Source organism: Lathamus discolor, chromosome 2 (genome assembly GCF_037157495.1).
Source record: "Lathamus discolor isolate bLatDis1 chromosome 2, bLatDis1.hap1, whole genome shotgun sequence".
Classification (NCBI taxonomy): Eukaryota; Metazoa; Chordata; class Aves; order Psittaciformes; family Psittacidae; genus Lathamus; species Lathamus discolor.
This window is the reverse complement of record NC_088885.1, coordinates 76,739,248-76,811,336: the sequence shown is the minus strand read 5'-3', so window position 1 is coordinate 76,811,336 and position 72,089 is coordinate 76,739,248.

Genomic DNA, 72,089 nt, shown 5'->3' with positions numbered 1-72,089 from the left:
TTTCAGCTTTGCTTTGTGCCAGTTGAGCTACACTGGCCACACACAGCAACTCTGATCAATTCAGAGTTTCTACCTATCCCTCTTCACTCTTCACCTCTCCTCTGAATCATGAAGGCAGCCACATTAACTTACTTACCTACATGTCTAGACTGAAATTAGGCACAAGTATGTGCTTTATTCACCTCAGTGCTTCTGCCTACCCGCAGGCTTTACTTACAGGTAGTTGAACAGTATCGGAAAACCCTATGATGCCACCGGCAAACCAGGAGGGGGCAAACTCACTCTCTCATGCCCTCGTGCTCCAGGAAGTCGGCAAAAGTGAAGTCATCCACCGCTAAATATATGCACCTTTCAGGCCCCATACTCCAGCAAGGAGATTTCTGCCCCTTTAGGAAGCAGCTTCAGGGGCTAGTAGGCTGTAGGTCACGTGTTAGAGAGATAAATAAGCCATGTAACTGGGTATAGAAACCCACTGCACCAAAAATTCGCAGTGACTAGATCATCATTCCTGTAACAACACATTAGCATTCCACTTTCAGCAGTAGTCTGTCTTATCCTCATTTTTCATATCACACATCCTCTTTTGTAACACCTGAAAGCATTTCTTTACTGCCGTGAAGAAATAAAAGACACCAGTATTACAATGCATGCTTATTTTCAGGCACCTGCACAATCTGATGTTTTGACATTAAAAGTCTCTAGCAATCATTTAGACACTTGACAAAGACTGAATCAGCGCTGTCAAAGATTTATTGTTTTAAGTCCTTCCTATCAGACATCCACTCACTTTGCCAAGCAGTGTCTTTTAATAATTCTGTTCAGATTCTCAGATCTGCTGCTGTCACTGCTGTTCTTGCACTGTAAGTACAATCAATAGCTGGATGGACAAAAATTAAATCATTTAATGGATTCTGGTTGAGTTGATTTAGGTCACAGGATTGTCCAATGCTTCTGGCAGCCAACATTATTTCATACTCCTGCATTATCATAAAAATGCACGTTTCCATTTTGTTGCTATCTTATGGTGTGTCATAGCAGAAGATGTGAGCTGGCTAGATAATTGTGTGGAGTCATGAGAGAAGCCTCTGATATATCTGGTCAAAAGCCTAGAGGTTCCTTTTTGCCTTCTTGGTTACTGCTCTTAGCAGTCAAAATTGTTTATCTAAGCATGCTCCTTACCCTCACCAGAGAGGATCAGACCTGTTCTACAAGCGTGCAAGTTCTTTTTTTTCTCAATATGAGCCCTAGTATGCAATACAATCCTGTGACAGAGTACATTTGCCTTAGTTTCCATGCTTTACCATGAGAAAGGCAGCATTTGCCAACAGCCTCTGTCCTGTGGGGAAAGGAAAGGCTGCAGCTATATCTTCTCCTAACCAGAAGAAAATGGAGTCATAATCATGGAGTCATGATAAGCAGAATTACCACAAGTTCTCTAGATCTTAGCAGAACATGCATTCCTGGGTGTTGAGATAGAGATGCCTGGAACTTACTGGAATTTGACTGTTGGAAGTTAGAATAAGACCATTCCCAGCCATGTGGAAATTCGCTGGACCTGCTGCAAGTTAACAATAGAACAAGAGTCATCCTTTTCCAGCTGTTGGTTTGCCAGAATACAAAGGTGGCTTAAAGACCTCTGTCTTCTGGTACTGTTCACTGATGAAACCAAAGTACAATTTATCCCTCTTTTGTAAGTTAAAAAATAAATAAATAATATATATATATATATGTGTGTGTATATATATATATATATATGGAAATCTGACTAGTGATACAGTTTACAGATGTTATAAAAAATAAGAAACCTGTATCATTTAATATGCTGAGAGTTCTTAATCTGAATGGAATATGTGAAAAAGTCCATGTCACTATAGTGAGAAAGTTTCTTGCTAGAGGAGCTGGAAGTCATTGTTCAACATACTTTCTTACAAATAGTCTGGTACCACAAATTATAGTTGCTCTGTTTTGTTAGAAAGCTTGTGGAAAACTAAAGTAGAAACACCTGAGAAAGTTTTTGTGTTGCATAAAATGATGCAAATACAGAGTTGAAGTCAATGAGTGATGAATCCAGCTGAGAATGTACTAAATATTATGGTCTACTACAAAAATACATAATTGTAAGCATGCTTATTACACTATGCATAATCAGGGATTTTTTTTCAGTTTTATTTACTTGATGGCATGCAATGGTTTGGAGTAAATAGGCTTTTTAATCTGTTTCTAATTGGCATGTTATACTTCTGAATCAGGAATAAAAGGAATTAATAAATGTTACAAAAATTGGATTAAATACAAGATAAATTAGAATAGAGCATTTACCGTCCTTTGAGTAAGTATTTAGAAATTAAATTACCAATATACTTGAAATGTTAATCATTTACCCAACAGGCTATAACAGCTTGCAGTGCACCGTTACAATTTGTCATGTAAATTCATATTTAGACATGGAATAAAAGTGTGTGGGGGAAAAATGGGTACTCTGAATGGGCAATCATAGCAGTTGCAGAACAACATTGACTCCTCTTGATAATTTCAGAGTCTACTAAAATCCTGAACAAAGAAAAACACCAAGAAAATCTGCAAGTGGCCAGTACAATTTCTTTTTTAAAAAGTGCTCCTTGCATAACATATGAAGTTGAGTTAAAAATGCTAGATTAGATCATGGTCAATAGAAGAGGTGAAATGTACTCTGTGATGCAATGCTCTATATATCTTAGGTGCCTCTGTCTTATTACTGTCTTATTACCAGTCCCCCTGAGGTAAGTCTGCCTGTCTTCATGGAGCCCTGATGCGCCACAGAAGTGTCACTTTCCATGGAAAAGAAGATCTACAGCATCCTTTAATAATTTCAGCATCTAAATCTCTCCACCAACCTGTAGTGCCCACTTGATTCCCACCTTATCATAAAAGTCCTCATGCCACTGATATTCCTGGAAGAGGTACACTGGGGCAGGCAGTGTCTGCTCTTAGAACAGTCTGAGCAGCAGTCCCCAGAGCAGCTCTTTTGTCGCACAGGGCTGAAAGCAGCAGGTCATTATTCACTGAGGGCTGTCCTGCATAAATGAGGTAAAGATGATTCCCTTATGGCTCTGTAACTCAGAATCTCAGTAGTTGGAGTCAGGGAGTAAGTTAGTGCTGTGATGCCCTGATTCTGATGAAACGCAAAGGGCAGCAGACAGGAAACCACAAAATGCATAAGAAAGAGAAGATTTTTTGGCATAGTGTGTTATCAACTTTAGTAGTTTTATTGAAAGCCTCTTGATATTTGATGCTACAGACTGATGAGTACATGATGAAGCCTTATGTAATATCTTAGGTGTTGCACCCCTGTGCTTGTGGAGGCAATCATGCAAACACAGACCCAAAAGGTTTTTCTAAAAAGATACAGACATTTTTATAGCTGGCTTAAAGCAAACCCTTGATTTGTTACAAACTGACTAGTTAGTTGCATTGCTACTTCCTCGTATCTTTTCTATTGATAGGTTGTGCCATTAGGGCTTTGATAACAGCTAACACACTCTACCAATAATCAGCATAGGTGGCTATTCCCTTACTAGACTGTTCCCTAACAAAATGAAGACCCAGCTCCTACTGCTTTGATAACAGTGAGAGAGTCAGTGCTCATTACTTCATATCTTGGCATTGTATGAAGAAGATGTAAGTCCTGTTACGCCAACAATTCGGGTACAGCTTAAAAACTGAGATACAGAAAAAGAGAGATACATGAAATGATACCTGCTGTCAAGCATCACTTTAGGCTTTCAAAGAAACCAGGAAAAATAGTAATCTATTTTACAGCTATCACTAGATAGCTACAGTTCAAAACTATCTAATTCATTATTAATGTAGACTTGCAGGTGTCTGCAGAAAGACACACCTCAAATACATTGAAATCATCACGACACTCAGCATATGCTACTCACATATACTGTAAGATTCACCTATCTCACATGCTGAGCTTAATTTAGGATTCAAATATTACTGTATCCCAGCTGCTCCATAGCTGGTGTACAGAAAATAAAGGATGGAGATGACGTCCATCCTCTGGCCAAAGAGATTTGACCACTCATTTCCTCCACAGTGCTCTATCTGCTAGAACATAGAACACTTGATGTGTACGAGAATGTAAGAGGGAGACTTCTTCCCTGTGTGGAATAACTGCATATTTAACAAACGGAAAATGGACAGCAAAAGAAGTTGTGACTTACCGGGCCTTGCTGTACTAAGTGCTTAATATAAAAGTCCCCAGGGCAGAAACTGGAAAAGAGCTTTTCCCCTTGTGCTGAGTGCCCCCATCACTAAGGCTGGTATTGACTAGATCAACTAAGTTATTGCTCCATACCCTGCTGAAGTGCATTGGTAGGACAGATTGAGAGTTTTGCTTCTATAGCATCACACTGCTACCAGCAGGATTATTCTGCTGTGTTCAAATCCCCTCAGGCAGTGGGAGAATCTAAACTTTGGTCTTTGGCATTTACAGAGACTATGCTACTTGGCATGCTGTTGGCTAAGAAGGACATGCTGTTCCTCTTCTGTTAGCCATGTTTTATGTACCGCCTGTTTTTGAGAGCATCTGTGAAATCAAAGCCCTGTGCTTCAGATATTAACCAGGTAAACAGGCCTGAGAAAAGTGCCAGGCCACTCAGTGATGTCAAGACAGAAGCACTTATGCACAGGCTGCAGATCAAATGTGAGTTTTACTGGCAGGAATTTTGATTTCTATGTTCTTTAGATACCTCCAAGACCGGAGCAGCTGCAATCATTTATGAGAATATAGATTTTGGATCTGGGAGCCTGGCATGGCATTTTAGGAGATAAAGACCATTTATGAGTCACCTCTATGTGACTGTGGTTTCCACTACAAAGTACTAAAATACGAGAGTCCCTCTGTGGATTCTTCCCTAAAGCAATAAGCAGTCTTCAAATTCCTTCCTACCCCTTAGCTTCCCAAGGGGACAAGGCAATTATTTACAAAGTCAATTGGCCCATGACAGGGAGGATTTTTTTTATATCCTTTTTTGTTCCCATATCTGCTTTTGTGCCTTTCTTCAGGACTTGTACTATTCTTCACTCTGTTGTCTAAAGAACATACACCAGGCATATTTAAGTTCACCATTCTCCACAGGGAACTCTTGCAATTAACTTGCTGTCCTGGTGTGTTTATGAGTAAATTGGGAATGGGCAAACAGTTGATTTGTATTTATGGTGAGCAACTCCTGTGATGCTTAGAAAAAGTACTGGGGCGGGGGACGAAGAGGGAGAAACAACAGAGGAAAAGAAAACCTACTTTAGTAAGAAAGAAATATTTTTAAATGTTCAATGAAGCCTTAAGCCAGGTCTTCAGGTTGAGTTCGCTAGTGTAACTCAGTTGACATCAGTTTTTATCAAAGACTTTGCCTTCGGAAAAAAATGTTTCAATTTTCCCTACCTTTAGATCTGGGGTCCAGTCTACAATACATAAGTATTAAAGAGCTATATCCAAGAATCTACCTCTCCAAGGTTCTGCCCGTGGTTTAGGTTTAGTCTTTTTTTTTTCTATCACGAAAGAAAAGAAGTAGCAACATTAAGTGGGGGAAGGTTATTGTAATAACCCCAATGTATACGATCTCAGTTTGTCAGTGGTTGAACTTTTTCTTTCTGCTTTTACTTCATTTTATAGTTCTCAGCTGATGGAAACTTTCATGTTTAGTCTTACTGCTGGTTCAGAAGCTTCGAAACTCAAGATGTAAAGTTTGTGTTTCCTTAGAAAGCTGCATGCTGTTCTCCTAATAGAAATAGCTCACTCTTGCTAACACTGACAGGAATATTTAAATGCATCCATCACTGACAAAGCTCAAATAAAATCAGATATTAATCAAAGGCTTCAGGATTTTTTTTTCTCTTTTAATTTGAAAGAACTACAACAATAGAATAAATTCAGCAAGAGAAAAATCAGTCCTGTTGAAGAAAATGCACATCAAAACTACTGGAAATGTTTTTGCCAAAGGCAGTGCCCACATCACTCTTTTCTACCCTATTATTTCTCCTACCTTCCTCCGTTGCATGAATTAATTTGAGACTCACAAAGGCTGGCCAGGGGCCATGTAGTTTCCTGGGTTTTATGAAAGAATGCCTGAGAAAACACCAGTGGTTCAACACCTAAAACTGACCCAGAAAATACAGCAAAATCCATGCTTGTAGAAAGAGATCCAGCGTTGTAAAGAGCCAGGACCCCCAAACGCCTGTGTGGTTCACTGGGGTAATTATAGACTTCAGTCCCTCTAGCAAGGTTAAGTTACAAGATAATACCGTACCTCACCCCTAAAATGTGAAGTAGTCTTCTATCAGCCCCCTGTATATGCACAGAGCCCCAGGCCTTGGATTGACATGGCAGTAGTAGCTCTGCCTAACAAGGGAGGCACTCTAGAAGGTTCTTTTTCTTATAGGGCAAAATAATGGAGAATGATAGAATGAATGTCTGCATACTTATACATCTTTGCAAATACAGTTTTATAGACAGGGGATGACTGCTTGAGTACTCCAAAGCCTTCCCCACCTCCTCACCTCCCTCCAGTTTCTACTGGTCAATGACAAGAAATCCATTCTGAAGCATCTTTTTATTCTATCTTGCTGCTTGGAGAAGTAGAAAACACTAGTTTTCAATGCCCATCATTTTATCATCTAGTCAGGGACAGAACAAACAGGTCAGTGTCAGTAGCAGAGGGAAAAAATACACCCTCTCTTCCTCCCATATGGACACGAATTCAGATTTTCTCTTCCCTCACCAGGGTGGATGAGGTGCTGGGTGTTCCAGCCCCACATAAAAGACCCTATTATGATATTTTTGTTTGAAAGACCATCTGAGAGTGCAGAAATGCACCCACACAAAGTTTTCTCTCCCATGTTTATTCCAGGGTGCTTTGGAATTGCAGTTCACCCTTTGCTTTGCATAAGTTGTTCAGCATCCCTGACTCTACTTCTCCTAGTGGTTCAGCATAATTCCTGTGTAAAATGTACATTACACCTTATTTTTCATAGAGGAATAAAGACAAAAGGCTTTCTAGTATACAAGCAGGCAATCTTTTGGTATTTATCAACATAGTTCCTTTGAAATAAAAAAAAAAAAACTATGTTATTTACTGGCTGAATATCTGGCCATATTCAGGTGTAAAACTTAGTGCTGCTATGTAGTGGAAGCAGTTTTAAGTAGTAAATATGATTCATGAAAAATTATGGATATGCTTTAAAACTTATAACTGAAGATCTACAACTCCCTTTCACTTTCTCCTTTCTCTGTCTAGCATGAATATGTCTAACATATCACTTCAGTATGCATAGTGAGATTGATATGTACTGCATCTGGGACAAGGCTTTCTCTTCATATGAATGATAGAAATCCTAAGCTCTTGTTTGGAACTGCATTTTTCTAGAAAACCATGGACTACAATTTCAGACAGGTTTTGCTGTCCAGATTGCAATAGCAAGCTGTAAGGAGAGATGCCTCTTATTTTTCTGAAAGTATTTTAAAATAAAGACAGCAAGATTTAATGGCTCTTGTTTATTTGTCAGGGGTTAAACTTTTAACTACAAGAATATTTCTTATTCAAAAACAATGCAGAAAATAAGATGCAAACAAGGAAGTATAAGGTCTGTATTCATAGGCAGGCTATTAAAAAAAATGCCACATATCCATATAAAATTGGGCATAAACTTTTCTTCTTAGAGTGAAACGTGTCTTACCAGACTGTCCATCTCAGAAAAGTTCCCCCTGTTTCCCCTGTTCTTGCCAAGGGTCACTTGCCCTTCAGCTCCTAGTCAGATAATGAGTGTTCCCCTCCAGATATTGCTCTCATGGGAAAACATATTTTTAGTTGTGTTGTAGCAGACTCAGTACCTCATACTAACCAGCTCTCTGCACTTAGAATCAACAGAGATACAAGAATCTGCAGTTCACAGTCTCAGCATTTCTACAGCAAAAGAAAAACAAGCAGCTTTTCATGAAAAATCACTTGTGCATTCAACAGCTGTCCTGGGAAAAGTGCTCTATGAGAAGCTTCACCAGTTAATTCCTGCTTTCTGCTTTGCAAGGACACCTGGGAAGAATCAGAGACCGTTGCAGCAGGTAAACAGAAGTGGTACCTGCAATTATTGCATTTGAAAGCCATTACATAAAATCAGTCACTCATAGAAAGGGCCACACATGATCTATATGAATCAGCTTGGGCTTGCTCTGTGCCCAGCTAACTCATGGCTCCCTGCACCATATCCCAAGAGATTGGGGTGCTGCAGAATGAAACAGTGAGATACCCAAAGGGTTTTGGGTGAAGCAAAGGCTAAAGGGGAGGTCATGACAGAAGCAGTTTTTGCTGCTGAGCTTGGAAAGACATGCAAAACTACCGCTTTTTTTGAATTAGGCTGAGCTGCAAAGGCATTGCTAATTGTTGTAAAGATAGATTAATAAGCTAGAGAATTCACAGGAATACACCTACATAGTACCACTAGACACTGAGTCTCATTTATCTGTTTCTGTGCAAGGCACAGGTTGTTAGCTCAGTACAAGTCTATCCATGCTGGAGGGACTTTGCTCTTCTTCCTAGGGCAGCCTGAGCTTCAGGGGTTTGATACATTAGCCTACAGGGTTTTGAGGAGGAGGAGCTGTCATGCCAGTCACTCAGTCCTGCGTCAAGGACTTCCCATTTAGCTTCTCCTCCAGCAAACTGCAAAGCTGAGGTCACTGAAGTTTACTGTGGAACACTAACATGGCTTTCATGGCCATAAGACAAGAAGCCTTATCAGTACACGAAGCCAGTCCTTTCCTTGCACTGGTCTTATTCCAGTTTCCAAACTACTTCTTGGCTTCAGCAATCTGTTTAAAGACAGCCATGCTTCACTGAAAATTGCTGTAAACAAGCCTTTGTGTTGATGTAGGATGACATCCTCAAGATATAAAGGATATGAACCAATACCCAGGCATAATTTATGTATCTTCTCAGAGCTAAACATCCTTCCCCCATTTCCTTCACTCCTTCCCTCTCCTTCATCCTTTCCCACATCAAATGCAGAAATTTATCATTGACTATTCTTCAAGGAATTAATGATTCCAGCAAAGCACTGCAATCTGTGCGAAGACATTCAGACATTTCACAAAATGGCAGTGATGAGGACACTTTTAAAGAAGGGATGTGACCTGTGAGTCTGAAACATGCCAGACTGCAATTTGCTACAGCACTGAAGGGCCACTAAAACCACAACTCTCACCTTTCTTCTCATTATTTTTTGATTCGAATGACCCCAAGACAAAGACAGCATGATTAACGCTGGATCATTTTAGTGACAATACATTGCTGGCAATTTTGTATGATGTCCTAAGAGTGTCTCTCTTTTAATTAAATAGGGACTCAAGAGCTGTTTGGGCAAGAGGTTCACATTAAAAAGAAAAAAAATATTAGTCAGCATAGACTATGAAAAACGGCACCTGTAAAAAAACAAACTTCCCTTGGAGCATGGTATAAATGTGTTTCCAATTGCAGAGTTGACAAACTCTCAGAACTTATGCAAATACATTTAGTTTTAGTTTTATTTTCTTACTCTCTCAAGAAAATACTGAGCCATTCAAAGAGCTCACCAAGATGAAACAATACAGGACAGATTCTACTATTTATACACTGTGTGTTGGCCAGGCTCTTCAAATCTACAGAGAGAATGCCTCTTTACACCGGATTTGATACATTAAGTGTGCACACTTTATAAATGCAATTAGACTTTCATCCTTTAGCACAGATTTTTTGTTTGGGTTTGTTTTGGGATTTTATTTACTGAAAAACAAGAAGATCTGGGAAACAAAAAATTCCTAATAGAATGCAGTGGTCATTGGATTAGACTCTTAAATGAGGTTTGCATGAGAGAAAGTCAACTGACTTTACTGTTGCTAAAGTTGAAATGTGAATGAGAGATCTATAGAAATACACGTTTCAGTATGATCAGTCGATTAAGCAATCTCATTGTTCAAACACTGCTAAATGCCTTGCAGTTATGAGATTTTAGACATCAATACTGTTTTTAGAAGTCAGTATATTACTTTCTCCTCTGGAAGTTTGTTGCAGTCTATCTACACTGGAATTAGAGGACTCCTGCTGAGAAGTAAATTCATTGAGATTGAATATCATGAAAGAGATCAAGCAGTTCAACCCAGCTAGTCAGCCTAGTCACCATGAATGGTTCCTGTGCTTGATGGGAAACCTTCTAAATCTTTGCTGATGTGTCCAAAAGAGGATAGCTATGGACACCTACAGTCAAGTTTATGGGAAGACAGAGTGCTGTTTCGCCTAAAAAGAGGTGTTACAGTGACTTAACTAAAATACTAGAAATTAGGAAGGTCTGTGGGAAAACTATCTGTCCAGCCTCTAGGGTATCTCACAGTACTAAAAGGGTTCTACACATTAAATTAATTGCTGGTTCATTTAAAATTAATAATATACTTCCCTAGTACTTTAGTCAGCTTGCCAGAGGGTGCCATTCAGTCAACAGACCTGGCTGAATTTTTAATAATTTCACGATCTCTGAAGCATCAAATATAAGGCATTGCAGGAGGTAAGATAAGCCCTCAAAGGCCCTCTTAGCTAGTCATTATTAGGAGACAGATAAAGACTGGAATAGATTCTTCTCTCTGGTACATTGATGTAAATGAAGAATGAAACTTTAAATTGCAAAAACAATGCAAAATCTAAATTGGTTTCAATGTGCTTTAAACCTGCACTGACAATTCTTAGATACATGGCAACATTTTCCTTTATGTTCCCTTTCCGTGGTTGGTTCTTATATTTACTGCCTTTTTTTTTTTTTTTTTTTTTACCTTTGTTGTCTTAGTCTCAGCAATTTACAGGAATAGTTTTTAAAACATGAATACAGGCAGCAGGTAAAGGAGCTGGTCAGAGGAAGAAAAGTTACAGATGAAGGGGAAACAGCTCTGTCATTGCCAACTAGAGGGGGAAAAGTGTCTGAGATGCAATTAGTAAATACTATGATTCCTTCTGAGCCTTTTGTGGGTTTAGGCAATTATCTATTGCTAATGAGAACTGCACAGAGAATTCAAATTAAATTTGGGGAGGATTTCAAGTTTTCAAAAGGTAGATACATCCTGACAAGGATTAAAGCTCCAAACATTGCAGAGTTCTCTCTCAAAGCAAATTCTGACAGGAATTTGGCTTTTTTCCCCCACATTTTATATTCTCATTTAAAATCAAAAGTAATTTCAAAAAGAAAAATTAAAAAATTGTACTTAAAAGAAAATACTGCAGCATTATGAAGATACTCACTCCTCCCCTCCCCCCTTATTGTTTTGCTGGGTTTTTTTTCTCTATTCTTTGGGAAAATAAACATAATTAGATACATTAATTTGAAAGAAAGGCATTTTCCAAGGCAAAATGGTCGGTCAACTTTTTCCTTAACCTAGTTTATTGCTACTGCAAGTGAAAGTGGAACACCTAGAATATTGCTGTCATGAAATCAGGCTGATATATTTTTTGTTCCTAAGTGCAATACTCAAGAGTGCATTCTCATACAGAACTGCTCTGGAGGATAGAAGGAAGTCCTCCACAGAAAAAGAGCAAGTAAAAGAAGGTGAACTTCTACATTTCAGACCTTTTGAGGCAGCAGACAATATGGTAGCCAATATTTATTCTTAGGAAACCACCATAGTATGTTAATGAACTGGGGCTGCTCATTGACCAGTGGGTTGCATCACTCCTGCCCAGTGGTACTTCCACAGTGATTGATAGGCACAGAGCAAATTTGAATCACTCTGCAAAATCTGTGATTGATGTGAACCTCAAGGTCTGTGCCTTTCCAGAGGAAAATTGAGCACATGCACATATGAAAAATGAAGAATACTAGATTTCAGAAGGAACTTGTCTTTTAGGCTCCAGTGATGTTCTAGTAGTGCCAATGACTTCAGATGCAAAACATTATATACCTGCAACACACTGTGGTGTGTCTTCCGCATAAAGTCTGAGCTTCATACATAATAACCACCAAGCTTTCCACAAGACATGAGAATAGCCTGATACAATTTTGGTAATGATTTTGTAAATGTTCAACTGTATGTTTGAAGTTTGAGTATTAACCTTTCACATTAAAAGGATAGGGGGAGGTGTACAGTCTGCATTTTATTGAAACTCATTTACATTACAGTGGTGTATTTTCTAAGCAGGGGAAAACAATTTTGCTTTAAAGTGTAAAATCTAAAAAGACAAAGATAAATTACAATAAAGAAAAGAAAAGCAATAAACAAATAATGGTAAACACCAGTAGCTCTTGTTAATTACAGAGTCTCTTCCCTCTCCCTCTTTTTTTTTTGTTAATTCAGTTAATGCAATAAATTATCTGTCTTTAACAGCTACTCCAACTTAAAATGAGCTGCATTTATATCTCTCTTTCCCCAACATTCAGCTCCCTCTCTCTGTACCATTCATTCATGAGGTAAATCCCCAAGATATTTAAGAGATTTAGCCTGATCGACTTACTTACCTTACTCTTCCAAGGTAGTGGGCATCTCCATCTATCATGTGAATCCCTAGCAGGTCTCAAAAAACACTGCTTAGCTCCCACCTAATATCATAAACCTCTTCCTTGCTGCCAGTCTGCATTGCCAAATCCACCTAACCACTGACACCACTCAACAATTCCTAAGCTGCTCAGGGATCTGGCTCAGCCTAAAGCTTCACAAACAGATTCTCACAATGGTCATGAGAATATCCTAAAACTTGTCATTTGTCAGTCAAGACAGCAGAGCTAGTACAGTCTGGCAAGAGTAAGCCCAGCCTTATTGAACCTAAAAGCAGGCAGCTGGGAGTACAGGGAAAATAGATAGGGATGGAGTTATTCCTAAATGAGAGGTCCTAAATAAGGATTCAGACCCCAGTGTGGAGCAGAAGCTGGACCTGAGACCTTCCATATCCCACAGAGGAGCTCAAAACGAGCTATTCTCTGTGAGTAACGCAGTTTGCTCGACTGCTCAATTAATTTGCATGAGTAATGATAAACGAGTAACTTTAGGTTACCTGGAACATGGTGACTGCCTTAATCACTGGATTGTGGAATCAGCTTCTCTCTTGTGTGATGAATATTTAATAATAGCATTTCATTTCCTCACAGAGATGTCACAAGGAAAAATGTTTTAGAGTGTTAGGTGTTCAGATACCAGGAAAATGAAACCATCCAAAGTATAATCAGCTATCCAACAGGCCTAAGGCACCAGAGGCCATAGAAAAGATGAATTTAGATGGCACTAGAGATTAATAGGATTGTATTTTCATTTGTATAGAGCAACAAGAAAGTCGCATCTGAAGTAGAAAAGGAGGAAGAGAAGAAACAAAAGACTAAAATATTAAAATACAGCAGAATGAAAGTTTCAGTAAGCAATTTGACAGGGATGAAAATTCTGGTGAACAAACAAAATCCTTTTTCATGTTTTCAAGCTCTACACCATTAGCTGAACCTTTCATTGCCAACTTGTTCAGCTGACAAGTGCCTTGTTACACTTGTGAGAGAACGTAAGTATTTTAAGAAAATGTCTAACTCTTCAGCTCAGCAGGCTGAAAGTTCAGAGGGTAGGAAACCATTTACCATGTGAATAAACTGCAAACTGCCTTTGAAAATTACATTTTTAATTACAGTTGACATTTCTGAGCCTCCTGCTGATAGTATCTCTCTAAAAGAAAAAATAATTACATAAGTTGAGACAGAGAAAACACTATAGGAGACACTGTAAAACGGTTAACAAGCTACTACTGATAGAGGCATTGACTTCACATTGCCGCTCAACACAGTTTTGTCTAAACACCTCTCATGCATTAATGAATGAACTTTGTCTCATATAAGTCTCTAAATTTGCAAAGTAGCAATATTTTTGATTCATTGAGAGAGTTCAGGAGCAATTTATAACTCTTCAGATCAGCAATTGAATTACTGTTTTATTCCACCACCTGTGATCAGAATCTCTGTCCTTTTGTGGTTCCTCCAGTGTCAGGGATGCACTCCTCAGTGCTGAATAATTTCAAGTAAGGGGAAGCTGCCTTATCATGCTTCCCTCTTGGAGCTCAAATTTCAGGGAAAATGCTCGGGATGCAGGGGAAAGGGAATCAAAGGAATATAAGAGAAATTCTGTGAACCCCCATCATTTGGGTCTGAGAGGACTGAAAGTCAGCCCCTGCAGTCTGAGCACAGAGGGTTTCAAATATACCCAGGCAAGATACAACAACCTTAAACAGAAAGGCCAGCTGACTATGCAAATCACCTTCTCTTGGCTTTGTTTTTCAGCTATTGTACCAAACCGAGTGGTTGATTACAGGAAGCCTCCCATTCCTGAACAACCTACAGGAGAACCTGAGCTCTAACACTCAAAACTTTCGCATTTTTCCCCTTTGGCAAAGGGAGAAATTGTTAATCTGGAAGAGGAGCATTTTACCAGTTACCATAACTTCCGCTCCTTCACAGAGGAAGAGCCCTGAGCATTAGAGAGTCTATAGGACTTCAAATAAACATTTTCATTCCAAAGGTCTAAAATCCATTCAGTTTAACCTGGGAAAGTGCAAGGATTATCTCCCACATTGCTATGCCAACAAAATTACCCTATTGGCTACAAACATGCCAGTGAACTGAACCCTGCTAGACAGTCCTCCTAGTCACTGGAACACAATTATCTGTGCTGTTAAACTGTGAGAGCAGTGCCTGGTGCAGATTTGGCCTATGCTAACTAATCCTTTCCTAAATGATGCCCAGTTGCAGTTCAAGAGTTAAGCACAAGCAACAACCTTCATAAGATGAAGTTTATATGTAGCTAACTGATTTTGGAGACTGGCAGAGTTTCCTTGTGTGCAAGCAAAGCTTTCTGTACTGGTTGGGCTCATTAGTCCAGAACTTCCCCAGAATCATTGCACTCACTAAGGAAGATGTAGTGATGAAAGCTACTACCATTGTCTTCTTCTAGCATAGATACACCTCAAAATCAAAACAGCTCCTTAAGTGCCATGTTCACTGTGCTCTAGCCTGCTCTACCAAAAGTATGTCTTCTTTGCTCTTAACTATAAAAGTATCCTTCTAGTACTTCTAATTCTAACCATTAGAAGAAGCCATCATATTCACATTCACACATTATTTTGATCCTTATCAAACTCAGCGTCAAAGAAAAAAAAAACACTTTTGATACAGATACAAGTTAGTAGGAGTGATTAAACATGAATATGAACAGCATAGAGCTATATGAATTGGATATGTTCCCAGATACTTGTACTAATGTGATTGTAACCTCATCACCATCTACCTCTTCCAAATATAGATAATTAGTTTATTTTGAAGGAGTTATAACTGACTGGGAGTTGAGAAAATGATATATCTGATCTGCTAAGAACTCGCTCTAGTCCAGTCCTATGCCTCCATCAAAGAGCAGGACCACTTAAATGAGTGAGTACCTCCTGGCAACCAAATGCCAGATAAATTGTGCCTCCACATTGAGCTCACATGACCTTTAAGAGTTAGCAATTGGTACTGAACATGAAAATCATGTGGCCCCAGGCCCACTGTAGGAGAGGAACTGGTTCGAGACCATCTTAAGAACTTAAACGTACACCAAGTCCATGGGACCTGATGAAATCCATTTGCAGGTCCTGAAGGAGCTGGCAAATGAAGTTGTTAAGCCACTGGCCATCATATTTGATAAATCATGGCAGTCAGGTGAAGTTCCTGACTACTGGAAAAAGGGAAATATAACCCCCATTTTCAAGAAGGGGAAAATAGATGACCCGGGGAATTACAGACCACTCAGTCTCACTTCTGTGCCAGGGAAAATCTTGGAGCACATTCTCCTGGAAGGCATGCAAAGGCACATGAAAAACAACAAGGTGTTTGGTGACAGCCAGCATGGCTTCACTAAGGGGAAATCCTGCCTGACCAATTTGGTGGCCTTCTATGATGGGGCTACAGAACTGATTGACAGGGGTAAAGCAGTTGATGACATCTACCTGGACTTGTGCAAAGCGTTTGACATTGTTCCACATGACATCCTTGTCTCTAAATTGGAGAGATATCAATTTGACAGGTGGACCACTCGGAGGATAAAGAACTGGCTGGATGGCTGCAGACAAATAGTTGTGGTCAATGGCTCAATGTCCGGCTGGAGAGCAGTAATAAGTGGTGTCCCTCAAAGATCGGTGTTGGGACTGGTCTTGTTCAACATCTTCATCGCTGACATGAACAGTGGGATTGAGTACGTCCTCCGCAAGTTTGCTGATGACACCAAGCTGTGTGGTCTGGTTGATATGCTGGGGGGAAAGAATGCCATCCAGAGGGACCTCGACATGCTTGTGAGGTGGGCTGATGCCAACATCATGAAGTTTAACCATGATAAGTGCAAGGTCCTACACCTGGGTCAGAGCAATCCCAGGCACAGCTATAGATTGGGCAGAGAAGAGATTCAGAGCAACCCTGAGGAGACGGTCTTGGGGGTGCTGGTCAATGAGAAAATGAACATGAGCTGGCAGTGTGTGCTCGCAACCCAGAAAGCCAACCGTATCCTGGGCTGCATCAAAAGGAGCATGACCAGCAGGTCGAAGGAGGTGATCCTGCCCCTCTGCTCTTGTGAGACCTCACCTGGACTATTGTGTGCTGTTCTGGTGTCCTCAACATAAAAAGGACATGGAGCTGTTGGAACAAGTCCAGAGGAGGGCCACGAGGATGATTAGGGGACTGGAGCACCTCCCGTATGAAGACAGGCTGAGGAAGTTGGGGCTGTTCAGCCTGGAAAAGAGAAGGCTGCATGGAAACATCATAGCAGCCTTCCAGTACCTGAAGGGGGCCTCTAAGGATGCTGGGGAGAGACTCTTCATCAGGGACTGTAGTGATAGGACAAAGGGTAACGGGTTAAAACTTAAACAGGGGAAGTTTAGATTTGATATAAGGAAGAAGTTCTTTACTGTGAGGGTGATGAGGCACTGGAATGGGTTGCCCAGGGAAGTTATGAATGCTCCATCTCTGGCAGTGTTCAAGGCCGGGTTGGACAGAGCCTTGGGTGAGATGGTTCAGTGTGAAGTGTCCCTGCTGATGGCAGGGGGATTGGAACTAGATGATCTTGAGGTCCTTTCCAACCCTAACTATTCTATGATTCTATGATCAGATTTTAGAGCTTTTCCAGAAACTTACTTATCATTCATTCTAACAGTTCAATGTATTAACTGTAGCCTTGTAAATGACCAGTCTCAAAATCTTGAATACTAAGAAATCATTTTTATGCCAAACAGATGAAAAGAAAGGTAAGACAAAAATTAACATTTCAAATCAGCATATATTTAAATTAACTATAACTCAAAAAAAAAAAAAAAAAGACACTGTGCTTTTGAACTTTGCAGAAATATTTCCTTTCTTTCATAGGAAATGTGATAATTTTTTGGCCAGGTGAAGGTGCCAGTTCAGTAAGGTATCACTATTCAAAAAGGATGTAAGCGTATGCTTAGCTTGCAGCATGCACTTGAGTCTCTGACTTAATGATAGGATCTAAGCACATATTTACATTTAAGCACATATTGGAGCGCTTTCCTCCATAGAGACAGATTTAAGCTTGTGCTTCAGTGCTTTTGCTGTCTAATTTTCCAAGACAAAGCTATAGGTAAAAATAAAATAGTGTGTTAGAATACAAGCTGCTTGCCAGGTAAGTGCATATAGACAATCAACCTCTGCAAAATTATATGCAAACATAAAGATGCACAGCTCATTAGTTAGCCACTGAGGAAGAGAGGGTCAACGAGCTTCTGAGCTGTGGTCCCAGCTCACAGAAATTGTAAGAGCTGGGTCTTTTAGCTGACTGAAAAAGTGATGGAAGAATTAAGACTGGACTTACAGCCACCTTGACTGTATATGAGGTTAAAGCAAGCAAGAAAATTACAGTAGATGGTTCTTTGGATTTGCCTCAAGCCTGTTACAGGATGGACATTATATGGGGACAAACAGCCTTAGGCTATCCATGGCTGCTGTTGTTCTGACTACCTTTGAAAAAAGTGCAGGATTGTAGCAATGGGACAAACAGGAGAGAGTGATGTCTGTAGAGATCAACATAGTAGCTTTCTGTTTGATTGGTGCTTTAAAATATTTCCAATAATACAGAGTACATATCTCCCTGCATCACCACAACCAGAGTTTGTCATCTGAATCATGTGTAAAAGTAACACATAAATTAACCTTAGGTAGATAAAGTGGATGAGAGAGCAAACTGCTGAGATAGGCTGACATAAGTATATGCTCTGAACCATCAACATAAAAAGGACATGGAAGTGTTGGAACAAATCCAGAGAAGGGCCACGAGGATGATCAGGGGACTGGAGCACCTCCCGTATGAAGACAGGCTGAGGAAGTTGGGGCTGTTCAGCCTGGAGAAGAGAAGGCTGCGTGGAGACCTCATAGCAGCCTTCCAGTATCTGAAGGGGGCCTACAGGGATGCTGGGGAGGGACACTTCATCAGGGACTGTAGTGACAGGACAAGGGGTAACGGGTTAAAACTTAAACAGAGGAAGTTTAAGTTGGATACAAGGAGGAAGTTCTTTCCTGTTACGGTGGTGAGGCACTGGAATAGGTTGCCCAGGGAAGTTGTGAATGCTCCATCCCTGGCAGTGCTCAAGGCCAGGTTGGACGTAGCCTTGGGTGAGATGGTTTAGTGTGAGGTGTCCCTGCTGATGGCAGGGGGATTGGAACTAGATGGTCTTAAGGTTCTTTCCAACCCTAACTATTCTATGATTCTATGATCATAGCAATTCAGCTATGATGTTCTAGCACTGCTAGTTATATTTGTACGATGGCAAGCAAAAACCCTTAAAAGTGGCTTTCATATCCCCGTGGCAGGGGGATTGGAACTCGATGATCTTAAGGTCCTTTCCAACCCTGACTATTCTATGATTCATTATAGAATCTGAAGGGAAAGAGAAGCAACATTACTTGCTCCTCACAAATGGGCCTCGTCACCCAGATTAAAGGTGGAAGTAAATTACTGCTGGTCGTGTACACTGGCCACGTAAAAGACAGCTACATCAGGACAGAGCAGTTGTCCTTGACTTATGTGAATCCAGGAGCCAAATACCAAGTTATTTGGTGTAAATGGACATTTTTTTTGTTAATATTCTATCCTTCATTCATTATTGACTGCAATATTTTTTCTTATATTCAGTATTTTCATAGTACTTATTCTGTAAGGGTCACTGAAAGAATTAATGATTTTCTAGTAGAGGTAAAGGTATAGATAGATACAGGTATAAAACTAATGAGATCTCTTAAAGACATTTCCATCCCTAGCTCAGTTTTCTAAGTGCAATCTTATACAAATTCAAACTAGAAAGATGACTCTCCAGAGAATACAATACAATAATCCTAAAGCTCGATTCATTAAGGAAGGCTGGATTGGAAAGAGTTGGGGAATAATACAAGAAAAATATAGTACAGTATTAAGAAGAAAAAAGAAGAAAAAAGAGCACGCATACTGAGTAACCTCAACTGAACAATTAAATGCACACTGAGAATATTTCTCCTAAGGTTATTATATAGTCTGTAGCACATCTTACTAGTACTAGGGAGCATTTGCTTCCGAAAATAGATATTTTTGCTACCATGAATCATAGGTGAGCTGTAGGTCAATATCAGTATTTCAAATGAAACAAAAATCATATCATAAATACAGAAAACACCATGAAACCAATGTACTAAAGCTAAAATATATAAACACCATTAAATATATATATTACTTTTCTTTTAAAAACTGTCATCTTTCATATCCATCAACAAATCAGACTGAGATGCAATACTGTCCTGGGTTCAGCAGTAGCAGTCATTTTTTCTCTTTCTTAGTAGCTGGTGCAGCGCTCTGTTTTTGACTTTTGGTCTGGGAACAGCACTGATAACATTGATGTAATGACGGAACTGTTGGAACAAGTCCAGAGGAGGGCCATGAGGGTGATCAGGGGGCTGGAGCGCCTCCCGTATGAAGATAGGCTGAAGAAGTTGTGGCTGTTCAGCCTGGAAAAGAGAAGGCTGAGTGGAGACCTCATAGCAGCCTTCCAGTACCTGAAGGGGGCCTACAGGGATGCTGGGGAGGGACACTTCATCAGGGACTGTAGTGACAGGACAAGGGGTAACGGGTTAAAACTTAAACAGGGGAAGTTTAGATCGGAGATAAGGAGGAAATTATTTCCTGTTAGGGTGGTGAGGCACTGGAATAGGTTGCCCAGGGAGGTTGTGAATGTTCCATCCCTGGCAGTGTTCAAGGCCAGGTTGGATGAAGCCTTGGGTGGTATGGTTTAGTGTGAGGTGTCCCTGCTGATGGCAGGGGGGTTGGAACTAGGTGATCTTTAGGTTCTTTCCAACCCTAACCATTCTATGATTCTATGATTCTATGTTTTTAGTTATTGCTCAAATGTTTAGTCTGACCAAAGACTTTCCGAGTCTCATGCTCTGACAGGGAGGAGGGGAAGCTGGGAAGGAGACAGGACACCTGACCCAAACTAACCAAAGAGGTATTCCACACCACAGGACGTCATGCCTATTGTATAAACTGGGGGAAATAACCCAGAAGGGCTAGATCATTGCTTGGTTGGGCTGGGTATCAGTCAGCAGGTGGTGAGCGGTTGTATTCTCTTCCCTTGTTATTTCCCTTATCATTATTATCATTGGTGGTAGCAGTAGTGGTTTGTGTTATACCCTAGTTACTGGACTGTTCTTATCTCAACCTGTGGGAGTTACATCCTTTCTATACTCCCCCCATACCTCCAAGAGTGGGGGGAGGAATGGAAGGGAGGAAGTGAATGGCTGAGTGGTTCTGGGTTGCCGGCTGGGCTTAAACCACGACACTAGTGTGGCACTGAACTAAGGGAAACATATCCTGTTAAAAGTAATGTGTATCACTCAGGAGGACAGGCTGCTACTCATCTGGTACCAGACACAGGCCAGAACCACATTAGTATGTCCGTGACATATGAACATCCTTTTTCTTATCAGCATTAGCTTTGCAACCCACAATGCACAGGTAATCCAAGGTCCTACTCTTCTAATACCTGACAATAGATGCGGACACTGCTTGGGCACCTGCCACTTCCAGACTTATTTTCCAAGGTTAAAAGGTTAGCCACAGGAACTCTACAACCCATTAACTGCAGCAAAGCATTCTGTACAGGTGAATTTCAAAATTTTCTACCAGACACCTTTTATGTGATCTTAGATCCTGTTTTAATAAATCATTGCAAAACAAGTCATACAGTTTTCATTTTTCACTGTTCCAGTGCCTGAGTTTTGCATCAGCTTTTGGCACTGAAAATGGGTTTGGATGACAAAGCAGTGTCTGCAGTGAAACATGTTTTCCTTCCAGTTTGTCACTTTTTGTATAAATTAAACCTTTGCTATCAGGTGCTGGAGTGTTCAGTGTTTAAGGTAATATTGTTGCGAGCAACAGTGAATGGAAACATATGGAGATCAATTGAGTTATTCATAAGGTGCCACCACAACAAAGCAGGCCACCTGCTGTTTCACTGCCTCAAGAGGCTTTTCTATACAACTCATTTTGAAATAATTTGGTGGCAAGGCTGGCACTGAAGTCAGATTATAAACTGGCACTTCAACAAAATCCTCACTAGGGTTGTGCAGGGAGGGGTATTTACATACATACATACACTCTTCCGTGCCATTTTTACAAACATGTTGCCTGTACAATTCAAAATCACTGCAGTATTTCTTTAGAAAAAAAGAGCGTGCAAAAATAAAACAATTCAGCAATTCGAGTTCCTACAGCAAAATTGCCTCAGGACTTTGCAAATCTTATGTGTTTTACAAAATGAATTAGGAAGTAATAGAGTTAACAAAGAGCAGAATACATCTAACAAGGAGAGCAGTAATAGATTGTGTTGCATTACGTAAGACAGTTTTCCTTTAGCTTCTTGACCTAACCTCCGTGCTCCATGTATTATCAGCCTCTGCCTGTTGTGGCTTAGCTTTATTATGTGCTTATTTTTGACTTATGAACTGTCATTTGATATAAGACCTTCTCAATTTCCTGAGTTTGTTTGTGGCTGGGCTGGGGGCTCGTGGCAGAGACAGGAATCTGACAAAAATTTTCAGGTTTCCCCAGTTTCCTTCCACACTGCACTGGTTTCCCCTAAGCTCTTGAATCCCATGTCTGAACACCTGCTTCTTCCAGGCCTCAGATTCATCACCTCAAAAGGACACATACAGACAGAAAATCCTGCTCTGTCATATGCAGCAGCCTCTCAAAATGTAGCAGAGGGCAGAGGCTTATAGATGAACTTAAGCCATGGTTTACCTTCAGGCATGGTTCACTAAGATAGCTAGGTATGTCACCAGTTTTAGTCTTTTGCCTTGCCTAAAGGAGCCCTTGGTCCTTCGTTGTGAACTTAAGGCTCGAGTGTAAAATGCATCTCAGCAGCTCTAGGGAGGCCTGCCCTATTTTTTACCACCCTGATGAAGTCAGCCTCTTTGCTCCCTCAGCTACTCTTAATCCCCATCTATTCTGCCTACCTCATAACACACATGTACTCCACATACCACACACATTTCCCACCTCCTGGGTCCTTTCCTGTCTTTCACTTCCCACTTCTTCCCCCAAGAACTTGCTGCTGATTCTTATTTATGCTCCCATCTTCTTTGCTGCTTAGACATTTGTAAAAATAAAAAATGTGGATTAAGTGCATGGGAGAGTGGGTGTTTCTCTTTTCAAGCCTTTGGCTTGCCCCCATGCCAATGCTGCAATCCTGTTCCAGTCGGCTCAGGTGGCCTAGAGAGAAACAGGCTTTTCCCTTTTCTTTTTTTTTTTTCCTCCTTTTTTTTTTTTTTTGGGGGGGGGGTGGGGGTGGGGTGTGGATGTTGTGGGAGGGGAATGGAAATTAGCTGCGAAATTGTAGCAAGTCTTCAGGGAACACACAGACTGAGACTGCAGGCTTCAAAAGTGTTTAAACAGGTCACCGGTGAGACTGAACTCACAAAGCCAAACCCCATCTTCTCCTTTATTTGTGCTTGAGTGTGTGCATTGTTCAGTGTGGTTATCACTGTTCAAGGAAATGTTTTATTTTCTACTTTGTGCTGTAGTTTTCAGATATTTAACTGGACTATTACAATCTCATGCTGGGCTGTCAAAACAACTCAATCTACGCTGACTAGCTTACAGAGAAACATATAGTTTTCACCCAGTGCCTCCAGGATAACAGTTCAAATAAGGAAGCATCAGGGACTGTGATCTGAATATCAGAGGATCATGAGGATTAGAAGCCTTAAAAAAGTCTTTTACGGGTAATAAATTATTCATAGCTTCAAACTATCTTAGATAATTAAAATTACCTGCTTTCAGCAGATATGCTATCTACTACAATGCCACCCTTCTCATAGATCTGATTGACACTATCTCTTTCAGATATCTGTATCCACTCAGTGTTTCTACATTTGACAGGTGCACTATACATACCCTTTGCTGTGTTACTCACTTGCGCGTGTCTGTGCGTGCATGCCCTTAAAAACTCATGCAAGCTAGTCTCCTATTGTGCTAGGAAGCTGACAGCAAATATGCTAAAATACAGCCGTCTGGTTTTAACCTAACATGCCACAGAAACAGCATATCATTTAGATAAATGTCCATGCAGCCAGGGTGCAAAGAATAAATAACAAATGATACGATGGGGAGAAAGAAACAAGTAAAATCCTCTGCTCCAGGAAAAGGCTGACACTAAGTATGCTGCAATACCAACTGACAGTAACATGAACCTAGGTTTCTTCACTGAGGTGATGTTCCCTGACGTCTGTTGAAACATAGGCACTGTGGTTTTACTTTTTCCACATTCTCTTTGCAAACAGCACACAGAAGACATATTCCTTGCAAATAACTGTGTGCCAAGGGTGGCAATACTGTACCACATTGCTCCTCAGCAATTTGAGATATCATTTACTAATCCATGAAAATGGAGGGTGTATATTTCTCCACATCATGGTCCTAAACTTTTGTCTTGAAGGAAATGTTAAAAATTAAGAAGTCTTTTCAGTTCCTAGGAGAAGCACGGTGATTTTGGTTTGGAAGACTGAAGATTTCCTATAGTTAAGAAACAATCAAATATTTTAATATCATTCTGTGCCATACAACCTCCAAAACTGATATTGCTTCCATTCTTAAGCATCTATAACAAGAGAGGCTCTACAATAAAATTAAATCACTGTGTACTGTATGGAGCCAAATGAAAGTGTTGGTTGAAATGTGTAAGTTATGAGGTGTTTGCAGACAAAAAAGAAATTAATTTAAATTATATACTTACTTCGACTGGAATTACCCACTGTACACCATATATGTTGTTCTCCTGACTATCTCAAGCAGCTTATGAAGAAAGGTTTTATTTTTAATTGATTGGTTAAACCTCTAGCATTTGTGACTCATTAGGTCATGCTGGTTTTTGGTACAATGTGATATCATAATGCAGCTCTAAAAAATACTAACTCATCCCCAACTGGAGAAATCTTCTATCATTTCAACCAAGATGGTAAAGAACCAGCTTAAAAAAAAAAGACACGCCAGTACAAAATTATCAAAAAGAGGGATGCATTTAGTGTGTATAAATTTTGTCTTTCCTAATTTTCTACTTTTGTCTCACAAAGAGGAAACAGCCTTAACTTCTAAAGGGAAGAGTAGGCTCTGCTTTTTATTTCTATTGGTTTTCAATTCTTTGTTCTGCAAGTGAATGGATAAAAGACTATCAGTAAAGAAAAGCGAAGAACATTCAAAGCTACTTAAAAAAAAACAAACACAAAACTACACACAAACAAAAACCCAACCAAAAACACCCCAGAAACAAACAAAAAAAAATACCCAAACCCAAGAAAAATATAGAAAAAGAGACATTATTGTCTTTACTAAAATAAGGTACATCAAGGAGCAGGTAGTGGGAAGAAGAGTGGTTGGATTTAACTGCAGGAGCAACATATCACATAGATGAAAGTCCATAGTGGCCAGGGTACAGGCCTTAAATGACAAATGCTCTGATGCAGGGAAAGAGACAAGTTTCTTTTTTTGTATTTGAATACAGGACTGGAGAAATGACTGATTTGAATACTGGACTGGGTGCAGCCTACCCTCTTAGTTTCAAGGTTTTGTGTTATCCATTAGAATCAGAAATCATCTTTATGTAATAGAATAAAAAGCCCTCCTGCAAGTACAATAATACATCTGAAATACATTGCCCTTGTGTGAGCTTTAACGTTAAGAGGGTCCTCTACATTCTTTAATACAGAAAATCAAAAACAGGAGTTAAGAGCATCCTTTGAAAGAAATTAAATACAACACCAAAAGGAACATTGAGTGTGCTACAAGATGACAACTGTGCGGTTCTATAAGTCAAGGTCATGTTTGATCTCTGTTTGCAGAGGTGTTTACAGACAACTTCCAATGGATTCAGATTATGGGCCAGATCATTAAGTTAGCTGGCTGACTCACCCTTTCTTGCTATTAATACAGAACTCATTGAGATTTTCTGCATGGCTGTATGGATAAGCTGAATTTATGCAGACCTCAGTTGTTCAAAGTTAGAATATGCTTTAAGCAGTGCAACAAGCAGTGTCTGAAGCTCATTGTCATGGGAGAGTGTTCGTCTTTCATTGCATTATTTTGAAACACTGTCCACTAGATTGTACAATGTACATGTGGTAGCTATAAAGTCCATTATTGTGTGTGCAGAGAGAGGAAGAGCAACCATTTCAGAGGTCTTAGAGAGAAAATTCTTTCCCTGGATGCATACAGCTTGACTCACCACCACCCTTTGCTCTGAGCATGAAAACTGATGTAAAATAGGCTGAAATACACTTCAAGCAGTCCCAACCCTACCCTCCTACCCCAAGACAAAATCAGTTATAAACCATTTTCTTACTACCATTGCTATTAAAGACCACTAGTAAAGATTTGCTTCTCTTTCCAGCTAATTTATTCTGATGCTTAACTATCCTGACAGTTTGCAAGCTTTGACTGATACATAATCTTCTCCCCTGCTGAAAACAAATGCCTGATTTCTGACACATTGGGCACAGAGAACAATTATTCCCTTTCTGTTTATATCAATCCTTTTTTCACTTTTTGTGTCATATAAGCAGGCGCTTTCCACACCACCCCTTCCTTCTCTTGACTGAACTACTCTCACATGGTCTATCCTTGATCACACAACATGCCTTTCAATCTCTGGAGTCTCTCGCATTGGACCACCTCTTTCTGCAGGTTCAGTACCTAAAACTGGACACCACATTTTCATCTGAGGCCCTTTATCTCATGTGGCAATATTCTAAAATTGCATAGGTGACTACATAATCAATTTAAATTTCTGTATTCCCTCCCAAGGTTTATTTAATTTTCCACTCCTTAATTGTAGAGAGGGAATAACAAGTTGCGCAATCATGTAATACGGCAGTATGTCAGTGTAGCAAACCTAAGCAAGAGGAAATGTTAAAAACACATTTTCTGATTCCCTTTCCAAATTCAGTCAAGCTTCTAAGTAAGGCTGAAGGATCAACAGCCAGGTCAAGGGACTGGTACAGTAATAGAACACAGTTCACTATCACAGGACCAGACAGAGGGAAAATGAGACAGTGCAGAAGGATGACAGCAAGAGCCCTTTTCCAGGCATTACAGTTGTGCATGCACTGATGGTTTCACTCTCCTCAAAGAGCCTTTTGAAGCAGTTGCATGTGTATTCTCTGGAGCTCCAGTAACTTTGCTGTAACCTGAGTGATCAAATGTGCAGACACAACAAAGCAAACTATGGACAACTGAAGGCATACAGGAGGTTATCTGACTGGGAAGGAGAGGAACAGTGGGAAGACTGCTATTCAGCAAATAAAATGGTTCATTTACCAGAAATCAAAGAAGATTACAGTCAGAAAGATTGAAACTTATTTTAAAGCAGGGAAGTCCAGATAGTACTTTCCAAAATTCCCTGGACAGCTCCAGCTTAGTGTTGCCACTAAGGAATGACTGCTCCTCACCTCAAGGTGAGGCTTTAGCCCTGCAGCAATGCATTTTCAATAGCCAAAAGCCTTGCAGACCCACCCCACACAACTATAGGTGTGCAAGTGCCATTGAAAAGTGGCTACATCAGAGACTCAGTTAAAAGCAGAAGAAATGAGCTTTTCTACAGTGCCATAAAGATTTAGTAAAGATCGAAGTTAGTAGGAGCTGATAGCTCAAAAGAGAGCCAACTTCTAGCCTGGTTGATTCCTCATGCCATTTGACTGATTTCAGTGGAGTCAGGCATAGCTCAGGTCAGGGGAGAATTTGGCCCCGAGTGCCTTCCTTGTACTTTTTATTCTGGCCTTCAGGGCTTCTACCTGACTGTGTCTATAGAGCTGGAAAAGAAAAGCTATCCTAATAGAATAGAAAAAGAAATTAAATTAAATAAAATCCAATTACAAAAATGAGAAAAAAAAATCAAACATTACACATTACAAACAAACCATTTATTAGATTTGGTGAAAACAAGAGGAAAAATCATGGTAATTTTGACTTTCTGACAAAGTCTGCTAGGCCAGTCACTGGATCTATGGCCAGCACACTCTTCCTTGAAAACTATTAGCCTTTCTTTGTCCCCATCCTGTGAAAAAGTTACTACAGTAATCAGTCCTGGTGGCATTTGTGGAAAACAAGCAAATACCTTCCAGAGGCCTTGCCTATGAGCCACAAGCTTTAATGTAACTGCAACATGAGAAGTGTTCATGGAATTTGTGTTTCAAAAAAACCTCCATCCACATTGTGTAACCCACTGACTGAAACCTATAACCCAAGAACTTGCTTAGACTTCAGTCATCTAGTCAGGCAAAAATGAAAATACATAATTTCAGGACATTTTCATAATGTATTGAATGGAATAATTGGTATGGAGAGTGCCTTAGAAGCTGCTTTTTCTTGCAGGAATACTAAAACCAGCTGTTTTCCTCTGACTTCCTTTTAAGCAATGTTATTGTAAGAATGCCTCCAACCAAGGAGTTCCTCAGATTAGAAGCTGTGTTTTGAAAACTTTGTGAACACCTGCAGCTGATGTCCACAGCCAGAGTAAATCCTGTGTTCATCAGCTCTCTAACTAGTGTTAAGAGTTGCTGAGCCACTCCAAATGTGCCTCTATTACTACACATTAGCCTGAGGGTTAGAAAGAAAAAATGCTTTGGGTCATTCAGGGCTGATTTCCTCTGTAAAAAGCTCAAATTGGACCATACAAAGAGGATTCATGAGAAGCAACTCTGATGATTGCTGCAATTCTCAAACACAAATTCTGGCGAGGAGAAAAATCCTGGCCAGAATGAGTGCTTATACAAAACTGTAAGCAAAATATCACAAGCTGGGTTGAAGCTCTTTTGAAAATGTGGCAACCTGTTTTATTCATCTCTCTTTCTCAGATGGGGAATATGTTGCTAATTATGTACTGGACTGCACAGCATTCTACTAAGTAGAAAATTCAGTATTCTGACAGCTGTTACTGTACTTTTATGAAAGCTTGATCTTTTAGAAGATACTATGCTGTCTCAGACAGTTATATTAAAACCTTTTACCCTAAGAACAAAACCTGAAAAAGAGGAATGAGCCGAACATTTGGGTTCTACTCCTCTAGCAGGCTTCCAAAAGAACTAGGTCTTTCAAAAAAACATTCTCAGTGGTTATCTTTTCCCCAAGAGGCATATGGTCCTGCAGAATAAAGATCTGCTTTGTCCTTTCTTGGTGGGGGTGAGTTCTGCAAAGTGCTTTTGTATTGTGTTTAAGGGAAGATTACAACAACAAATGGGAATAATAAGCATTATCAACTGGAAGGCAAAAAAAGGGAACACAACACAGGGCGTGAGGATTCAAATCATAAAGATTTTGGCAGGTGTAGTCACACAAACACTCCTTTGTGGAAAAAGTGGGTGACAGTACAGATCTTAAAGAATATTTTTCTAGAGGAAGAAAGCAGACAACAGTTGTAGCCAAACTTGGGGAAAACAGAGATGATTTGCAAGAAATCTGCACGTGCAGAAAAATGAGGCATGAAGATGGGGCTCAAGATGAGAATACTTTTCAAAACCTAAGACTGAATACTCTTCACCTCCTTAGATTGTTATTCTTTCGCTTGTAGGAACATGTAACACTACCACAAGTCCACTGCAACTTAGAAGTACCAAAAGCAAGAAAGAAAATTCTGTAAGCATTATCTGTTCTTATGAAAGCGCATGAAAACCCAGTTAAATTTTATCTTGAACATCCTAACACATCCATGATTAACTTGTCTATACATTTTGCAGCCCATCACTACATAAAAAATACTCTGATGTCAAAAGCCAATTTAAAGTCCTATACATCTCATTTGATTAGATTCCAAGGTTGAATACTGAAAGTTTGGCACACTGTGTATGCATTTTACCGAATTAATTCATTACAGAGTGAATTGTACTTTAATCTCTTAGTTTGAGGCTTACAGTGTAAATAATGTATTTCATAGTGAATTTTACCTTAGAATCATATGATTTTTCTGGTCAGAAAATTCAGTTAAAATGCTTTCTTCATGTCTAAAGTCATTCACCCTTCAGCTTCATCCTTCATAAAACCAATACTTACAATAGTCACTGCTCAGATATTAATAATAACAAGCCAATGAAAATGGCATTTAATTATATCCAGCACATAAATTAAAGTTTCAGGGCTGTGCTTATGTGACTTTTTACATTTTATTTATTTTTTTTGTTTCCTTTGGTTGGTGTTCATCTACATCTCTCAGTTTTCCAGAGCTATGCTGGCTTATGAAATTCGGTGTGATTATTCAGAAAGTTTTTCTCATCATTAGTAACAAGAAGTAAGTAATTAAAGTCAAAATACACATTTTAATATTCAGGGAACAGGAAAGAGTATAAAAATAACAAAAAAAAAAAAAGAAAAAATACCATTGAAAGTACACTTGGACATGAAGTAGTAGAGGAGGAGTAGAATAAAAGACAATAGACTACAGCCACCACCACGTGGCAAAAACTGCAGAAAATGCAAGGCATCTAAAAATCCCTTTAACCTAAATCACTTACATCAAACCTCATTTTTCAGTTTACCTCCAGCTTTTGTAACTGAATATTAGCCCTTGAAAAAGTTCACTAGGAATTTTGCTGCTGTCTTGTTGCAATGGACAGCAACTATTAAAATAATCTGTGCCTTATAGTGCTGGAGAAGATGGTGGAGTGCAGAACACTAAACACTTGAATCAATAAAGCTGATGACAAGATGAGTGCTTCCAATCATCAGGATGTCTTTGAAGCAAATAAAGAAATTCAGTACTAAGGTATACATTGTCAGTCTTCTTAATCATACCTGCCAACTCAACTCCCTTAAGTTAGACCCCAGCATGTACTTGGCTTGCTGTAAGACAAGGGGTAGAATATGCCTTTGAAATTGATAAGATGACTGCCTTCAAAATGCTAGTCAGGTATCCAGAGCTCTTTTCCACCTCTTTATAAGAGGGTGTGACTAACGCTCTTGAAAGCCCACAACTACAGCCTTCTAGACAATCCTCTGAGAACTGCCAATGTCACACCAGATGAAGTGCCACAGAAAAGCCTGTTGACCCAATCTATGAATTTTTTTCCCTTTCCCTTTTTTTTTTTTTTTTTTTGGTCAGGTAAAGTCTTTGCGTGGTATCTCAGACAATGAAGATATTCATTCTGCTTAGGTGTCTAACCCAGGGTAACTGGGACTCCAATTTTTGAGGTTACAGGAGCACTAAGAGCCTAATTCATCAGCTACTGGGAGAATCTACATCTTAATTTTAAGTAGTTTGAATCCTACTGAAAAGTCTGCAATAAAATCAATGATGAAGAGAGAACACCTTATTTAATGTCACTTTGCCTCCATCTGTCACCTATAGAATGGGAATCAGAATACTTTTCTACTTTATTGAGTTAGGTGAAAATGAAGCCACACTAAATTGAAACAAAATCAGATATTCATTTTCTGAGGAGAAGATAAGGATCTTCTATAGTTTGTATTTTTAAATAAAAGTGCACCATTTAAAAACTTAGCTATTTTGGGAGTGAAAAATGCTCATTATGAAACATAATTAAAAGAAAACAATTTTCATTTTTATTATCTTTCATAACTGTAACACACATTTATGAGAAAGCCTGCTGTAGCAATGGGCTATGCACTTTTAAGCAATTAAATTTCCTACTTGTCTGATTTTGTTAGACTAATAAATTATACCAAGAATTTAATAAAGTGGACAGTTAAAGGAACTTAATCTATTCTCTCCAGAACAAACAAGATTAACAAGATAAGGTTCAGATATGAGAAAAATATTTAACAGATAAGCTATATTAGAAAGTGAAAATAGCTCTTGTGACTCCCAGGCAGTCACATAACTGAAGGAAATAATTAAAAAAACCCAAACAACAACAACAACAAGAAAACCAACAAAAAAAAAAACAAAACAAAACAAAAAATACCCCACGCACAAAACAAACCCAAAACAAAGGTTAACAGGCAATATAGAAGTAATTTCTTTTCTCATAAAATAATTAACCTTTGAGAAAGGTTTCTTGTCAACACAGAGGCTTTTACTGTGCCATTTAAGGAACTAGGCATACTCCTGAAAAATGAACAAGAGGGAAATTTAGATAAGCCTTTGAAAATAAAGCATTTTAGGCATAGGCAGTTCCTGTGAAAATGGATCCTTGCAGTGTAAAACCCAAACCATTCTCTCTGTTTCTTGAATAAGGAAAACAAACTAAACAGGGAAAAAAGTAAGTGGGAAAAAAGATGAAGCAATCTGTTTCAGGTCTCTTCTTCATACATCCTTTAGTGGTTGTCTTAACTTCAAAGCTATGATTTTCCACTAGGTGGTTTTGCTGATTAAGTATATGTGGGTCTGAACACCAGACTGGAATGGGTGAGGTATCATATGAGTTGATCTGTCAAAGGATTATTTTGTGAGGAATACATCCATATTCTGGGTATTATAATTCTGAGTTTGAATTAAATAATGAAAGAAACTCCAAAATTCAAAGCAGATTACAGAGATAAATACTTTGAAAAAAAATAATAATAAAATGAAAGAAAAGAAAAGTAAAAAGAAAGAAAAGAAAAGAAAAAAAAAGAAAATAAGAAAAGAAAGAAAAGAAAAGAAAAGAAAAGAAAAGAAAAGAAAAGAAAAGAAAAGAAAAGAAAAGAAAAGAAAAGAAAAGAAAAGAAAAAAGAAAAGAAAAGAAAAGAAAGGAAAAGAAAAGAAAAAAGAGAAAAAAGAAAAGAAAACAAAACTAAAAAGAAAAAAGAAAACTAAAAAGAAAAAAGAAAACTAAAAAGAAAAAAAGAAAAAAAAGAAAAAGAAAAGTAAAAATAAAAGAAAAAAGAAAAAAAGAAAAGAAAAAAGAAAAGAAAAGAAAAGAAAAGAAAAGAAAAGAAAAGAAAAGAAAAGAAAAGAAAAGAAAAGAAAAGAAAAGAAAAGAAAAGAAAAGAAAAATGAAAAAAAGAAAAGAATATATACTAAGATCCTAATAAATCTAGGGGGAAAGTTTTAGATTCCATAAAGGACATTCATTTTACATGAAGAAAGAATCATTAAGAAAAGCTGCGTTGGAATAACAGTAAAACACCACTCACTAGTAAAGCATTTTCATTTCTGGACAGATGGGAGAGCTGAACACATTCACCATCTACCTAGAAATCAAATATGTACATCCACTTGCTCTTTATTACTTAATACTATGCTGTATATAGGTTACAGTGATTTCTCCAATGATTTCTCTAGGGTGAAATTGTCCTTCCACATCTCACCATATTCTGATAATGACTGGAATGAGTTTCATATATTGAAACACTCTTGCTTTGACTGTGTTTTTCATTCATTACTAAAGCTGAGAATATTAAAGCTGCAAATAGTGTACAATATTTTATTAGAAAAATAAGCAGTTCCAGGTCTCAAACAAAAGACTGGCATCTGACATTGTAATAAACTAATACAGTGCCCTATGCTGAAATAATCATTCTATGGACTTGTTGCAGAAAAAAAAAAAAAAAAGAAAACCATTACATTCACATTTGATAATTATATTTGGAATATGCCCCAGGACACAACAACCAAGCAGTGAACTATTCATCTCACTTATAAAAGCCACTGTGCTAAAGTGGAAGCTAACATACTGAAGAAAGGCTGATAAAATGATAGAATATGAACTACAAAATTTGAGCAAAATGGCTGTAACCCAGCAAGGAACTTGTTCCTATGAAACAGTGGGAAGATTCATGATACATTTCTACACATCAGCTTCCCCCCTAGAGCTCTGCTTCAACAGAATGTGCAAGAAAAGTATTTCTACCGAGGGCTTTCATATAGCTTTATGCAAACAACAATTTGGGATATATTGATAGGTTTTCTTCTTTCAAGTTATTCTGTTTGCTGTAAAGGTGAGATATCTGGAGAACAAACAAACAAACAAACCCAAACCAAAACAGAGTGCATTATGACTATACAGTATCCCTCAATACTGAGTGCACAGTGACCATAAGTGTAAATCAGGTGTGCTGATCTCTGTGAAGCTCCATCACTTCATTTGAGGATGTTTATCTAAGCAACAGGTCCAAAAAAGAATATTCATTATTCATATGTCTGTATTTTAGGCAAGAAGAGCTGGAAAAGATATATTAAGGAACAGAAAGAGTCACCTTAATTAAAGCTACAACATGGATTTCCATTATAAGATAGAATTTGGCTCCTATCCCCAGTCCTAAATTCCAGATTCACAAATCATTTTGGCCTCAAGATTTGTAGTCTAGGTCTCAAGCTGAGGTAGGGATTTTCTACCAAATTTGCAGTAAATCAGACAAGGAGTTCATGAGTTATGAGCCTATGAAATAAAGATGTTCACCATAGTTCAAAAAGTCTCAATTTTTTTGTCCCTTTATAGCCAAAAGAATGTAAATATTAATAACTGCAACCTGGAAAAAAAAAAAAATAGAAGGCAGATGAAACTGCGGTTAGCAGACTCCTGTGGTTGAAGTCTGTGGCACAGCAGAAAAAATTGCTTGATAGCAATCGCATCAGACATATTATTAACATTTATATAGGAATACTGATATTAGTGATTCATCCCATGAAGCAGACGTGTGTAACAGATATATTTTCCTTGAATCTGGTTTCATACAGGCAAGCATAAGTACTCATCAGTTGTATGTGTCCGCAAAAGGAAGACACACACATGCACACAAATATCCCTGTCCCAAAGCCTTCTTGTAATTGAAAAACTGCTTCTATAGGAATGAATGGAGGTTGGGGAAGGCAAAATATCTAACTACCATCCTAAACCCTAAGTCTCAAAACGCAAGTTAATACACATTTCTCCAAAACTATCCAGGTGAATTTACCAACAGGGTCCAAATCTATTTCATGTAAAATTTACTATATCAAAAATACATTTTGCAAAGTGTAAATACAGCAGTGGAGCCATTGTTTGTTTATAATCTCTTCAAGCATAATCCTGTAAATTTTTCCCATGGGGTCTTGTGACGTAATGATCAGACAAAAGCATTTGCAGCAATACACATTTAACACGTTTGCAGCATTATTTTAGTTCAGGTAACATGTATTTTTCTGATTAAATTTATTTACTCTTACCATATAAGAATAGCATAATGATAATAACAGTAAAAGTCATAAAGATTAGCATAAAAAAGGGCATAATATTGCACTAAGTTTGTTTATTACACCACCCTCCAGAGATACTGCCGGTATTACCCAGGGCTGTACAGACAGAACAAAAGCCCAAGCTCTTTTATGTTATAAACCATCCATTTTTATTCTCCTAGTTGCTTTACCTTGAATTTCTGACAGAATAGAGACAGGTGGTTAAAAAGCAATGAAGAGAAGCTGCCAGGCACGATGGAACTGCTGTACCTTCAGCATGGTGCAAGCTGAGGAAGAGGAAGGGTCAGCATCGCAGAGTGCTCTGCCCAGTGGAGAAGCCTCCCCACTTCCCCATTTCTGTTCAGTAGCAGTCCTTGTGTACGAATTGTGGATGGGCTCCTGGCCAGCCACCACAAAGGTGCCCAGTAATGTGCCTTTGTGTATTCTCTCAGCCAAGGACTATTTCTGTGCCAAACAGGAGACGGATCAACCACTGTGTCAGGAACAACAAATACCCTGTTGCTTATCCAGCCTCTCTTCTCTACCCAAATGAATACTAAATATTCAAACCAGAAGCCTTCACATTTTCACACATGCACCAGACTGGACAAGTGCATCTTTTTCAGAGCTGTCTGAAAGAGTAGGCCCGATGTTCTTCAACAAACACAGTCTTTTTCCAAAACAGAAACATTTTGTAATGGAAAAAATATAGTTTTGATATTTTCCAGTTTTCAGCAAGCTCTTATTTGTCACTCTTCACTTTTTTATTTCTGTCCAGTGATGTCATGGAAAATATATCTTCTATCCCTCTCTATCCTTTACAGAGAGAGGTTTCCACCCCTCCTGTCCATTTTGGAAGCACTGTGTTAAATGGCTGTTCTTGATGTAAAATATCATGAAAACATCAGAGATACCTTTCTAGGTTAATCAGGAGTGGACTGTGTTAGGAAGCTTCCAACTTACAGAAAAAAGAAAAAAAAGAGATTGCCTTAAGCTGTTTCAGTAGGAAAATAAAGAGCACATTAAGGAATAAACAGCTGTTTTGACATCACAGTGATATATGAAAAGCAGGCAAAATTCAGCCTGGTTTATTTTTCCTTCTGAGACATGTAGATGGCTGAAGCCAGCTTTTCTAAAGATGAATAAGAAATTTACTTGAAACCTTATAACCAATAAAAAAGTCCTTCAATAACAAAAAACAGGAAAACAATGAAAGGGTTTTTACAATTTCTTCAATGCTTAGACATAATCCCTAACTGTGACTTTTGCTTCCAAGGCTGTTCTGCAGCATTTTCTTGTACAACCAGCCTGAAGCTTGAAAAAGAATAAGTACAATAGCATTAAAACTCAACATGGTACGTTTTAATAAGTGACTGGTGCATACCTTGGATTTGTTGCATTAGGTAAGAGGATAAGAGGATAAAAGCACAGTGCCTTCCTTCTTGGCCACCTAAGAAACATACAACCACCTTAACGGCACACAAACTGAGGAGGCTAATTATTGATAAAGTAGGATTTTTTTTTTATAAATATCTATATAAAACCCCACAACAAACAATTAATTTTGTTCTTTTTAAGCTCTTTTTCAAAACAGTGTTGTACGGCTCTTTTTCACCCAGAGTGCCTTTCCATTGTAAAAAGTGGGTCTCAGAAAACAGATGTCAAAAAAATAAGAATGGTGGGAATATACATAACTCCTTCTGTGTTATTCCAAATGAACATTTGCTAATTTTCTTATTTAAAGTTCCCTAAAATTCTTATTTTCTTTTCTCATGTAGCTATTAGCCTTTGTAGCCATAATTACTGACCCCAATGATATATTTTTATTTATTTTTCTTTGTAAAAATGAGACTAAACTTTTGTTACTGAGCCAGTTCTGGTGCTGGACACAAATAATAAAAAAAAACCTACAAAAAAAAAAAACAAAAATATCTCACAAAACACCTTGAAGTAGCTGAAAGCTCAGAAGTTTCTGCTGAAATAGCAACAGAGCACTCTAAAGAGCTGTCATTTCCCTGTTCTACTCAGAGCTCTGCCTTCTTTTGAGCACCTTTTAGTCTTCTGCCTCATTAATATCCTCATCCCACTGGTACTTTTCTATGTCTTGAGCTGTGTTAAGGGAATGCTGGGGAGCAGGGGTGGGCAGGAGAAGCGGCAGCCCTGCAGGTTTCCTGGTGGATCCTTTTAGGTGAAATGCCTCTGGCTGCAGAACAAGTGATTAACTGGCACATGCTTTCTATATTCTCCTTAAAAATACAGGGCAATGGGCATGGGAATTTCTCAGACCATTAGTGAGCAGTGAGATACAGTACTGGGAGTGGAAATTAAGTTCAGCTGCCTGCAAAGAAGGCCCAGCTAATCAGTCCAACTGTAGCTTTGAAAAATCAATATTCTTGCTTCAACAATAATGATAACTATTCCTAATAGCCCTTTGAGGAGCATATGCCAGTTATAACTTACTAGCACTGAAGGCAGGAGACAAAAAAACTCAAAACCAAACAGCTTTGAAGACTTTATATTGTAACACCACCAGCCTGCAAAGATGTGTATCTCCACGCACTGTGCAAGCATGCTCCTTGAGCTTAATGAATTGCTCCTTGCTCAAGTGCATAAAGTTAAGCTTAGGTTTTAAGAATTTGCCAAATCAAGATCTCAAGTTAGACAAACCACACTCCAGGTTGTCTCACCCTTTTACAGTGGCATTAACCATAGTCCCTAAACTCTTGCAACAGTTTACCACACCTATAATTCTTTCCATTAGCTCTAACTCATCTGCCACAGGCCCAGTGACAGTCTTGTCAAGCGATTTCTGACAGCTCCAACATCTAGATTATTTCTGAATCAAATGGGAAGGAAATATAATTGCTGTTACCTTAGCAGGCAGCATCAATCTTTCTTTGTCTGCTGTGGAGAAAGGTTAAAAAGCGCAAGTTAAAACCTAAGCTAATGAGACCAGGTTACTGACATATTAGAATCAGAGGGAAAAAAACAACCCTTTTTGCCCCTCCAAAACCTGTGTATTTTCACACTACTATGCAAAAAAAGGTACAAAATAAGATTTTATAAATTTTATTAGGAAAATCCCCATGCATATGCCCTGTGTTACATGATGCATGTGCATGGCAAGGAAATAAATTATTATCCTTCCTTTTGGGTCTTTTATTTCCTCCTGAAATTAATAAATAAATGCCCAACAACAGAAAAGGATTCAATAGGTGGAAATAGGAAAATATTCAGAAAAGCTCAGAATGAAAAGAAAGCAGGGTTAACTGTCCTTTCACATTTCTATTAGCCTTTCCACCTTTATGAGGATATCCACCTAGGCAGGGCTTGTGTAGATTTACTCCAAAAAAAAATTATGCCTTTGGTCTGAGTAAGTTAAGTTAGTAACAAGGCTAGATCTCAGCCTCACAACAAAAGCTACTGCTTCAAAGGCTGTTGTGCTGGAAATTCACATGCACACCCTCTTCCCCCCAGAAAACAAATAAACAAAAACGCCAGTCATTTGATAAGTCGTTACATATGCTACTCTAATAAATGTATGCATACACTTTAGGAGGAATTTTAATGTATTTGAAATGAGGCAGGAAAAGAAAAGTGAAAAATAAGTTTCTCACTTCAAAAAACCTGCAATAAGATCATGTTCCACGCTGTGGTGTGTGCTTTATTGGTTATATTTCTGAAGGTTTTGAAAAATGTGACTGGGAGTTTTTAACAGTACAGTGTTCGCAGTTAATCATCAACAACTTAAAAAGACATTGACATCTGTTGTCTAGAGAGAAAAAGAAAAATGTAGGGGGGAGTGGGCTGAGAGGGGGGCTGAAAATTAAGTCAGTTTTAGTCCTCCTTAGTGTTAGAGTCAATAGCAGGAAATTTGCTCTCAGAAAAATGTGGGGTTGTGACCTTCTGTGTTTCAAGACATCCTAATTTAGCTTGATCCATCATGCTCTCTGCTCCTCCTACTTGTACCCTAGAGGCAGGTTTTCTCTTACTGAGAAAGAGATTAAGGGGGAAAGTGCTGAAAGAGGGAGGGAGAGAAAAAATAAATAAATAAGAGGAATAAACTGGAACTGAAGTCCTAAAATCTAAGAGATTATTAAAATTCAATCACTCTGCAACTAAACATTTTTCTGCAGACACCAACGACTTCTTTGAACTGATGTTGACAGGTAACATGAAAATGTTTTATTAGTGTTTCAGACCATTTTCTGAGGACACCAAAGAGCTGGTTTTGACATATACAAGTAGTGCTCACACACTATATAATGAGCGTACATCTACAAAGATACTTTTCTTCATCTCAGTGTGGACCACAGGAGTGAATCAACTTCCCAATTAAGCAATAAACTGTGCAGGTTATGAGACGATTGATGAATGGTAGCTCCCTACCAATTAGTGAAGGGAAAAAAAAAAGCCAATATATAAGACATTAACAAAATTAATCAGTTGTTAATATTACTCAGCTCAAAACCAATTAACTATTGTTGTATTGCTTATCTAAGTAGTGTATTTACTTTTACAAGTACCTGACTTTCCAAGCAGACCACACCATTACATGGCTAAGTAGAAGCTTTCCAGCTCACAGAGGTAAGCCTGGGCAATCCCCTGCAAATAGCAGAGCAGGGAGGGGATGTGTGAGGGAGGCAGGTGAGTGCAGCCTTGGCCCTTGTCTTTCTCCAGTCACTAACATATCAAAGCAGCTGGCAAGTTACCACCCCTATGTGGTCCATGGGAACTCAGAGGAAACAAAATGTCAATGGCATTTCAAGTGCCTCCTCAAGCATAGTCTGGAGATGAGGTCCCACTCCTCACTCCAAGCAGGACACCAACAAACAAGGATTTCTATGCAGAGCACCTGGCTCCCTCTGCTCTGACCATGCCTGCCTGGCACAGCATATATCTCTGCCTCTATTCTCCCATCAGCTATATCGCAGGGAAAGAGCTGGATAGGCTAGACAGCTTATGTCTCTCCTAAATGCTGTGATACGTCCCAGTGCAAAGGCAGGCTCCTGCTGGTCCAGGCAACTCACAAGGGCAGCAGGATTTAGGAGTCCAGCATGTTTTGCCAACTGCTTGGTTCAGACTACACATGCAGCATTGACTACCCCAGCAGGGCTGGCATACACTAGCACATTACCAGAGCAGATAAAAGGGGCTGGAGTAACCCACCTGATCCCAGGTTTCTAAGGTCTGATCATAATGTATTTGTGGTATGACCTGAAACTCCTTAAGTTCTGCGGCTGTTTTTCTATAAATGTCAAGGATTTTTGTGTCAGGTTCATATACAGCACCATCGATCGCACTGAAATTACTTAACACATGACAATATCCACTTCAGAAAATGTTCCAGAACTGGTCACTTAAACCTGTGACCAAATGCTGGTATCAATGTGTGCAGGGGTCATCTTCCCAAGATGATTATATGTCAGCTTGATAAATTATAAAATAGGCTGTCTTTGATTGACAGCTTTACTATCAAGCCAGGGAAAAAGCAGAGGAGTTTCAGTCAAAGATTAAATTGTCCCCATTCATAGATTCCTAGATTTTAATGTTGGCAGTGGGGGCAGAGGGGTGGTGTGGGAGAAACCACACACATTCATCTAGCCTGACCTCCAACATACCATGGGCAAAAAAGTTACAATTTTATATTCCACCCTTAGCTTTTGAGTAACTATATTTTAGAAAGACACCCCCTTCTCAATATAATTCAAGATAGGAAGAATCTATTTTATGATTAGGTAAATTGTTTCAAAGTTAATTATTTTCACTATTAAAAGCATGCTTTTGAATTCAGGTTGGATTTAACTAGGCTAGTCTACTGTCATTAAAAGTTTGTCTACTGTATTCAGGAGCTCTTGTTGCCTCTTGGAGTGCAAAGAAACACAAGAAAGAAGTCACCATTTTACCGCAGAAATACTAGAATAGCCCTGTATCACCAACAGTGCCTTATATAAGATATTCTAATTTGGTGAACTATGCTCAATTCCAGTAATAATTTTTCATTTCAACAAGCAAATACAGAATATTGGGAATATGCATTCTGTATCAACCAGAAATTTGTGTGGGTCTCTAAAAAGAGCGTGGGTCAAATATATATTTTTTTTAATTACACTTTGACGCATCTGATGTAAAGGACTGATTTGAATAGTTAAAAAACCCCTTTTTATCCTGAAAATTTTGGAATAAAATTTCTAGTTTGCTCTTGGCCAAAAGAGTTTGCAAAACTTATAAATCGTTTCAGTCAGCCTACCTGCAAGTGAATAAATCATCTGAAAGGTTCACTCAGCTGTACTTATTAATAGTAGTCACATAATTAGCAGTTATTGTATATTTTTATTTTCACACAGTTTACAACTGACTCTTACCTTACATCTTTAGCAGACACTGATTTTTTTTCATAAATAATCATTGTGCATGCTCATAAATATTTGATTAATATTAATTGCTTGTTTGTTTTAAACATAGCTTTTCCTTTAGTTTTCATGACTATAGAAGAAGGTATTTGCATGGGAAAAAAACTGGAGAGGAAAAGCTTTCAAAGATGCAGAACCATAAATAAGAGACTAAGACAGCACATTACTTCTTAGTTTTTGATTGAATAAACAACACTATCCTTGTGATAGCAGTTTTTGGAATTCTGCATATTTGCCCTCTACTATATTCTGCCTTTTGCAACACAACAGAGAGCCTGTGGATATCTTGTGGTAGCTACATCAACTCAAATGACGTCAGGAAGTTGCAGACACATATGTGATATTGGATCATATAGTTCTAAGGATAACTGGGAATAAGAGTAGGCTCCTCACACCATCAGAAACTGAGGACAGGGAAGAGAATAGTAGGTTAAAGGAAAAGAAAATAAAGGCTTGCTGCCCCTGAAGTTAGTGGATCACTTAATTTCTTAGTGTTGCAGTTTATCTGTACAGACAAAAGTTTATCCTAGACTGGGCTCTGTGTGTGAGAAGGAACAGGGGAAGAGAGAGTAAGTCAATGGACAGTGTAAAAAGGCAGCCAGTCCACAGAGCTGGGCTTGGATCTGTCCAGCTGCATGTCCAGAGTTAGTGATTTCCTTATATATGCTTGTTTTTTCTTTTCATGTGGGTTCTAATACCACCAGTCTGGAAACAGATGTACATGAAATTCACTGTAGAAACTTTTGCAGAGTAGGGTGCTGTTTTTTAACATAATTTACCATGACAGGAATCCTAATTGCTTTCCAGTTGTATATCTCTTCACTCATAGCAGAAATTTATAGGCATTCAGGTACAAGCTGGAAAACTGGAGACAAGTGACAGTTATCTGTGGATGGCATATGCAAGACTATGTAAAGATGTGCCACAGGTTCCCAGATAATTATACGATCTCTGGGCATTAATAATACCAAGGAGTACTAGCTGAAGCAGACAGTTATATGAGCAAAAGGACATTCGAGCTAGCCTCGATGCTTCAGCCAACCTGCTCTGTCCCAGATAAAAGGAGGTGGGATCCACAGAAAGCGACCAACTCTGCTTGTGAACAGATGTGGCCAGAATAAAAACTGGGTTCATAAAGCCAACCAAAGTCTTGGATTGGCCACTCCACTCTCTTCATCTCATGTTTCCCCATCATCTGAGATCTGAGAAAGATCATTGCATGGAACTGCTCAGCCCAAGTAAATGGACAGGAGAGAAGTTCTGAAAGAATCAACTTGGTCTGAAAATGCTTTTTAGCTCCAGGCTGGCCTCATGTCAAGCACCTCAAATGTTCCTTATTGATCATAATCCAGATTTTTTCTAATGTATGAGATTTTCCAGACCCCCACTACCTGCAATAATGGTATTATCTAGATCACTGACAGCTACGTTAGCATAAAAACAATACAGAATGCAGCTCCTCTATGTTTCAGGACCTGAGCCTGCTATTAACCACTGTCAATTAAAAAGAAATATTCTCTTGTGGCAAAATGATCGTGTGAGGCTTCCTAACACCTTCTTTTCAATACTTGGTACTAGACACTCTCCTGAAATGCACAGGTAACATTTAGTATGGAGGTTGTAGTAGAAATCATATTTTAGAAGTCACTCAGCATCTTTCCACTGAGACTTTTTTTCCATTATTTTTTAGCTTTTTTGTTTTTAATCAAGTTCGAGAGCAAATCTCTGTTCCGTGTGTCTCCCACACTCATGCACACTGCATGCTATCCAAATTGTGTAAGATTTGGAAATTACTGGCTATAAACTAAACATGAATTTTCAATTAATTTCTGTTGCCAAAACCAAGTTTAGTTCTATAGGATATAAGCTATACAGGAACATCTAACCTTGCAACTCAGATTGTACTCTGCACCCTCAGTGCAGCTGCACTTGGAATACCAATAGCAGTTTGGGTCTCTTAAACATAATATCTGCATTGGAAAGACAGAAAGGGCTTAGCTGAAATGTTGTTTGTGAAGAGAAAATGAATAATTTTGTTTAGTTTTGAAACAGACACTTGAGAAAGTAGTTGCCATGAGAACTCTTATATTTCATACAAAGAAAACTATATTAGGATTGCAAAGTCAAATGCTCAGTAGTTCCAACATGGAAGAATTAAACTCACCTTTTCAACCTTCATTATATTATTCCTTAAAAATATCTTTAATTACATGATAACATACTGGTTTTCCAAGCAAACCCCTCCCTTGTTCAGCCTGTAAATTGGAAGGCCCTTACTAAACAAACAGTTACTTAATCTGTGCTTTTATCCCAACCATTCATGCTCCCAATGCATTTTACAAACATAAGACTAAAATACACACTATTCCAGATCCAGATAGAAGTTTCACAGATCCTTACACTGTAGTATTTGAAAATATGAAAGTATTAACTATTTTTATTTTGTTTCCACAGTATTCAATTTTAAAGGTGGTAAGTTGAAGTTCAATGATATTCAGGTCAAATTGTTTACTAATATCCTAATGTTCCAGACCATCTGAACATTAACAACAGGTGGAAAGAAAAAATATCATTGCAAGTATCAATTACTTACAGGTTTGTATTAGGAGGTTACGCATGGAACATTTATGATGTTCTAAAAGTATCAGCATATTTACTTCTGACTGCTGTGGACTAACAATTTCTCATTTGCTGCCTAGTTGATTGTCTTCATGGTGAGCTGATGTAAAGTAAATGTTAGTTTACCTTTACATTCAGTCCCCTGATGTCTTCTGAATTATCAGTGGAGATATGACAGAATGATATCAGTGATCTGCATAACAATAAAAAAGCAAATATTTTGTTCAAATCTAACAGATGAAACATAATATTGCCTGGAGTAGCATGAGTGGAAAATGAGATTAAAAACATAAAAGTGAAAGGGAAAAAGAACAGCAAAAGTAGTTTTTAGTTTACAGCTATTAAAGTGCATGAAAATCACTAGAGTTACTGTCCCTTGGAATATTTGATTTGTGCCTCTGAGATTCCAAAGCCCTCAAACAACAATAAGCTCAATATTAGATATAAAGACACACATGTAATATTTTCACCTCAAACTGAACAAGCAAGAGAAAATTTTCCTAATATCTGAGAGAATTGATATTTAAAGACTTGGTACTTAAATACTTCAACAAATATAGAAGTCATGCTTTTGTGCTGTTTGTTTTTGTGTCTGGTTTTCTTTCTCATTTTTTAAAAACAGAGAAACAAGCTAAGGACCCCCAAAATTCTATCTTATCTGTTTTGTAAATACCAGTGAATTAAGCCTTGCATGGATCAATGGTTCTGGCTTGATACATGAAAAAAAAAAATACAACCTTTCTGGAAATGTAGATACAGGTTTGAATTTCTAAATGCACAGAAACCCTTGCAAAGTGTCAATCTGTGTACTTTTCTAACTGCAAATATCATCACGGGTAGCTGGTTTTCTTCTGTTAATATTGACATTATACGTAAAAATATACTACATATATCTCCCTCTTATTTCAGCAACTGAATTTTCCAAAATTTGCCAGTTCTACTCAAAGAACAAAATCCTCTTGTTATCTCCTGCTAGAGTCAGTAGCCGCTCATTAACATCTGTCTTAGTTTACAGCAGAAACAGGCCGCAGGAATGTGATCAAGTAAACCACCAGTGCAATGACCCCCAGGTGACCATAGAGCCAGAGAGAAGTGCAGTATGGATCAGTGTATACAAAGCAAGACACTTTGCTTAGATATCTTTAATAGGAGGCCAGAGTTCCTCACAGACAGCTTGAAAATTTACTTCTGCATCACAAATATTACCTTTCCCTGAAAGGAAAATACATCAATTTTATGCAGCTGGAAAAGCAGTTAAGTAAACCCAGGAATCTAGTTACAAAATATTAGGTTTAGATTCTTTTCTACTCCCTCTTCCCTCTCCACTGCTGAAGCTTTTGTGCTATAGTCCCTAATAATATGGGAATGACAAATGGTCATTAACAGCAACTAAGCAATTCTAATCCTGTAAAAATTAGTCAGGTTATTATTGCTACTGATCTGATGACTGCTGAAATTAGTGAAACACTTCTGTTTACACTGAAAACATATTATTATTTCGATGTTTATTTTGCTATTTAAGTACAAAACCCCAGCACAGTCAATATACCATTCTTGGTGAGGTCATCCTGTAGACTCATTATCTTGTCAAGGAGGAGAAGTACGAGTTAAATGCAGTCGTCTGCTTTGGACCACTTAAACAAGAATATGGCAGTGCAGTTGAAGAAACAGTAGCATTTCCCTAAAGTAGGGTTAATATACATTGTCCTTGGGCAGTACATCTTTGACCTCTGGAAAACACTGTTAAAGGTGTAGTGTACACCTGGAGTTCTTGTGTAAAACAAAGTTCTGTTTATTTCAAATATTCTAAGATCTAGTTATGGGCAAGGAAACACAGGATTTCCACAAAAACATTCCTGAGTCTTCTGATAGGTCTTACTGCCCCATGATGTGAACCATGATTGACTTGCAGCAACCTCAGAGGCTGCTGCTTGTCAGCTGAGCAGTGGTGACTCTCCTTGGATAGGTTTTCAGTTTGATCAATCTCAGTTGAAATTTAGTTGTTTACACAGCTACAAGAGCTTGGCTGATATGTGGATACCTTGTGTACTTGCTATAATTTAACTCTTAGTACAAACCATTTGGCTTGGTCTGCACATTGTCTGCAAATGATTTTTTTAACCCAAATATTTTTACTCTTTTATAGCCTCAAGATTATACATGTAGCTATAGCAAACTACAGATCCTTTTTTTTTTCTGCTATGGTGAGTCATTTTTTTTCATAAACAAGATCTATTCTGTTTTTATAACAAAACAACTGCAGCTGCACTAAACTAAGCAGGGCCATTCCCTTTTAAATACATTACTGTACATGAAGGTTTCTTAAATATTACCTACAAAAAAAAAAAACAGGAAAATACTTCTTCAGAGGTTTTCCTCTCCCCTTCCCATTAAATATTACAAGCAATATTTGAGGGGAGAGGTTGTGAAGTGCCCCCCACCTTTGCTGTTTCTCAGGCAAGCAGAATAAGTCAGAAATTATTATTTGGTTACTAGAACTTTTCATTTTCCATTGAACAACTTATATGACCTTTAGTGCAGATTTTAAAACTCAGTTGCCCATTCATTAGGTTGACAAACTTGTCAAAACCTTGAAGGACTATATCAATTACATCAAAAATCATTACAGGTGCCACAATACTTGTCAGCACTCAACGAACTCCTGCCAGCCATTGCTGAAATGACAAGAAAACCTCCTGGGGACAAAAGGCAGCAAAGAGAAACAATAGAATCCCACTCATTTTGTTGACACTGACTACTATTCTACACTAGTGAGAGTTATGCAATTTTTTTTTTTTTTTTTTACTGGAATCTACAACATTATTCTTTAATAAAATGAGCAATTAGCTAGTTTCCTCATTCACATCCCTGTTTTTGATCATATACTCCAAACATACCATCCAGATAACTTAATAGTTGAGTTCCAGCTTTGGTACTAGCTTTGGGAAATGAAACCAAAACTCAGTGAGTTCCAGGCTTGGCAAGCTAAAAATTCATTATTTTTAACTGTTTGTTACAGTAGTGTTCTAATCAACACCTTTTAAAAGACCCCAACTAAACAACCAAATGTGGCAAATCTTCAGTGAAGTGTCTGAATATCAACAAATACACCATATACAAATCTACGAAATGCAAACAGTTTCCTGTGCTGTTATTCATGTGCTGATTAAAACTGTTTCCTTCCATTTAAACCATCCATAAAGAATGCAGGGAAATAAACAGCAGTTGGTGGAGAAAGAACAGATGCAAACAGAACAGTTTGCATAGGACAGTAGGTAATGACTGTCATTCTCCTTGCCCATTTAGACTGCCCTGAACTAGAACCTAACTAAACAGTTCTTGTCTGTTTTTTTATCTATAAAACCTTTCCAATAAATGACAAAGAGCGCTTTACAGGCCAGTTTGGTGACAGCAGAAGGGTTTATAATATCACTGGCTAATAGCAGAGCAGAAGTGGCTAGGTGAAGTGTTCCACGAAGTGTAGATTAATACAAACTGGAAGCTGCTGTGTAGTAACCTTGTTGTTTGTTTTTTTTCTTCCCATAACCTTTCCTACACAAGATGGCTTGTTTTTCTCCATCTCGTTTGGCTCACTGGAACACATAGTAGGGATGAGGGTTCTGTTGGGCTTGACGTACAATGAATATGATACACAACAGTGAGCAGCAAAGTATATCCAGAGACTTAAGATTTAGAAACTAATTATATAGCAGGGACAAGCAGAGATAGGGAACACAGCAGGGAGCAAATGGTTTGCCAAAGTTTCCTTGGCACATTATTCCTTTCCATCTCTTACAATGGAAAAAAAAAAAAGAAGGAATACTCAGCATACGGTTAGCATTTTTCATGCATAGGTCTCAAGGAGCTTTACAGACATCATCACCATTCCCAGCTTTTAGATATTGGGAAAAGAAAGTATATGACTTGTTTGAGGACTCACAGTGGCATGATAGCAGAGAGTCAGGAATATTGCATATTGCACCAAGTATCCTTCATGTTGCTTTTCCTTTAGTTTCATTTTCTCCTTCATGCTTGTTTGTGGTTTTTGCTTATTTGTTTGTTTTGTGGTTGTTATTGTGACTTTGTTGGTTTGGGGCTTTTTTCCCATACATGAGAAGGTATTACGTTTACCTGCTCCCACTCAGTTTTCCTCTTTCCTTTGAGAAGCAGACCAAAGGACAGTAGATCCTATCCTCTCTTCTAGTGCAGAAATAGCCTTGGAACAAGAATTAATGCACAGAATACATGCATTCTTCAGTGCTACAGACGTACAGGGGCCCGGCTGTATTCACTCCTTATTGAGAAACGTGGGTATGACTATAGAAAACAGGTTGCTTATGTCCTAAATTTCCTTGTGAGGGCCAAATACTGCTGTCACATCAAGCGCATAGACTAGTAGTGGCATGCAAAGGACAAGAAAATTGTGCCTGGAAAGCCTAGTAATTGTATATGTTTCTGGTTCCCATAGACAACTTGTTTGCCTATCTAAAAGGAACTACAAGGGCTGTGTGCTTCCCTTCTCATTCACCTCAGTATAAGACTTCAAATAGGAAAATGAAGGTCAACTGGGCTCATAGAAAATTGGCTTCAAGCTTCAATGCATTGAGATAAAATGGATTGGCTCTGGACATTTGCAAAATTAGCATAAAAAGGGGTCTTGGTTGAGACTCTTCCCAATCTTGGAAATATTTGCAGCAGAGGTTTTATCCAGTTACTTCTACGGTCTGAAAAATGGGTGTTGAAGGCAGGGAACAAGCCATCTCTTTCAAGTGTCAAAGCTGGGCATTAATGGAAACACATCTGCAACAGGGTTGTGTGCACAGCAAAAGACAAATGCTGATGATTCAGTGTATGACATGAAGAAGAAATAGCTAAATGATGCAACCAGCAGCTGAAGGGTAGTCATGACAGTCATTAAAAATGAAAAATTACTACTTTAATACATTGTGTCCTCACAAGCGACTACTTGCCTTTGCTCAGACTTTAAAAATCTACTGAAACAAACACCTAAAAGTGGAAGCTTCACGACACCGAGGAGTGATATCCTGATAGGGTTAGTCATAGCTGAGTGGCAATGCGTGATTAAAAACCTTCCTGAGACTGTTTTACTGGAAATCCTTCCAGCTCGTTTTCACGATGCTATTTCTGTACTACAAAGGAACAAAGCTGCTAGGATTTCCCCAGCTGTGATCATCCACACTATATGCTTGTGGGTTCCTTATACCACCCTTGGCATGAGCTGCCAAGGCAGAGGCTTTGTGCCGTCATGTGTGCACAATGCACAAGGCAGTGAAGAAAAATTAACCACTATGTTAGAAGATGTGTTGGAGACTGTTTGGATCAAAATCATGGTGTGCTGAAGCATACACTAAGGAGAAAGAGAGTCATTCCCAGTAGTATTTCTAAAAGCAGCATGTATCTTGAAAACCTTAGACTCATTTTTAGAAGTCAGTTGGACAGCTAGACTCCTGAATTAAACTCAGGGTAACCCACTTGGCTTGGTACCCTTACATTTTTTCTGCCTAAGCCTTGCTTTTTACTAGAGCATATTACAGTCAACAGTTCATCTTTATGGCTTCCAGAAGATGTGCTAACCCGATCATACCTAGTTTGGACATTTCTTTACTAATGATGTCTGTGCTGTTCCAAGAATTTAAGCCAAACTCTAAGGGCCACTGCTGCCTGGAGTTTTCCCATCCATAAACCAGATCTCTTCCAACCCAGTTCTTGGGAGGAATCGAGCACTGAAGAAAGAAAACAACAGAAATCAGTAGAGGGATCATAAAATCACCATTAAAACTATTATCAAAGTAAATATCTAATGTTAGGTTGCTTGGAGCTGCCGAATTTCATACTTTTGTCTTTTAGTCACAATGTGGTTTGTGCAGTGGGTCACTCCATTCCCATATCAGTCTCACAAAATCCGATAGTTCAACGGTTATAGCAACAGCTTGGAGTAAAAAGCAGTTGTACAACTTCCAAAATTCCCTTCTGATCTTTCCTCATATGTATACATTTTTCAGCTGAGCAGTCTGAACTCTCAGATGTGTTGGTGTTGGTCTTTCTCAATCCTTCTACTGATATCTTTCTACTTTGCCTAAAAAAGAGTTACACAGGCATTAGGTCAGTAAAATATGGCACCATAAATTACACTTATTACCTCTAGAGAGCAGTGCTGAGGTTTCAGTCCTTGCTTTGAGCAAGTTTAAAGGCTTATGTCAAACACAATAGTTGATAGTAAAAGACTGAGTACTATGAAAGTTCAGAGTACTCGTGTGCTGATGGCTGATGGCTGGAGCACTTACCTTTACTCCAGATATTTCAGGAATGTCTTTGGGATCTAGTTTTGTGATATAAGTATATAAATATGTAGTTTATGTATCTTGGGAAATACAGGAAAAAAGCAGACACTGGTTTGCTCCATATTGTCAAGTTTTCTGACCACTCAGAAACAATCTTTATATTGCTGTGAAATCATACTGGTGGAAAATTTTAGAAACATAGTATAGGAGTAAAATTTTTAATGTCTCCATGTTTGTCAGGAAACAAACAAGAATTCTGAGAATTTAAACCTATGAATTTAGGCACTGATAGGTACATTTAGGTATATTGTGACAAAGACCTTTTATGTATCTAAGCTTATTTCTTCTATAGTTCTATCGATTTACCTAGACCTACCCAGACTTACCCCTGAATAAAAGTACTACTCTGGGCAAGATTATTATAATTTGACCTTTAAAGACAATGTCAGAGCATCCTAGTTAATTTAATTTTATAAGCGACGTTAACACCTATCAAGTACTACAGATGCTCTTGGAAAATATTAAAATGTAGAGTAGATGCATAAAAAGAGGCAACAGAGCACCTAATGCACCTTAAAATGTAACTACCCCACAAAAATGTCTTCAGTCATATTAGCATTCATAAAATAAAAAAATAGAGCTATGAATGCCATTTATTCTAATGCACATCCTCCCAAAACTGTTGCAAGGGAAGGCCTGTGAGTAGATTGTCCAAAGGTTCAGCACCTTAGCAATCCTCACATACTAGAAAGATAAATGTGTTTCAGAAACTGGTGCCTTCTTGTGTCTATTTCTAGAGAGAAGCTCAGATCTGCATAAAGTGTCATGAGAAGACGCACTTTCATGTTAGTCTTAATAAAGCCCAATCAAAATACTAAATATTAAATCCTCTACAAAAGAGACCAAAATGAGGAACCTGAATGAATTTCACTTATAACATTAGCAACAGCTAATAAACCTATTTGAAGCTCACATAAAGAAGGCAAGGAACCAGGGTTGCAGGTAATCCAAGTGTTAGTCAATTAAGGTTTAGACAAAGTAATATCAAAATTCTAAATCTTGGAGATTCAAACAGCAGCATTTTTAATTGTTAATGTCAGTCCTAGGTAGATCTTTTTAAAGGTAATATTTTCATTTGCAGCTTTTACAAGCTCAGCTGGATTCTGACAGGGGTTATGCTTAACTCTTGCTATGTTCTTATCACATTTCAGAATTTCATAATTAAACCCTGTCGATATTTCATACCAAACTTGCTTCTTAAGTTAGCAGTTTTCCATGATTTACCATATTTGAAAATGTGAGTATGGATAAACTGCATTTTTGGAGTAGAAATTCCAAACTTTTTAGGTTTTCTATGGTAGGGATCATTTTTTTTTTTTTAAAGAAAACATATTTTTCAGGAAAAAAATCCCCATCTAATCTAAATAAAGGGCTAGTGGGGCTAAATCAAAAGATAAATAAAATATTTCTTCACCTGAGCTTGTCAAATACATTTTAAGGTCATGGGTCTGCAACAAATGATACACAATTTTAGAAAAGAGTTGTCTCAGCTCTGTCCTCCCAACATATAGTTAGTAAAAAGTCTAGCATTAAGAGTTGCACTAGCATTGAATTATTTTCCAATATTGATGATCAAATGACTCTTCATCTGATGCCCCACTATTTTGTCAGATGATTTCTGTGATACATATGGGAAGCTAATTCAGAGTAGCTTCATGTTAATTCCTCTTCAGAAGGCCATCCGAGTACATGCAAATACATTTCCTTGGTATACCACTGAACAGATGTGAGATCATGTTGATGTGTTATTACATAACTGCAGATGGGCTTTCATTTCTTTTCTTTCTTCCACCTCCTACTCATCGTCAACTCTGAAGGATATTATGTTAAATGCAGCCCGGATACGTGGATATGCAACCCTAATAAATTTAAAAAGCTGTGCATGAATGAAAAATGATTGATTTAGCCTATGGCTGTTCTGGCTTATCACAACCTTTTATAATAGTTTTTATCAACATTAACCTAGTATTCTAATTTGTCCAGAGGAGGGCCACGAGGATGATCAGGGGACTGGAGCACCTCCCGTATGAAGATAGGCTGAGGAAGTTGGGGCTGTTCAGCCTGGAGAAGAGAAGGCTGCGTGGAGACCTCATAGCAGCCTTCCAGTATCTGAAGGGGGTCCTATAGGGATGCTGGGGAGGGACTCTTTGTCAGGGACTGCAGTGACAGGACAAGGGGTAACGGGTTAAAACTTAAACAGGGGAAGTTTATATTGGGTATAAGGAGGAAGTTCTTTCCTGTGAGGGTGGTGAGGCACTGGAATGGGTTGCCCAGGGAGGTTGTGAGTGCTCCATCCCTGGCAGTGTTCAAGGCCAGGTTGGATGAAGCCTTGGGTGGTATGGTTTAGTGTGAGGTGTCCCTGCTGATGGCAGGGGGGTTGGAACTAGATGATCTTGAGGTCCTTTCCAACCCTAACTATTCTATGAGTCTATGATTCTATAATTCTATTTTCATATGACTTTCTGATTTCTTTTCCTCTGCAACCAAAGTCATATATCTTCTTATTGTTTTCTTTCTTGGCAGACTGCAGTGTATTCAGAAGAGTCTGCATATTTTGCTTTTTTTTCACAATCACAAATTTTGCAGCTCTATATGCATTTCCTGTGATTTGCTTTAGTTTGCCAACAAAGTTGTTGCAAAAGAGTAGGTATATCTTAAATAGAATCGTTCTCATCAGATGCCAGATTTACATCAGGCTCCATCTACTAACTCTTTGACTACCTTTTTATAAACCAGTAGTAACCTGCTACAGATTTAAGATTAAAGAAATATAATCTTACTTCTTTCCTGGAAAAAGATACATATGTATTTCAGGAGGCGTGAGGTAAATGCTACCTCACCTGTCCTGTCTCTTGATTCTACCCTGTCAGGGACTGATTATTTCATCCTTATAAAAGAAAACTCTGTGGGAGTTTGTGCCGCTTAAGCACAGCAGGAAGAGACCTACAAAGATATAATGAAAGAAAAGAATATTTGTCCTTTGCATTATCAATCCTACTGTGTGACAAAGGCAGGTAGATCCTTCTGCCTCAGGGATTAGAAGAACACATAGGGAAAGATGACCATTTGCTCCTTTTCCCCATAGTTATCCTTTCACTCTGTAGGTCTCCTACCTAGTGAGGTTTTTACCTTCCCTCACATTCAAAGTTCCTTCTAAGCTTTTGTGCACTTTTCAACAAATCTTCTTTATCCACATTTGGAAAAGCATACATGAAAGGAATAAACTTGGAAAATACAAAGCAACAGTTCCACTCAGCAAACTTATTTCTCTTACCAGAAGTAACTTCCTTTAAGAAAATACATTATTGTTTATAGCTAAGGTAAATGCATGCTTCTTATCAGGACTGTAATAAATGCACTAGATAATCTGATAAGGAGCATTTTAAATGTGGGAAACAGGAAATATTGCAGCAATACTAAACAATTTTCAAAAATAGCATTATGAAACTTTAGGAAAAAGGAAATTACAAAAATGGGACAAATATTGGAAATATTTGAAAAGAAGTGGCCAAAAGATTGAAAAATACGTAAAATATTTTCCCCAAAACTTCTGGAAATGCTGCTTTTGACCAGTCCATAATAAAAGAAAACTCCAAGCAGAATAGAATGTCACCCTGAAGGAAATAACAGGTTTCATTACCTACAAAAACAAACCCCAAAAAACAGTGAAATCCTTTGGAATTCTGACGAGACTTAAGATGGCTGTCTTATGAAGACCAAATTCTCTGGTACACATACTCCATTGAAGCTGACAGAACAATGCTGATGTTCAAACATGGAGTATCTAACCCAAAATATATTTGCATTAGAGTCCCATTATGGATATCAAAGCAATATATGGAAAACAGGCTTTTATTTTAATTAGGAAAGTTCTACATTTATGCCATGGAAGATGGTCTCTAGAAGGCTATATACCCTAAATAAATGCCATGGAGAAAAGTAATCCATTCTGCCTCTGCTGGAGGTGAAACATCCTACCAATTCCACAATATAATTTACATCATTATCATTATTGCTTGTAACTAAGTTCTGTGATCTTGAGATATAATTAAAGTAGATGGAGTTGCATACACAGTTGCATTCACATGAAACAGGAATAGCTCTTTTCAAGATGTCTTTGATCCTACTCATAATTAAACCCCACACACCCAAATATAGGATAGAACAGGCTTTCAGAAACATTTGCATAAAGATCACCAACACTGTTGCACATTTCTATCACAGCTTCCAGAGGACTAATGATCTCATATTTCACGTTTTGAAATCAATAATGTTTGTGACCAGGTTATGCTGAAATTTTGGGCATTGCTTCACAAGGCCACTTAGAAAAGTAAAATAAGATTATGTATCCTTTTCAGGTCACTGTGGTGATTTTTCAGTAATTTTAGCATGTGTCACACATCTGTGGTAGCTCTTACTCTATTTTTTCTGCATACAGTTTTGACAGTTTTCTGTAACTGTTCTATTCTGACTCCTTTGTTGTCTGCTTTCACCCTTCCCAATTCCTCAGCTGTGGCAGCAATGACTACAGATCATGTCTGATAGGTACAATATAGTGGCTGAAATGTGTCTCAAGTCGTTGCTATGGAAGTCTTTACAAGTACCTGGAACTTATTTTGTTTTACTTGAAGAGCACAAATATTAATTATATTTTTGACATTCCTAATGTTATGATGCTCTTTTTGTTATGCTATAGAACGGAAAAAAGTTACTCAGATATATGTATATACAAATTAACATGCATAAAACTGTACATGGTTCTTAATAGCAGATAACCAGGTGATGCTTGTAGGTTGACCTGGAGATTTGCAGCATACAGAGTGAAATGGTTATGGCCAGATAGGCAGCCACTTGAGAGCTATTTTGCCTGTGCATTGATAGGGTAACAAAAATGCCCTATGAGTCCAGCTGAGATGGCCTCCCTAGAAATGTAGTTCTGGAATTACAGCAAAAAAGGTTCTCACTAACAAAAAGAAGAAGCACAGAATTTCTTCCTGGCAGAATACCCTGCCATTAGTAATATCCCCCCACAGGCAGAAAGAGCAGTTTGTCATTGTTTCACTTTTTTGTGGATGGAATGCGATCCTTTGCAGAGATCCTTCAACTCCATCTGCATATCACTTGTATCTAGCACTGAACCTCAAGTTTGGGCTAACATGTATTTAAACAGTGTGGTAGCTTTTTGCTAGAACTCTGTTTAGGAAGAATGTCCTTTTGTTATGGAACAATATTTTCTCCTATAGGCATTTCCATTAACTTTTATTATAAATGTTATCAAAGATAGCATATAAAAATGCCTATGCTACAGCTGTCATATCAGCCTTATTCCCATCCTGTGATTTATTAGTAATGTCTTTACATTATCAGGTACAATACCTTTTTTCATTGTCTTAGTGCTTCATACTTGCAAAGCGTATGGACTTCTTTGTGCCAAACTGAACAGTCCTTGTTTGATAACCTGAGTGAATATAAAACCCACCAGAACCATACTAGCACTTGACAGATGCATGAGACAAACTGTTGGGCCCCACACAGTGTATTTATCCAGCTTGCTGGCAGGAAGATTTCCTTTGCAAATGTAAAAGAACTAATTACTCTCTTGTGGAGGGAGGGTGGTTCCTTATTGTGCCGCATTTTTTTATCATTTCTTGCACTGATATCTGTGGCAAGAAATGCCACTGAGACAAGAACAGTTACCCTAGACACTGTTGTTGCTATTACTTAATTAGACTCACATTCTGCCTGTTAAATTCCAGTAACGTTTAGTGTTGGCTTTCATTAAATATTTTCTTCCGTACCGTATCCACAAAATTATGTTGAAATGCAATGTTTGTGTATTGACAGAGGAGGACAACAGCACATCATCTGATCTAAAGCAGTGCAGGAAGATGGCATGAAAACTGAGGAAACAGACTGGTTCCTCCACTTCCCAGCTGTCTATAGCCCTACAAAAACCAGTGTTGAACCCATGCATAACAGCTTAATACAGTGGCAACCCTTAATACCCTTTGCATTCTAGGACAGACTAAGATCAATAACCTACTAACTTATTTTCCCTGTTATCCTACATCCTAGCTGTAAACCGCAGCTGAGATTAAAACTACATCTGCCGCCTACTCTTTGCAAACTTGTGTTATTCTTGCTTTTACGCAAATTTTAGCATTTGGCCTGTTTCACCTTTGCAACAAAGACCTGAGACTTCCTGTTGTATGGTAGATATGAACTTATAAATTGTCTGAAAAAAACAAGTAATTGAATCTATATTTAAAACCTATGAGAAATTAGATTCAGAAGATAACATGTAAATAATGTCATGTAGGTTTCTAGTGGTACCATAAACCAACCCTTGTTTTATTCAAGCAATTACACTTTTTGGACACTGAGATTAATATAGGTGATTTTAAGTTATGTGGCTTTAATTTTAATCAAAAAAAAAAAAAAAAAAAGAAGAAACATACCAAAACCCAAGCAAGACACAACCAGCAAACGCAAAATAAGGATAGATATGAAACCTGCATAAAAGAAAAAGTGAAAGTCCTTTGATTTCCTTGGATTATTAATCTTTAAAATAACTGATGCTCAAAATCAACAGAACTATTTCTCTTTTGAAAGCCTGGAAAAGTTACTGAGCATTTGGCCCTATATTTACCTTGTCAGGAGGTACACTTTGACTGTTGTCATGCCCTGAGCCTGAGTCAATTATAGTACTGCGAGTAAAGTTTTTAGAAACAGAGGAGTCAAAAACCTTCAAACTATCAGCATCCAGGAGGAATGCTCAGCCAAGACAATTTTGTAATGACAGTTTTGTGACTGAGAACAACCCTGAAAAAGAGTTCTGTGATAAAATGGTGATAAACCTCAATTTATCTTTTAATTCTGTAAAATTCACTGGGAGTTTGGGTTGGATAATTACACCAGCAATTTCTGATCTCAGTAAAAGAAATGTGACAGAATTCATAGGAGCTTTAAACCAGGGAGTGCACTTTTATCTGTGTGTATTTGTTTGCATAATGACAAATGTTTTTTCCTGTAGTCAGTGACTGAAAAAAAAAAATAGCATTTGCTTTTATGTATTTCCTTTAGAGTCCAACTATTCTCAAATTCTTTATCAGATTACACCTACTAAGAGAGAAGTTTTCAAATATGACATCTTCTAACTCTTGCTTTTAAACTCAGATCTTTCTTGAGGAAACTATCAGTTTTGACTCTACGTAAAGTTATCATAAAAGACAATTAAAGTGACAAGAATTTTTTATTTATAGCAGTGGGTACATTTGTGTTAAGCATTCCCCATTTTGAAATACAGACTACTTTTGCTAGTAGTTTACAATATATTTTTATCAAATAACCCATTGTTGTCCGCATGGTGTATTACATGATCAGTTTTAGTTCTTTCTTGGCTTAGCCCTCTTTTCCTGTGTTTCTGCCACTCTTTCCTCCCTGACATCGTCTTCAAGCGGGTGACAGATGGATTTTCATGAAAGCAAGACAAGAAGCAGCCATCAGAAACAGCTTGTCATAAGCAAACAGCAAGAAATTCTGCTGCTCTAGGACTGAATGATGCTCAGCTCTTGTGACAGAAGAGCCTTCCTGGATCACATGAAAGAGTTCTGAGCATAAATCCTGTCTCTCTGGTTCATGGTGTCTTGCATTATTATTAAAAAATGTCCGCAGTGAGTGGAAATATGATGCAAAGAGTCATCAGTTCTGGAAGTCCCCCTCAGGGCTAGGGTTGATCATGGTCACCTTAGAAATATTGCTTAGCACCGTAATAAACTGCTTTGCATAGATATGCACTGCACACATCTAAGGAAGTAATACACGGGAAGGCGCAGTAGCCCTTGCATACGCCAAAGCCCTTCTCACAACATCGCAAATGGACAGTAGCTACTGTTTTCCTGAGCAATACTGCCGGCTAGGTTGCAGGAAATAATAATAAAATGTTTGCTTTCACTTCATGATTTATGCTGGAATGATATAATTTTGGACAGTATTTCTTCCCCAGATGTCACTAGTTTAATTTTATTAAGAGAATAACACCTATTCCACTGGAATCTGCAGAGATAAAGTAATTATGTAATGCAGAAGTTCTGCAAACCTGATCCATACATTGCCAATCCATAATTTGTTCTTTACGTGTCTGAATTGGTGTTAGCAGTCTGAGAGCCAGCTTATTTTATTTAGCTTCTGGTTCACACATTTAACAGGGATAACTGAAAGCTAGAAGTGCATGCGTTTGAACTTCTTTCAAGTTTCATGAACATAAAAATAGGAAGATGTCCAAAAGAGGTGCATATATCACTTTTATGGCACAACGATGCTGTTTTCAAAGCAAATTGGTTATCTAGCAAAATGTGCAAGTGATGACACAGAATTAGACTGCTGTAAATGCTTCACAAATGCACTGGGTCACCAGAAATAAAGCTGTCCACTTTTTTTTTACTTTGGTCAGCAGCACACAGGCTTCTCATATTGAGGTTTTTACTCTGTAAAGTGCCTTATTTCCAGGCATTTCACATATGAGCCAAACCCAGGCTGGAAGGAAAAGAGGCCCAGAGACAAAGTTTTGAGAACTGCCTTTCTATTCCCATAGGTGCTGATCAAGTGCACATGTATTTTGCATTTGGAAATAGTACTTTAACTTGGGCTTGGATGCACAAAATTCTCATGACCCAGAGCTTGTCTAGGGCAACAGCCTGCTAAAGACTGATCAGGAAAGTACATGTAGGCAACTAGAAATAGATACTTGGCAAGCTGTGTCAGAATAACTAAGAGAAAATAGCTGGAGAAATAGAGATTATGGGTAATATTTCAAAGCAAAGCACCAGATTTCATCATTATAGGATGTCACACAGGAGTCATAGAGGAAGTACTGACAACATTGTGGACTCCCAAATTCTGCTGATGGCTTGGCAATCTGCCACTCCACCAAACAAAATGCTCAAGTTGAAGACAAGCTGTGACTGTCATCTCCTATGAAATTAATGGTGCTTTACACATCCAGTTTAAGAAAAATCTTGATATATGTTATTAACAGAGAAATAATAATGGTGCAAAACGTAGGGAAAATTCACAGTCACTATTGATGTTTCCAGATACTTTTTTCTAAATTTATCGGAAAAATTCCAGAAATTCTTGTTAAAGATTTATAGATTTCCACTGCTTTCCCAAAGTTCTTTAGCACTGATGAACAATGACATATTTAAATTGAACTTTTCATAAATACTGCATGAAGTCTTACATCCTTGCATTCCACCAATTGATGATAGCACCTTTTAAAGCAATATATTGTTCATGCACCACAACTGCATTTAATAGTTTTCCACTGTATTGCTTTTGGTTCATTAACATTCATACTGTTTGTTTCATTTGTTTCAGTGTTTGCTTTGAATTTTGCCTTGCTGAAATACTTTCACACTGTGCTTGCTGTGGTTCATGTGCTGTTTCTCTCTGACTGTTTTTACTGTATATGTATATTTTATATATTTATGTAGATTCTGGGCTGACTTATGTACATCCGTACACACAAATAGCTTTTGAGGCAAAATCAGACAGCCCAAATTCAGCTTTGTGTGAGGTCTTTCCCAAGAATAATGGAGTCAGGCATTCTTTAGTCACAAGTGCTGTTTATTGATAATTAATGTAAAAAACTTCCTTCTACTTAAACAGTTTCACTGCTTAGTTCTAAATCTTCTGTGAAGGGCTTGACCCAAAGCTAAAATGAAATTGATCTTCTGCCTCAGTGCCTGTCAGAGGAGTCCTGGAGATCCAGTCCCTTGAGACACAAAGGTCTGATTTGCAAGATTTTTTTTTTTTGAGACTTACACAAAGCAGAGCATTTGATCTTGATTTGTTTAGGCCAAATGGAATGGAGTTATAAGACTGCACAGTTTCAACCAGGAGATGCTGTTTTGCAATCTCCAACAGTGCCATAGACAATAACTTAAGCTGAATACACATGATAATTTCTCTAGCAAAGGCCTTCTACTTTGCATAGTTTAGATGTATCAGGATATTTTTACAGCCTGCAGCTATACTCTTTCTTACTCTTTGTGGATTGAAGTATCCTAAAAAGGAAGAGATAATGCTCTCCCAAGTTATACAAGCATCTAGATCTTGCCATTCATTTACAGTTGCTTTGTGTTGCTTTCCAGCAGGTAAAAAGTGAAACATAAAAAGGCTTAGGTGATGAGCATTCTCCACAAACACAGAAATGCCTCAGTAGCACTGACAGCATATTGGCTTCTTCATCATCCTTTGACTAGCTATTTGTGCAGTCAACAACAAGAGGCATATCGATGACAGGAAAACATAAATGTCAATTTCTATCCATTTACCTTAGATTCTTAAATACCTGCAACCTTAAGAAACAATTTAGAACTGAAATTTCAGCTTCTTATAAGAAGATTTTTTTATATTGACTGTGGAGAGCAAGCACCAAATCTTTCATATATTCAGCCTTGATAGGTGTATTTAAAATTTAAAAAATAGTCTGCCCATCTACATCCCACTGTTCTGAACTGGTTTGTAGTAAAAGCATTGGGTGAGGATCTAAGGGTCTAAAAGTACATTTAAGACAGCAATCACATTTAGTATCAGCAACAAAATCAGTCAAATGTTAGTTTAGACTAAGGGAAGAAAAAAGGTTAAGAACTTCTACATAAATCAGATGTTTTCAAATAAACTGAACTCTTCCCTAGAATACTTTGAGAATAACAATTTCAGGACACTTGATACTTATTTCTGAGAATCTGTGGAGGGTGGGTGAGGTACCAGAAGATAGAAAAATATTAAGCAGTGAACATCCTTATAGAAAAGAGAAGATTATGGAAAAGAAACAAAGAAATTATGAATTAGTCAGACAAACTGCAATTCTTGAAGAAATCTAAGAAGAAATAATATTTCCTGACTGCTACAATGGGATGACCTTAGTCATCTGTCAGATGACTACTCAGCCACTTTCTCACTACTCTTCAACAGGGAAGTGGGAGAAAATAAGATGGCAAGTCTCAGTCAAGGTAAAGACAAGAAGATCACTTTACCAGTTGCCATCATGAGCAAAACTAACTCAGCCTGGGAAAAAATCACTTTAATTTGTTACCAATTAAAATAAGTTTGGACACTTGGACATTGCTGTCTAGTATGTGTTGTTTAGCTAACTCAGCAGTCCTTTCATTTCAGTTCAGTCAGTAAACTGCATAATTTTTCAGGACTACACATCAAGAAAGAGGCAGATCCATCAAAAACAATTAAGGAGACTGAGACTGCAATGATCTAGAAAACACTACCAAGGAAAGACTGAAAAAAATTGATGCTGCTAGGCTAAAGAAAACAAAGTGGAGGCTGATGGCAGGAGGAGACATGCAGATAGGGAGACATTAGAACAGCTTTCAATGGTGCAAAAGCCAAAGGCAAAGAAGAAAGCTATCGATTGCTTTTCACATTTGTTTCTTGCATAAGATCGATGGATCTTGAACAGCTACAAGGAAAATGTTTGTGGACCACTAAGGCAACCAACAGGACAAAGCAAGACCTACAACAGAATGCCCGTGAGAGCTGAGGACTTTAAAAGATAACTACACAGTAACCTGCTATAGAAGGCGTACTTTTAGATATTTACTTTAGGGTAAGAGGACGGGCTACATGCAACCTTCTGTGTCCTATATTTTTTGTTATCCTTTTGTTAACATCAAGCGGTAGCAATACAAATCTCTACCTTTTCTTATTTTGTTTCCACAGACAAGAAAAGACATGAGAGATACTTTTCTACTGCTGAATATGTGGATCTTTTTATTCATTCACACTACCAACCTGTGAAAAAAGGTAAGATTAAACAAGTGCCTTCTGGGATTCTGAATTAAAAGAGAGTTATGTCTGGATAAAGTAGAAAATGTAACAACAGTAGAAAACAAGACAGCATAAGAGACTTTTGATCCTACTTTTTGGTCTACTTTCAAGAACACTTCCTTTCCTTCAGCTAGATTTTTCTAAGACCTTGGTTCACCTATGCATATAAAATAAGGTAATCCAAATTGTCTACACCAATTTCTGTAACGGTTTTCTTTCAACCTGTGAGAGGATTTAAACAGATGATGTTGATAATTTGTTTAATCTAGACCAGTTTTCCATGTAGTTGGCAGGCAGCAGTAAATCATGACAAAATTCTCTTCTAAACTTTTATGGTAAGGAGGGCCTTCTTCCACAAAGCACAAGAAATATGAAGGGGAATGAAGAATAATAAATAGGAATTTCTAATTAAACAGTAAAACCTAAGAGATAACTTTGTCATCCAGAAACATTCTCAGGAATTGACATTGTCTCAAATAAAAGTGCAAATGTAGATTAATTGCAATTCAGGCAGCCTTGAAACTAAACCAAAACTGATACGAAGGTGTGAAGTTTCTGCAAAATGTCTCTCTAGGATTAAAAGGGTAAAGCATTCTGAATGAAGATAAGTAGGACAAGAAATTTGCCACATCACATGTTTTCCCATTCCAGAAATGACAGGACAAACCACAAGCCGTTGCCTTAAGCACTGCTTTATATTCAGGGTGTGAAGGTAACTAAGGAAAAGGAAGTGCAAAGAGAAACACGGTTTAAGGTTGAAACTGATCAGGGCTATCTGAAGTGAGTCAATTGTTCAGATAGGAAACTAGGAACATCAGGATAGAAGGCTAAGTATCAAACTATAATTTATCTTTTTTTTTTTTAAATAACTTTAAAGTAAAATCTTTAAAGTTTTTTTTTTTTATGTTCAGCATAATCTAAGGATTAGAGATACCTGATACTTTCTGTGAAAGCTCATGCTCAGAAACAGTATGGTCAAACAAAAAGGAATGTCATGTTTAATTATATCACCATTCTACCTAATTTGGTACCTTTCCTTCAAAACCTACTAGTACCTCAAAATGTGTCACAGCAAAATATGAGAAGCACCATATAAGATTACTTTGCACTTAGGGAACAGGTCTTGCCAACCCCTGTTATTTAGTAGCTGGTTTGTATCCTGAATTATGAGGGTTTATATCCCCCATAATTTTCCTATGCAATCTAATATAAGTGTTCTCTTATTCACAGAAATGCTTATTTCTGGTACTGTACCTTGTGGTAATGATTTAAGTATGCCAGTTAGTCATTGTACTAAACGGAAATTATTTTTATTGGTTTTAAATGTGTTTCTTTCCAAATTCATTGAATTTCTTTTTTTTCCTCTCTGATACATTGATGGAGTGTGTGTTAAAATCAGTCATTATTTTATGTATCACTGTCAGTGTTCTGTCTTATTACTAGCCTTTTCAATGTAATTTTACAGGATTATTTTCTATGCTTCTCATGTGAAAAACAAAGTGTTCTGGATTCCAGTTTTGAAAAGACATACTTTAAATTTGTACTGATGTTTTACCAGATGTAACATTTGCTTCCAGAACAACAGAGCCTGTGTTCCCCAAGAAAATTGGGATGCCTAGTTCTCCAGTAGTTTTAAAAGCAAAACAAAACAACAAAAAACCAAGCAAACAAAAAATGCAAAGCAAAGCAAATTGTATGCATTATTTTCTGTGCAGCTAAAACTGGAATAGATGTTTAAAGATCAAGTTGCAAATGTGGATATTTCATGCAATAAAACCACCCTTGAAAAGGCGTTGTTTTCATGACATGCATTTTCATTAGATCTTTCTATAATTCGTTTTTACTGCATTATACAGACTTAGAAGATGGAAATATGTGTCCTCGATTTGCCTAAAAGTTTGCACCATTAGTGTCATTCATGCCAAGCTAACAGTGCAACAGAAGTTGCAAGAACGGACAAAGCCTATTCAAAAAGAAACACAGAGAAAGTGAAATGAATTCTGACAGAAGTTGTTTGGCTTGAGTGTTGTAAAGCTAAGAGCTACTTGGAAAGAGTTGTCTTCACCAAAAAAAATTACATCTAGAAAGGTGTAGGAACGGACAATGGAGCTAACAGAGGGGAAGCCTGGGGGAAAAACTGCAATGAAGGAACCTTGTCACAGAGTCTAAATGACAGAAACAGATCCAAAGCCACAGGAAAAATGCATTTTTAAAAATTGCTTCTTAGAAGTTGTCACTACCCCTGAAGCTTTTTATGTGTGTGATGTAAAATTTGATATCACAATGGGAGAACGTAAGAGAGATCATCTTCTTATAGGATTAGTATTTTCCCAATCACCATGCCCCAAGCTGCAGTAATAAGAGCGGAGCTGGGCTGACACTCAAGAGTATTGACTAGCAGCCTTTGTTAACAGCAGATTTTGTTAACAGTCTAGTGAATAAATACATTGAATGGGCCTTGTTTCATTGTGTTTATTGTACCAAACTTAAAATATACAATGGTGGATGCCTTTTAGATTAACATATTCTCAAATGTTTTTAGTTCTTCTGTTTTCAGAAAATAGTAGTGAAAAAGCCCATGTAGTGGTCTGAACAATTAGTGCTTAAATATATAGGGTAGCCAGTTTGCCCTGACCCTTCACTACAAAACTTGATTCAGAACACTTCTGGGATTGTTCAGCTGTCTGGCATCACCTCTTGCATGTTGATGCAACCGTAGGTCAAACTGCTCTCCCCAGATGATACGTGGCTGGTTTTAGTATCGTCACTTCAGACAAATATATACCATGAGGACCTGATACTAGTTCGCACCATGTTCTTCTACTGTGTCCTGGAAGAGCAAAGAAACCCAAGACTGGACCTTAACTTCGTTCACATCAACTACATGATCCTGTAATAAAATTTGATTAACGTCAATAGGCCATAATGTAAATGGAAACCAGGCCCAGCAATGTAAGCTCTACATTTTGCATAGCCCATGATTTCAAATTTAAAAAAAAAAAAAAAAAAAGAATCCAATGTTCTCTGTAAAAACTCAACCAAAATTGAAATTATTATTTAAAGGAGTGAAGAAGCTCTGCAGGCAAAGCAACTGAATATGTGGAAATCAAGTTTACTTGATCAAATGGCAAGCAGAACAAAATCAAATTATGCACTCTACTAAAAGATTCTTTTAATAACAACAGAACAAATCCAAGCCTTCCAAGTTCCCCATGGGTTTTATTAAAGTAACATATTCAGCAGCTAGCTTCCCAGACCCACGAAGGAGCTAAACACATCTCTTCCTCTGGCTTACTTTTCAGTTTAAACAGATTCCTGATTGAAATGAGACAAGAGTCTAAAAGGGGATTGGAATTATCAAGATTTTTGTGATTTGATTGTGGGCACTTTCACTTCTGGCTCACCAAATTATTTTCCGTGGAGGTCAAGAAGACTGCAGCATCAATTCACCAATTCACCATGTTTGGCATAAGACTAAGCATATGATTATGTTCTATGGCTTCATTAATATGCAGTTGCTAAAATTCTTCCCTAAGTTGAAGCTACACAGTCTTCATTTTTTTCACAGCTGGTATAAAATACCATGTGTCTCACTCTATTTCCTATTGCACACAGACCTGCAACTGAAAATGACCATCAGATTGGATAAACCATGGCACTGTTATCGTACTGGGCAAAGATTAGATTACCCAGAACAGTTCGCTAGACCTTTAACACCAACTTACAGTTCGGCACTGACAGAAGAAGAGATGATATCAGACATTCAAAAATACATAAACAAAAAGAACTGTGGATTGAAAGTGACACCTCTTTCAGACTCCAGAAAAAAAACAGTCCCTACCACTTCAGTTAAATTTAGAGGGAGGTTACGAGCTGAGAACTGATTAGATAATCTAGTTCCTGCTGATTTGTGTCAGTTAGAATTTGCATTTGTAGAATACCTTCAAAATATATAATACTACTCTCTGCCTCACATAAGCACTTAAGAAATCAGTGAAGTCTAGTCTTAATGTCTTATGTAGCATTTTATAGATGGAAAAAAGGAAGAAAGTAAACCCAACATTATCAATTATGACAAATGGACTCAAAATAACAATAAAATATATCTTTTTCCTTTGACTATACCTCACCCTAGTAACAGAGCTGCGAGGGGATTTGAATATCATTATTTGGTAATAGAGCAGTCTCTCTCCATTTAAAAACGTATGGGTTTAAAACACGTTAAATTTTAATGCATCATGCACCAAGTTTTAAATTAAGAATGAACCAGGGTTTTTTTGTGTAATTCAAGAAAGGCCATCTATCTTGCTAAGTTTTCAAATTTTTCACAGCTCTCATTTTACCATGCTTAAGATGTATTGAACATTATCACTTCATCTATCATGTATTATTACAGATATAGTTGCACATGACTTCTAAAGGATAAGCCTCTGTGCTGCCAACAGTCTTTGAAAATTACTCCAGAAGAAAAAATCTTAAGGAAATCAGTGAAAAGGACAAGGATAAAGTAGAAGCAGAGGTAAAAATAAGAAATTAGAAGAAAGGGGGCTTCAAGCAGTCTCCTTGTCCTTAATAACAACAATCCATATGTTTGTTTCTGATTTGCCATGGGTTTTGTTGTTAATAGACTGGGGGAGAGGTTGTTCTTTTTTTTTTATCGCTCTACATAATCCTTCTATCATTTCTTTTCCTATTGCACTGTAGAAAACATCACTGTGCTATTTCACTAGTAAAATGAAAAGACCCTCCCAAGGCTATGTGATTGGCTGAACATTATTGAATACCATAAATTGCGAACTGCTGCAGTGCCTTTCTTACGCAGCAAGCCATTGGTATCAGAGCATCTTGACTGGACACGGCCTCTGAGAATCAATGTCTTCCTAACCTAAGAGTGGACTTTGATCGTCTTTGAAGGGGAAAAGGAGGCAAGAGGCCTGTCCCAGGAGCTTTTTGTTTTTTCAAATAAAGTCCAAAACTGAGGCAATCTTGATAAAGAGACCAAGTGCTACTCTGTATCTTAATCTGTTAGCTGAAATCTGAAAACACACACAGAACTGTATTCACACTATTTGAGGCAGATACATGGGCTTTGGGCAATTTCTGAGAGCTATGACCCCATGCTTTATAAGAAAACCAGATACCAGGATTAATTTCTGGACCATAGGAACATTTTTTTTTTTTTTTTTTTGCATTTAATCCAAATGACCATTTGGAGGGTATACATATTCATAATTAACTGGGAGTCATTTCAATATCAATGTTTGCTTAGCAAGACTATAGCTTCTGCATAAGCAGTCTTCTGTGCGATTGACATTGCTACAACCTCACTGTTCCCTGAAGAACGCAGTTCAAGGAAGCAGGTTGGAGAAAATAAAAAGGCAAAAAGGTGATTATTTCTCTGGAACTGCAAAGATAAGCTGGCATAATTAATGCAATAAAAAGAAGAAAACAACTTTAAGAAAAAGTGTTCCAGACATTCAAAAGAGAAAGTTATTGGTATGATCAGAACAATAGTTGCTAATAGATGAAGACGTTTCAGAGTTCTTATGCACCTGCTTATTCTTCTGTTAATTAAAATCTGTGACTGCCGGAGTAATTTTTGCATCACATATATGCAGTTTCAGAAGCAAGTGACACATTTTGCAAAGAAAAATGCAAATCAAAATCTTTGCCAGTAAATTCATAGAAACATGATTTATTTTAGAGCTTCTGGGTGAACAGAGCACTTAAGAGGATGCCACAAGAATTAGGATGAAATTTTTGATCTTTATCTAAGTGAGTACTATGCAATGGCAAACAACCATACTCTAGGATTGTGTACTGATTCTGAACTGGTGAAGCATTTGTACTGAATAGAAGTTGGAAAAATAAACTAAAATCCATACTAGTTCAGGCTCTGACATCTCCACTGGGGCCTTCACCAAAAGGAATCATTAATGCCAGAGTGGATAAGGAACAAAATTCCATGTGAATGTAAAACTATTTTAGAGTTTGGTCTAAAAACACTATATAGTTTTTGAGAGAATCTCAGTTGAATTCAGAGGATTCTGCAGACAATTTTTCTTGTGCTTTTTCAGGGCAATAGAAACTGAAGGATTTGTTTTGAAGAGGTTGTACGTGAAGTATCTGCGTGAACTAGAGCGAATTTGGAAGTGAAGAAATTTAGTTAGTTAACTGTACCCTTTTCAAAGATGTGAGCAGTGTACACAAAAAACAGGGCTGAGGGATAAAGGAAAACTCTCAATACTCAAGCAAAATCCAAACCCTTTCAGGCCATATTACATCTATTTGGTAGACATGACCAAAAGCTCATGTCCACCAACAATGGTACAGTCAGTGATATCTGATAGCTTTAAGAGTTTTCTTTGTAGTACAAATAATAGAAAATCAACATATGCAATATGCTGGCAAGAGCTGACAGTTACTATAATGTATTGTAGATGATAATTTTTTAAATGACACTACTCTAAAGGACCTCTTAGGTTCTTTAGACTCCTTAGATTCAGGCCTCTGCTCCTGAATGCAACTTTGTCAACTAATCCCTTTCATAAACTGAAGATTAAAGTGCTTTGCATACATTCATTAATTAAACCCCACAGTTACAGCTGTCAGATAATATCACTGAATAATTTATTTGACAAGTTTTACTTTTTATAATAAATTATTCTACGTTCTTAATTCTTATTATTTTTCCACAATTTATACAGCTTGCTAAGCAATTTGTGAGGCACAGTCATTCAACAGGCTACTAGGTATGTTCTGAAAAGATTAAAAACACGCCAAAACCCAGAACCTAAAAAACAAGTGCAACTAACGTCTTCCTGTCTCCTTATTTTTTCCTAGCTTTAGTCACTGGCTAAAGAGGCTATCCACAAGAGGAAACTTGTAAGATTCCTAGATATCACTGACATAGGTACAAGTCAAGGGTTTGAATCACAAGACAAGATCAAAGGCTGGGAGCAGTGACTTGGGTGACACACAAAGTTTGATTTCTAAAAATTCACAACAAGAAAAGCAGAATTCAGGTATACTGAATTCCATCTCATGCATTTCAGATGCATCTCAGTTACTGCAGCAAATGAACACCAATAAGAAAAATTACAATAAACAACTACAAAGCTCTGCAGTAACACAAAAACTGAATCTTCAAATGCAAACAAATTATTTCATTCCCCTCGGTCAAACAAAACTAAGAAGTGGTGACAAAAAAACTCCTATAATAAGTATGCATTATGCCTTGAAACTTGTTACATTGCGTCACCAGTGGGAACAGAGAAAAGTAGAAACTCCACTGAAACAAGGTGTGCTGCTTGCCTGCCTGCAAAAACCTGTGTTTGATCCTGTTGCTCAAGGAACAGTCAGAGGACTACAATCATTTCATCTAACACCATCCATGTGGCACTTTAATCAGTTGATTTCAAAGCAATCATTATAGCTGATAAAAGCATAGACATGCATTTACTTATGTGGCATGATCCACACCTCTCAAGCAATCTCAAGACTTCAGGAATGTTACTTGGTGTTCTGGGATCTGAGGGAAACCCAAGAGTTCAAAAATCTGGACCCTAATGAGCTAATGTTTCAATAGAGGGAATTAATGAATTAATTAATTAAAACCTCGGACTATTTTCAATCCTGTCTGGAAACTACAGGAGGGGAGAAAGCCTGTTATACCCCTGTGTCCTAATGTCTTGACAGTCATAATCAACTTCAGCCTGTCAGATTTTACAGCAGTTTTTCAAGCAAGACTCTCTTTGCAGTCTAATGTAATTGAGAAAAGATACAAAAGGTATTTTTTACAGCTTGTGGTTACGAAGATGGCATGGAAAAAGCTAAATCTTGGCTTTGCCATATGTCCCATGAAAAAATTCAACCAACCAACCAAAACCCAGAATATCAGCCTTTCCTCAAGAAGCAGCAGTTGTTCTCGTCAGCCCTTACTGTTCTAGGATATATTTGCTAAATGTCAGGCAGTGTGTGTGTACTGCCACCCTAATAGACTGCATATGAAGACACAAAGTGACAGGACACCTCCTCAGGCCAAGCTCCACGTAGCCCTTGTCCTGCCTCACCCACCTGCCAGAGGAATAAGAAATACACAGGAACTTCTCCTCGAACCAATCTATGATCACAGTACGCATAGCTGTTGCAAGGGAATAAGGGAGACATTAGCTAATTGAATTTGTCACAGCTGGAGTAGAAAACAAAATGCACAGATACAAGTGGCTCTCATAAAGAGCACTACATGATATATGTCAGTCTAAGAAAGCAAGATAAGGATTAATTGCCAGGAATTGACTAAACATTTCAGAGATTAAGTCCAAGATTTATAGTGCATCCTTTTACTTTTTAGGAAAGCCTAAGTAAATTGACCTAATCAGTCAAATTAAGGAGCTCTTTCCATCACATGATGAATCTTCTTCAATGTTAGTGAATTTTTCTAAGGAAAAATTAATAAAAAATGTCTTATCATAGATCGATAGTTGAAAGTGATGGACTTACAGTAGTGAATTTAAATGAGCCTGGGAGTCTAGGATCACACATTTCCTTCTAGTCTAGGGAGGTGCTTGATTTTTTTTTCTGTTCTTTCTAGTGATTATTTTAAAACATTACGTTTAAGTTCATTAACCTCCAAAATTATCTTTAAAGCGAAGGAGGAGGAAATGACACGTGCTGGGATATATCAGAATGTAACAGGCTGTTTTAGTGCTTTGTTTCTGAGATCATCTTATGTCTTGCTTAGAGGAAAAAAAAAAAGAAAGAAAAATGGAGGGGAGCAAGAAGGGTTTTAAGGCAAGAATAAATGGGTTTGGATTTACATGCTCTCCTAGAGCTAATTTCCATTAATATGGAAACAAATGTGAGCTGTTCTGAATTTCTGTAAAAGTAAATGCAAGAAAAAGAGACAACAAAACCACAAATTTCACAGAAGATGCGCCATCCTGGTTGCCACAGTCACTTCAAAGGAAGGTGATGCTCCATCTTCTGACAGCAATGCTTGTGTGAGACACAACACACTGCAGAGGGCTGGCCTTTTTACAATTCCCACTTCTGAAAGCAGCTTAGTTAAGCACCTACTCTGTCTCCTTCTCTTCTTCTAACACAAGAATTTTCAATGAAAAATGGTAAGAGAGACTCTGCTTAGTAATAGCACTTAAAATTCCTTTTGGAGACCTCTTTGGCCTCTTCTGTATGCCCCCACAATCTTCCCCTGCACACATCAGCCACTGACACTTCCTTTGATTATTAACTAAATAGGTCTTGAATGCTCAAGTCTGAAAAAGAAAGATGTTTTAGATAGCATGAGAACCTATAACTACTGCCATCTCTGAAAACCATTCAAACCTGTAGCTGCAAGATTTTGTAACCAGCTTATTTCATTTAGATGATTTATTTTAGTTATTCTCCACTGGTCTAAATCAGTACTGCTTTACTGACTCTGCCAGCTCTTTGTCGTTTTGCATTCAGTTGAGCTTATAGCTGATAATTTCTTGCCATGAACAGAAACCATTTATTCCCCAGGATTAACACTAAGAAATCAAAGTAAAAGTACCAAATATTTGCTTCAGACCAAAGAAAGGCTACTCTCCGCATGACTCTTCTGAATACTCCTGGTGACAATTTTTTCACTGCCAGTAAGTCCATTTCTAAGGTTTCTATGTGCACTTTTTTTTCAGGTGTCATTTGAAATGATTCCATCCATCCCACCCCAATCAAAATTGATTGAAAGGTAACACTTTCAGAAGTCTAGTTAGTGTTTTATAAAAGTCTTCTACAATTAGGTAGAGAAAAAGAAATCAGAAAGTCATACGAAAATAGAATTATAGAATCATAGACTCATAGAATAGTTAGGGTTGGAAAGGACCTCATCTAGTTCCAACCCCCCTGCCATCAGCAGGGACACCTCACACTAAACCATCCTACCCAAGGCTTCATCCAATCTGGCCTTGAGCACTGCCAGGGATGGAGCACTCACAACCTCCATGGGCAACCCATTCCAGTGTCTCACCACCCTCACAGGAAAGAACTTCCTCCTTATACCCAATATAAACTTCCCCTGTTTAAGTTTTAACCCGTTACCCCTTGTCCTGTCACTACAGTCCCTGACGAAGAGTCCCTCCGCAGCATCCCTATAGGCCCCCTTCAGATACTGGAAGGCTGCTATGAGGTCTCCACGCAGCCATCTCTTCTCC